This window comes from Phalacrocorax aristotelis, chromosome 4 (assembly GCF_949628215.1).
Source record: "Phalacrocorax aristotelis chromosome 4, bGulAri2.1, whole genome shotgun sequence".
Classification (NCBI taxonomy): Eukaryota; Metazoa; Chordata; class Aves; order Suliformes; family Phalacrocoracidae; genus Phalacrocorax; species Phalacrocorax aristotelis.
The window spans coordinates 14,199,258-14,261,472 of NC_134279.1; the positions used below are offsets into that span (position 1 = coordinate 14,199,258).

The window sequence follows — 62,215 nt, forward strand, 5'->3', positions numbered from 1 at the left end:
TATCTTAATCTGTATTAGTCAGGTGACAGTCTTCAACAAGTAGAAGTCCAATGTTTTCCTTTTGCTGTTGACATACTTAAAGCCTTTCTTGGTGTCTGACATAACACTGGCCAGTTTCAACTCTAACTGAGCTTTGGCCTTTTGTATCTTCTCCCTGCAGATATGAACCACAGTTCTGTAATCTTCTTGCAAAGCCTGACCTTGGTTCCAGAGATGATACAATTTCTTTTTCCTCTTGAGCTCCATGAGGAGTTCCCTGTTCAGCCAAGCTGGTCTTCTGCCCTGCTTGCTTGACTTATGACACAGTGGGATTGCCTGCTCCTGTGCTTCTAAAAGGTGGTTCTTAAAAACTGACTAGCACTTATGGACTCCTAATCCCTCAAAAGCAGATTCACAGGATACTCTGCTAAATAGCTCCCTGAATAGCTTGAAGTTTGCTTTCTTGAAATCCAGGGTAGTAACTCTGCTGTCCTTTCTTCCCATTACACCAAAAATTTAAAATTCAACCATTTCATGATCACTGTGGCCAAGACAGCCACCTACCATCACATCTCCCACACCACATTTGCAGTCTGGAGGTTCCCTGGTTATATTTATTCTTGCAATGGGAAGAAGCAGCAACAAAAGTGTACAGTACAGCCTAGCTTCAAAATCTGCACGTCTTTTGTTTGTCTGCCCTTCTTCACACCAGCTGCTCCCTCAAGCTCATGCAACTGCTATCCTCACATCCACCCAGATCACATGGTGATTGATCATCAAGCCAATTCGTACGCTTTCATAAAGCCCTTGAACTCACTGGGCCTTGGTTCAGGTAAACAGAGGCTGCTTGAACGGAGTGGTCTGCAGAAATGGGGCCATACCTGGAAGCAGCTGAAAAGGCAGCTGTCAATTCACTGCTGTCAATCAGCCATGTTAACATAAGAAGTATCATGCTATGCACATGTTTTTGTAAGTGGTTTGGGAGTCTGAAGTTTAAATCATATAATCATAATCACATATCAGACATACAAATAAAATGTGAGAGCAAGACCCTGCCTCAGCACAAACTGGAGCCAAAATTATTTCTGCTAATTGAGACCCTGGCTCAATATGTAGATCAAGATCTAAACTTGAAACAAAGCCATACATGGAAACAAAGTGGGAGGATGCCTAAACTCTACCCTGAAGTGATACTTGAAAACAAGGAAGTTCATATCAAGGTTCATGATTAAGCATATTTTACCAGGTTCTACATCCCAAGTCTCATTTTCATTATGTCAGATTAAGATTGCTAAGGCATCTTACTCATACATGTACAGGTCTGGACTAATTTCAAAACTCAACTCAACTGAATTTCCCAGATTTCTGAAAAGAAATATTGTGCCTTTCACAGGCAACAGGGTTGGAACCCACACTTCAAGAGAATAGTTCAGAGCAAAACTGAAAGCACAATCAATCACACAGTATAGGAAAAGATAAATGTAAGTACCACTGAAGAAGAGCAAATCAAGGTTAAACTAATTGATTATTTGCTATTTAAGTTTGGGATAATTTGCTCAAAATACATACAGATGAAGGTAACAAACAGTTTTAAGAACCAAACAGAGACATCTTTTTTCAAGTACTTTTCAGATATTTCTTCTCTTTGTGGTGTTTCCATCTTATTCCACTGCTGGAAAATGCCAATAAACTTCCACAGATTTAGTAATGGAATTTAGGAAAGGGTGTGGTAGGGGAGACTTCAGCATGGATGATACTTTGCATAATCAGTTGCTGCATTTGCCAATATTCCCATGCAATTATCTCACATTCACAGCATATAACAAAAACCCACCATACAATGAAAAACAGTCACACAGATTCAAGGCTAAGATAAGGCAACTAAAAACATCAGAATAAAACAGAAAGCAACAAAGTTCAAATGCATCCAGCTTTATTCTGTCTTTCTACAAATGAAGACAAAATAATTCTGTCTTCATCAGTAGTGATCACAGTTTAAATTTCACATCATCAGAATCAAGAGCAATATGTATGGGATATTGCTTATGTTTCAGTGACTTCTAAAAACAAATTATGAGAGAGAAAGAAACATTGCTCTTGTGGTTCCTACCTAGAAATGCCGCCATATTCATGACTTGGCTAAATACGCAGCTTGCAGGAGGTGCATCACCTGCAATACTTAGAAAATAAAAAGCGTATCATTGTAACTCTAGGATGGCAGACACACATAAATAACAACCATTAATCAGAACAGTAACTGGAAGAAAATAATTCGCTTACCTTATATAAGGTGGTCTTTCAGAACCGGGTTTTCTAAGAGACATAAATGCATAGAACAAACATTCAAGATTTTCTTTCTCATTTAGCTTGCATTGTATTATTATGTTAATGCAACAAGTGATTGAACATAAAGCCCACAACCAGCTCTTACCTATCTGGTACATTTAGTGGGAGAATTTTGTTATCTTCCACTGCTATAAAGTACCTGTCAAAAAAAAAGAGAAAGAAAAATATGAAGACAGTGTAAAACCCCATCCTAGCTTCAATTCCAATAACTCAAACGTCACATTAGGTATCTCAAAGCCCACCAGCAGGATCTGCTGGAGACAGCCTGTGTTTCTCTCTGCTCAAGCAGGCAGTTTTGCTCACTTCCTGGCATAACTATGTGCCTGCCTTTGTGTTGCATCTGTTTTGCATGGAAAGGTACACAAATAGGCTCACTGAACTCAACTGCCTTAAAAATGACCAACCAGGGGAGTGTTTTCATTTAACCTGAATCATTTGACTCATCTGGTTTACCATGGTCCCCCACCCCCGAAAGCTGTTTTAATACAGAGGGAATGGAACTAGAAGAACAACAAGCAATAGGGATCAGACAAATGGCTTAAGCTGCCTCTGCTGCTAAAAAACAACATCCACGTACGATGGCCAAAGTCATATCCTATAATATAACTGCTTCTCAGGCTGAGCATGGCTGCCGATCGCAGATTTATTGCTCCCAAATTCATGCTGCACTCATCTGCCTGCACGCTTGGAGAGAGCCCAGCTCAGGGAAATGCATGTCTCGCCTGCATTTTGATAAGAAGTGTTAGTAAGAAAGGTGTCACCATTAAGCAGGTTGTCAGCGCAGTGATAGATGCTGCAGATTTTGACTTTGTACCCCAAAGCAGGACCTAAGTGCTTCTCCAACAGCTCTGCTGAGTCATTCAAAGAAAATGTGATGAAAGGGAATTTTTGCATTTTTTTCTCTCTTTTCAGGCAGCTCCCAGTAACGTGTGCCAGGAAGAAGGCCAGGTCAGAAACTTTGCCTGGGGAGCACAGAAACTCAGGGATAAAAATGTGATCCTCCAAGCCAATGAACTGGCAGGGACTGGCCCCTACCCCTATCATGTGCCTTCCCAGCCCCACAGAAACTCAAGGACAGAGGATCCCCAAAAGACGCTCCATACTGAGATGCAGCCCACACCACAGCAGTACTTCTGACCGCCCCAGCCTAACTTGCTCTCCCAAATAACCAGCAGTAGTTAACTTACACTATCCATAATCCAGCTGATGTAAACAGAGTAAACACAAGAGGTAAAAACATCCACACGCTGCATTTCTTCCCATCCATACCTGCTAGAAACAAAGAACAAAGTAAAAACAAAAGAAAGAGGGCAGAGGTACCCATCCACCACAGCCTCCCTCTTTTGAAAGAGGGAAGAGCATCCACCCAGCAGGTGCTGAAGCATCCCAAGATCAAGCTCCTAATGGCCAGGCAGCAGGCAATGCAAGCCTTTCACACTGTCATTACCGGCATAAAGGATTAAGCTGCTGCACATAGGCAGCATCATCTACACTGCATAAAAACCAAGGCACAAAGAGCCTGGAGCTGTGGAGGGGGGAACTTTTCAGGCACACCTACAGAATCTGAGTGGTTTTCAAAGTATTTTTCTTAAGCATTTTGCACAAGGTGACACCGCAAGACCCGCAGCCCTAATTCCTTCCTACTTCCCACAGGCACAAGGCAAGACAGCCTCCTTCCCAGGATCATTAGAAATTCCACACACACTGCCTTAGCAAAGCCTGCAGCATGAACGGAGAAGGAGGCACGTGCTGTGTCCTCATCTCCACAAAGTACACGACCAGCTCCCACCCTGGCTGCAGCAATCAGCTAAAAATAGTGTTCGGCCACACCCAGAGCAAAGCCAAGCTCGAGTGCCAGCAACCAGAGCACTGTCAGGATGAGGCATTACAAACAGGATCAGCTCTCGAAATGTAGGCACTGTGAAATCCTGTACAGGATGAAAGAATGCTGTGTAGACCACCTCTTGAGGAAGCATTTGTCCTCCAGGCAAGCTCATGCTGGATGAGCATCTGAGATACTCGGGCTGTATCTCATGCAATTCAGAAACGCTGCTACGCTGCTGTGCTGCAGACACAGAGTGTCCTATGTCTCTCTGTGAGTCCTTTGACAACAGATCAAATATTTCCTCATGCTCTGTCCTCCATAAATACTCCTCCAGGCAGCAGCACAGACAAGAGACACAAACAGAGAGTGAACAATGCAAGACTCACAGCTCCAGTACCTGCTTTACTTTCATCAGGGCAGTAGCACCTGCACCCCTGTGTTCTGCCTCCTCCTCTCTCCCATAGCTTGCTGCAGGGCAAGCATTTCCTGGGGTCACCAAGGTCCCCATGGACAGTGAGGTACCCTGAGGTGCCAGGGCAGCTCAGAAGAAAGCGCCCTCTCACAGCCAGCCTCCAGCTCACCACTCCCACAAGACAGCCCCAGGCTGCAAAGGATGCATTTGCTAGACATGGCTTGTTGCCCCAGCCACAGATTCACACCCTGCCCCAGAGCAACAGAGGCTGAAGGAGTTGAGATGAGGCTCCCTAGGCCCTGCAGAAGGCATCACAGCCTCACGCTTGCCCCTAGAGTTCAGCTGTCCTGTCTTCCCTGCACATCACGTGGCACAGGTACAAAACAACTTTACAGTACCCTCAGCCACACCACACTTGCACAAAACCATGAGGGCATGATTTGGTGCTGTCTGTACAGGTAGCCTCGAGTAAGGCTGAACTGCAAATGTTAAAAGACAGAAAAGCAATCAGATAAGGTCTCCTCCCTCACCCAGGAGCAGAGAGAACTGAGGACAGGGAGCATGAAACGATACAAGTATTAAGTATGTCAATTTAAAAGGCAGTCAACTCCAGTGTGTATAAAGATCTTTAGCATGGTGTAACATCTAAGAAATTATCAGTGAGAGTGGAATAGATTTCCCTACCCTTCTCATCTCTGTTCCTCTCCTCCCACACAGGAGACACAAAGTATTTCACAGATCTGTTCACCGCACAGCCCCTACTGTAGTGGTTGCAACTATTCTGTGAAGCGCTGCCCTTGCCTTTTCCTCCCGCAGCCCATCAACATGCAGCAGTATCCCTTAGCTGGTGTTGGCTGGTGCTCTGGTACTGGAGACCCATACCTGCAATGTCAAGGATCACTTCCAGGTGGTAGCTGCCTCACCTGCAGCAAGACCAAGTCCCTGCCGGACCCAGGCAGCACAGTGCCCAAGTGCCAGTGCCCTGTGCAAAAGAGCCATAGCTGTAGCCATGTTCCCCATCCCGTCTTGGCTGAAGGGGAGCAGGCAGGTAATGTTACCTCCTGTTACAGACTGTTTTTCCTCTGCAAGGTAATTACTGCTAATCCAGTGCTCAAGTCTCCTCTTTTCTCTGGTGGTGGCTGGACTAAGCCAAGGTAACATAACTCAGGTCAGCAGATGGCAGATCTTATTATTTACCCTTCCCCTTTGGAAAGGTACAAAGGATTCATTCACACAATAAAAGCAAATACTAGTCATAATACTTGTCTTCATTAACAGGTTGCCACAGCTCCTCTGCCTTCTAGCATGCCTCCCATCCAGTCAGAGTTAATTTTCTTCACAGTAGCTAGTATGGGGCTATGTTTTGGATTTTTGCTGAAAACAGCATTGATAATGTGGAGATGTTTTAGTTGTTGCTAAGCAGTGCTTACACTAGTCAAGGACATTTTCAGTTTCCTGTGCTCTGCTGGGTGCACAAGAAGCTGGGAGGTGACACAGCCAGAACAGCTGACCCCAACTGACCAAAGGGATATCCCATACTATATGACATCATGCTCAGTATATAATGCTGTGCGAAGAAGAAGGGGGGGGGGAGGGCAGGATGGTCAGAGCGCTGGCGTTTGTCTTCCCAAGTAACCGTTACGCATGATGGATCCCTGCTTTCCTGGAGATGGCTGAACACCTGCCTGCCCATGGGAAGCAGCGAATGGATTCCTTGTTTTGCTTTGCTTGCATGCACGGCTTTTGCTTTACCTGTTAAACTGTCTTTATCTCAACCCATGAGTTTTCCCACTTTTGTTCTTCTGATTCTCTCCCCTGCCCACCAGGGGGGAGTAAGTGAGCGGCTGTGTGGTGCATGGTGGTTGGCTGGGGCTAAACCATGACACCCCCAGACACCTCTCATCAGGGCTGGTTTGGTTTGCACCGAAGAGGAAGGATAGCACTCCCAGGGAGTACAACAATGACCTGCGTGGGGCCAGACCTTCACCAGAGATCAGTGCAGCCAGGGCTGGACCTTTGGAAAATAAGCACCCCACATCAGGCTGGATGGCCTCATAGGGTGCTGAGCTCTGTGTAAGCCTCCCTCTCGTGACAGGCAGCAAGAGAAGGATGTTGCTGCTATGCTCCCTCCTCTGACAGGCCCCACGCCGAGGCATGGGTGCAGGACAGCATGAGCAAGTACTCTGTGGCACACCCTTGGAAGGAGACATGGTGGGGGGCAATGGTTGGACCAGTGGCATTGCTGGCCCCTGCCAGCCCACAGAGGAGCAAGCTGCCTGGATCTGACAGATAAAATACCAAAAGCAAGAAAGAAGGGTCCTTTTGCCCTGTGTCCTCAAATGGAAACACCTTTTAATGCTGTCCATTGGCACATCCCACATATGCTTAAAGATGTTTCAACATCCCCATGTGGGCTGAGGATAGCTTAAAACCAGGACTCAGCTCCTGCACATTTCTCATTTACTCCCTGCTGTGTTATTTGGGCGCCAGGAACAAAGTTATACTTAACCTCATTTCCTTCCAAAGGAGGAACCCCAAGCATATGCCAAACCTGCCTAGCTTTGCGCTAGTGTTTAGAGGATATCATTCTCAGCAGTTGCCTTTGGGTTAACCTGTCCTCTTCAGGAATGGCCTCAATGTTTGTGTCTTCAAGCTGGGATACCTCTGTGCAGGCTAAGACCAGCACCTCTAACAGCAGCCAGAAACAAGAGAACAAGGAACCCAAATGACAGCCTCACCTGCAGCACCACAGCAGTTTAGCCAAAATAAAATGCCAAAAGTGACAGGAAAAATAACCTGAATTCTCTGTGGGAAATGTAGAAACAATTTCTTTGACAGCTAATTGCTCCACAGGGATGACATAAAGCCAGCCTTCCTCTCCACAGCTCTGTTCTGCGTTGCTGCCATGACCAGTGATGCCAAATCTAAGCAGTCATCTCCAGCTGGCAACAACAGCCATCTCAGCTGGCAACAACAGCCATCTCAGCTGGCAACAACAGCCATCTCAGCTGGCAACAACAGCCATCTCAGCTGGCAACAACAGCCATCTCAGCTGGCAACAACAGCCATCTCAGCTGGCAACAACAGCCATCTCAGCTGGCAACAACAGCCATCTCAGCTGGCAACAACAGCCATCTCAGCTGGCCTGTGTTTTCCCAAATAAACACACCGTGTGCAGGAGGTAGTTGGTAATTGAACACACCCCTTTGTCTTCCATTTTTAAGGCTTGCACAGGAAGGCCTTCAGTGACAGAAAGCCCTCATGGTGCAATGGATTCACAAGGCTAATAAAAACATGTTTTCAGTATCACAGCTGACCCCAACCGGAGTCAGCCCACCTTCCCAAAAACACATGCTGTGGTTTTAAAGTCCCACTTGATTCGCAGTCTCACACCGGCATTGCAAAAACCTTGTCGAGGTACGCTCCTGCTGCCAGCTATCATGGGCCGTGGTGCAGAACTGTGAAGGGTTTCACATTAGCGCTGTCACAGGGTATGTCTTGAGGATTTCTCTCAATGCAGGCATAGTCCTTTATCTCCATTCCATTTTTATGTCTAAATCTGCTCAGAATGCCAGCTGTTTGCTCTGCTTATTACCATTGCCCCACTACACCCCCTCAACCAATTAAGCTCCCATTCCTCTAAAGTACACACTTCAGTTACAGCAGGCAGCTCACCAAACATATACTGCTTCTTGCTCAAGGTTCATTTAATGTAGGCATCTTAATTTCATCTGCCAAGCAAAGTTACAGGCTCTTCCTGAAGTTGCTTTCACCAGACAACATGAATGTAAGGAAGGACAAAATCACCACATTAACAGTCATGTATCTTTTTTCAGGCTAGAGCATGCAGATGCATTTCAAGGGCCCATACACAGGCTGCCTAATAAGCCAGAGCAATACTCCTGCATTTCTCAGCACTAGGCAATTGAGTCATTTCAAAGAATAGGTACAGAGCACTGGGAGAAGGAGGATGCTGTTCAAAACATATGGCAAGTCATAAAGAATTGTTGCCATTCAGCAACAATCACAGAGGAACACACACAATTTGGCTTTTGGGGGAGCCCACTATTATATTTTTTTGCTTTTAAAAGCAAAAATTATCACATTCACTTGATACCTAATCACCGTAACTAAGTGTATACAAACCAGCACATTACATAACCTTCCACCCACAAGCCACAAATGCCAACATAACAAAGCAGAGTATTTTCAGGTTTATCTCAAGGTTCCCGAGCACACAATGAGAGAGATAAGGCATGCCAGAGACTTGTAAATACATAAAAAATAGTGGGGTAACAGGAAAGGAAGCGATCCCCTCCATCAGCAGGGCATGATGCTCTACTTGCTCCGGGTACCCACCTACCATCTCAAAGGTGTGCAGAAATGCCATTTTCATTTATTTATAGGAGAGGAATAGGAAAAGGTAAAGGCATCTCCAGCATGCACCTGGGGGAAGCAGGAGATGCTTCAGTAATCCTGCAACAATGTTGAGAGGCAATGCTTTCACCCACAGAAACATCCGTACATATTTCTTGTCTCATTTCACACATTGTAGATGCATTCAGCATGCTAATGAAATGCTCTGGCCAAACAAACCTAACGGAGCTAGGTGAAGCACACCAAAGGAACCAAACCTTCTAGTCACCAAAAAATGGGGACAGAAGAGGCTGTATTAGTATTCTCTTGCCCACACCATACCTCCAGGTTTCCCCAGAAAGCTGTCTCCTGGGGTTGTGTAAAGTTAATTTGTTATCAATTCTGAAAATATTTTTTTTTCAGCCTTTCTTGAGTGCCTTGGCAAGAAGACCATGTGACTGACAGCGTGTCCTACCCAGAGATAAACCTGCAGCACCACTGGATCCCAAGGCCAGTGTCACTCCCCTGTACCCTACTGTCCTTCAAAGAGTGCCCTTGTTATGCTGCTTCCTGCTGCTGCACAGCCTTTGTCCTCAATCGCACATGAGTACTTACAGGCCATTTAGTTGCTGGTGTTGAGCTGCTGTCTTACAGCCAGAGATATGGACTGAAAACTCTTCTGGGCTGAGTCTGCCTTTCTCGCATTTGGCGTTGTACAAATCAGGCACGTGCTGCTTCAAGACCAGGCTCCTAGGTGTTATAAAAGAAAATGGAATATAATTTGCCACTTTAAGACCAAAGCGGTATTTTGCAGGTTTTGACAGAGCTGCGCTCTGACCCGTGCACCTACATCAGCCTGCACTGACTTCCACGAGATCCCACTTGTACAATAAGCAGGGCTTGGACAGTCATGGCCCTCAGCCTGCAATAGACAAAGGAGGCAGAGGCAGCAGTTGGGTAAGGCAGAAGATACATACCCGGTTCAGATGGAAGAAGCTGGGTCAGCAGGTGGTGAAACCAGCTGGGAGCAGCCAGGGCTTAAAGCAAGACACAGTGAGCTGAGTAGCACTGCATTTTGCAGGTGCCGTGTGTTTGTTTGCCCCAAGGACCCCATTATGCTAGAGACCACCCACTGCAAGATTCAGCCCTCCTGGCTCCTCCTCCTGACCTCAGGAGCTGTGCAAGCCAGGTGGCAACCAGGCCCCAGAGTGCTTGCAGTGCAAGTATGTTGGACTGCCCACATCCCAGGGCAGATGCCTTACCGCCTCTCCAAGAGGTGGTAATAATAACTCGAACACTCAAGACTGGGGCCACTTTAGCCAGACCTCTCCTGAGATGCAAGGGAAGTCTCTAGCAGAAAGTCTTAACACAGACCCAACCTCACAGTCCCACACCATTGCCACAAGGGCATATTTATACCTTGCACGATTAGCCAACCCTTTGGTCTGGGATGCTTGTGAAAATGGCACTTATCCCAAAGTCTCAGCCGAACCCCAAAGTGAAGAGTTGCTGGAAAATGCGAAGGGCTATTTATCTCCTCATAAAATAAAAGAGTTTCAGCTCTTTTGCTGTGAGGAGAGAGTCTCTGAAACCATCTCCTTGCTCTGTACGTAATATACAAATACAGGCTGATGGTGTGGTAAAGCCCAGAAAGTCTGAGGCACCATGCAGACAGGCTGTCCAGTGACCATCCTCCACCTTAACCACCCCAATGTAATGGCCACTGCCTAAACCAGCAACAAGCAGAACAGGTGTTTTTTCTCCCACAAGGTACTCCCACTCCCAAGTAATCTTGACAGCATATTAATAGATTGATAGAGGTCTGTGGAAGTGTTTTATTTGCTCCTCAGTTCCAAAGACAAATGCCCTCAAGCATTTCCAATGTGCATGAGCAAGCAAAGCCAAGATACACAATACAACGGAAGGGGGTAGGAAGCCTACCTGGAATGTTTGTTTCATTATCAGGAAAACAATGCAAGTGTTGGGAGTGGCAAAGAACATGCAACAGGGAGGTGAAACCTGGCAAAGAGACAGATACATCATGTTGACTTAGAGATAGCTTCAAAGGTAAGGAAAGACAGACTAAGCCCGGAAGAGCAGACTTCACAAGCAGTTTACTCCTGGTTATATTGTTTCCTTCTGCTATAGTTTATAGATGACAGAGTGCATGCCCTGGAAGACCAGAACAGTTCCAGGTTTCCCTCCCTTTGCTACCCTGCCACTGTTTTCTCTTCCCCAACAAATATAAGCTACAGGGCTTCCCACACAGTGTAAGCAGGGCTTTTCCCACCTGTTCACCTCGTCTTTCACCTCTCTTGTCCCTTCTACCCCTTTTATCCATTGTTTGGAAGCACAAGCTCCTTTCTTCACTACACTTTGCAGCTCTGTGCTTTTGAAGACATGTGCACTGTCCCCAGAGCAGCATTTCCCTTACTTACACCAGCAGGCACCAACAGCAGAAGGGTAAATACCAAGTAGTCTGCACTTGTCAGCCACGGGGAAAACACCCAAAGTCCATAAGCTTTTAGGGAGTGTGGCACAGCATATCAAGCTCTCTCAGGACAGTTTTCCCTCACCAACCTCTTCAGTATGAGGACTCATGCCTCTTCCACTACTCACATGGCAAACTGAGGTTCTCTTCCCCTCATATTAACCACCAAAACCCTAGAGAAGCAGCAATGAGATGATGGGCTGGAGGGTGAGCTAGAAGGAATGGATGTGCAGTACCCATGACTTGGCTTTTGACATTACTCTAAGTTAGCCCTCTCTGGCACAGAGATTGTCAAGGCTACAAACTACCACATCAGTCTTTTGGCTCCGTTTAGACCTGTGGAAATCATTTGCCCTGAGAAAATTACAACGTAAGTAATCGTACATAGGTATTTCTGTAGTGTTCATCACTGCCTTGCCAGCACCACTTATTTTAAGAATTAGATACATTTATTTACCAGTCTCCCAAGCTGCTGCAACCATAAATTGCTGCTTGCAGGGTGTTTGGGTGAGCTACAGGAGGAAGATGCCATACAGTGTTTCACTTCACACAAACCTGTTGCAAACACAATGGACAGAGGTGATCAGGGAACAGCCTCCACCTGTTAAACAGGATCTGAGCCTGCTGTAACCAGCCTCTCTATCACATCCAGAAGGCTTAAAACTTCTGCTGTCTTTTGAAATATTTTCAGAGACAGACTTTACTGCAGCAGAGACCACATTAAGCCACCTCTAAGAGCATTCAGCTGGGCCAAGGCCACTGGGGAGGCTCTCCCTGACAAAGCTGTGGCCATCTCCAGTGGCTTGGCCAGGCAAAGTCCACACCTGCAGTCCTGTGGTGCCAAAACTGATGGGCCACTGGCTCTTCTGGCTCCAGCATCCACCACTACTAATCCCAGCAGTTCATCACAGAGAGCAGGAAATAAGACAGGGAGGGCAGAAGTTCTCAACTACCTGCATCTGCCCCAGCTCAGGAAATCGAGAGGAGGATGCTGGGCACTCCCCTCACTGTTGCAGCAGACTGGCCCAAGTTCCCCAGGCTTTTCCTTCCTCCCTGCTGCTCCCTGTGGGAGAGGCAGCCCGGACCTCTCCTCATAACACCAGGAAGCATCATGGCCTCCACCGCAACCAGACTTGCCGAACATGCCACCTGTTCCACAGGGGAGTGCAGCTCAGCAGCTCCCGGGTGCTGGGGAGGAGGCTCTGCTTTTCTGTGTGGCGGGCAGGGTGGATAGCAGGCTTCCCTCCTGTCTTGCACACTGCACCAGCCCTCCCAGAGAGAGCTAGGTCTGCAAGCCTGCCAAAGGCAAACACTTCTCGACTGAGCAAACAGCACTCTTACAGAGACTGCTGCTGTAGCAGGCACCTCTCCCTTGCAGGCATGACCATCTAGAGCCAACCTCAGCATTAAAAATTTGCATTAAACCCCATGCAAGGTAACCTACAGCTATTTTAACGGTACCTTTTGAAGCTTCATCCGCCGCCTTCTCCTCTTCTCCCTCCTCCCATTCAGTCCACCCTTCTCTCTCTACCTGTTCCAGATGTGCTGTGCTTCCCTTTCACCCCTCTCACCATGCCTTGATCCCTGCACCTCCCATGACCACTTCTGCAACCTGTGGGGAGCCAAAGCAAGGGGAGCAGGCACCTAGAGACTTTGCAAGTCTTCTTGAGACGGCAAAAAGACATCATTATTCCCATTTTAGACAATAGGGCCAATGAATTGCTCACAAAGAGGTCACATGGGAAATCAGTGGCACAGAGGAGCGTGCATTCAGTCCTGGTCCAAGCTGTCTACTGCAGCAGCAGCCTTCTCACCTGCCAGCCGTCCCCCCTCAAGGTTTATTCCTCCCAATCCATTGCTTAGGATCATCTCTCACATTTCCCACAGACCTTTCTCTGCTTCTTTGCGCCCACTTATCCTGCAATCAGAGCTCATTGTTGCAACTTGGACCACAGGATCACAACCTTAAAATGTCTTTTTTGGGCCAAACCACAATCTTGCAATCTCAGGCTGCCCAGAAATGGCTGGGGGAGGAGAGGAAACCATGGACGTGACATTTCTTCCAGGAAAAAAACAACTGAAAAAGTTGGTCTTCATACAAGCACACATCCATGCTCTGCATCTGAAAAGCAAACACTGCAGCACAAAGAATCTTAACAGGGGAAATGAAACAACTGCACTGACTTTCACCACCCAGACTCAGGAAATGCTGACAGCTAGGCACAAAGAAGAGCACAAGAAAATAATTTGACTTTTAACAGTACAACAGTGAGAGCAGGAGCCAGATGTTTGTCAATCAAATATGAGTCCCCATTCCTTACCCTGTTACCCAAACACAGAAAGTCAGCAAGAATCAAGTCCCCTTATTTTAGGCAGTTTTATGCATTTGAGCAAGACACAACAGGCAGTCAGTGTATTGGGATATACCTTTCACACAGTTCCCTCCTCCATATTGAGTTGCTATTCATAATTAATCACACATGTGTACATTGCTATGTCATAAGGACTGCACGAATGTTGATCAGTCAACCCTTAAGGTCACTTTTCTGAAAAGCTTTGTTTAAAAAGGGGGAAAAAAAAAAGGCAGAAGGAAAGACTAGCTCAGGATTTCTCCAACCTTTATAGACCAAGGGCTTTGAACCAAAGATCTGGCACAAGCATGCTGCTGTAAGAAAAAGCTAAGACTGAGATCCCAAGCGACCCCATCATCACCCTGCGACATTATTAGCACCCAGCATCAGCTCCTCTCTTTCTACCACTCAGAGGCAGGAACTCGCCCTTCCTTCTGTGAGGGACAACAGCAGAGCCAAACGGCCTTTCTCAAAACCTCTTCCCCTCTTGGGAATTTAATGGGACACAGCCTGCATGTCAGGCATCCTGATAGGATCTGAGTAAGGCAGGACCTGTCCCACCCCACAGCCTCAACCCAGGTGTTTCTCCACAGACCCCTGTGTGAAGAGGTCCTGGCAGCAGGCTGGCAGATGGCCCCGCCGAGCTCTATCATTATCACATCCCTCAACCCCGAAAGGATGCCACAGAACGGCTCATGGGTAAGAGAGATGCCAAAATCATGACCTAAGAGATCTCATCCATAGCCGGATCCTCCAGGCCCTGGGTCAGGTGGCTCTAGTCGTCTTACCTACCCTGTGATCACCTGCGGTAAAAATAGCAAGTTCCAGGACAGACAGCACTAGGATTTCAGCTCATCCCGAGCGCTGCAGCGCCTGCGGTGCCACACGCCGAGCCCCCCCCTGCTGCCAGCACCCAGCGGGGCGAGCGCTCGCCACCCACCGCCCCTCGGCAGGCCGCGGCAGGCAGCTCGCCTGCTCCCCACGGCGGGGGTCGCCCTCCCGCGGGGCTCCCCAGCCGCCACCTCCGGCCGGGGCACCCACACCACGACCGGGGAGGGGGGCGACTGGGCAGAGGGAGTGACGAGTCGCGGGGCGGTGCGACAGGGCGGCGACAGCGCGACAGGAGAGCGCGGAGGGCGCGCGGGGTTTCGCGCTCCCGACGGTCGTTCCCAGCCGTTGCGGGGGCAGCTCCTACCTGCGGGCGGCTCCGGTGATAGCTCTGGCCGCGGCGAGGGTGGTGTGGTGTGGTGTGATCTGGTCGGGTCGGGCCGGGCCGGGCCGAGGCGGCCGCGGAGGCGGCCCGGGCCGGCCCCGGCACCGCCCCCGCTCCGCCCCGCCCGGGCGGGGACTGCTGCCGCCGCCGCGGCGGGGCGGGGTGGCCGTGGGCGGCACCGGGGCTCCGTGGGGCGGGTTGGCCGCGACCGCCGGTTTTAGGGTGGTGGGGCGCGACCACAGCCCCTTCTGAAACCTCAGAGCGCTCCTCGGGCATGGCTGGTCCTTGGCGGCCCAATCTCCGCCATAAACAAGCCCGTGCTCAACCCCAGCTGAAGAGATTTTGTCTCTTTGATCCCTGAGGATTATGAACTCCTCAAAGCACAGGTCCTCAGCGCAAGCGCAGCACCCAGCAGGTTCCCTGAGCCCTTACCGAAGTGGCCGCATCTCTGCAGTGGCACTGACAACGGAGAGGACAGCCACTGTCCCAGAAAGGCAACTGCTGTGTATGCTTCTTGGTGGTTTAAAGGCTGAGGGAGCTATTTTTAGAGCTAAAATAATATTCTTTCTGCTCTGGTATTTCAAATCCTGTGTTATCCTGGACTAATAAATGGCTTCTAACAGCATTTGCTTTCTGCAACGCCACAAAATCCACAGACCTTAGCCAGGTTTTCCCTCTGCATGCACCTGATGGTGCCCCATACCCCTGCCACACTAAGGAGCCGCAGACCATGAAAAGTGACTGCCAGGCATTGCTCTCCCTGGGCAAGGAGGTGCTACTGCCCCACGTCACCAAGACAGGCCCCAAAATCAGATACCTGGAAGAAAGTGCGCTTGAAGTATCAGGGTTAACCACATCCCTGACTGCAAGGCTTCCTGCGATAGTAAAAGTCAAGCAAGCTCACTTTAAAAGTAACAGAAGGGAGGTCTTTGGGTTCAGTAACCTCTGGCTTTCAGCAGCCAATGCTGAAGAAAACCTTCTGTCAAACAGGTGAGAAGTGACAGTGCTCAGCCCCAGCAATTTTGGCCAGAAAGGAAAGAACAGCAACTAATCAGAAACCGCCTTAGTCACTTCACCTCTGCCATCAGCCAAAGCTGGAAGGAAATCAATGCAGCATATGGGATGTTAAAGCAATTTATTTTTTGGTAAACTCTGAGCATCTGAGACATTTTGTTCACAGCTCTTTTTTGAGCAGATGGTGTCCCTTCAAGTGTTGAAAAATGCACGATGCTGACAGGCCCACCAAGGACCTATCACAAATTTAAAAATCACGGCTTAAAAAAAGGGCACAGTCTGGGGACAGCAAGCATGTGCTGGTGGTTGTGTCCACCCAGTGCAGGACACAACAGAGATGCAAGGAGGCACCAGCTGTCAAGGGGTGGTGTTATGTGGGCCCAGGGGGATATTTCCTACAATCCCTTCTTCATGGGGCATTACTCCCACAGGAGTAGCAGCCCGTCTCCTGTGAACCTCAGCCTGCAGGATCCCCCTGCCAAGGGATGTGCAGGTTCGAAGGTAGGTAGGAAGGTAGGGCACGTGGGCATGTTGATTTTGAACTGCATCGCAAAATAAAACATCCCTTGCAGTAATGCTGTGCATCCAAAAGCCTGCTGCAAGCTCATCTTGACCTGTGGGAAGAGTCTTTGCTCCCACATCTCCACCAACAGTACCTTAGCAAAGACAAGCAGCCCCATCTTGTTCAGGGTTACGCCTGGCTTTACCAGGGGTGGATGTGCTGGAGGCTGACCCCGATGTCTCCCCCGCTCAGCCCATGTCTCTGAAAACACAATTACAATCATGCTGGTGTACAAATGTGACAATTCTCCTGGGACACTGTGAGCAGCGCATGACTTTTCCTGCCCAGTCCTCGCTGGGTTTTCCTGCTGGGCCACTGAAACCCACTGGGCATCTGCCTGGCAATTCATCTGGCCCGGAAAGGGGACCTGCTCCAATGCAAGCAAATGTTCAAAATTATGGCTTTGCTGTCTGTTAATATTTCCTCCCCATCCCCAGTGCCTTACAGCACATGCATTTTCCCTGTCCAAATTTTACCATGTCAGTGCTCTTCACGGGGGCTGAACTGTGCGTCATCTCCGCATCCGCTTCATTCCAGCAACAGAGAATTGGAAAGGCTGAGACCCCGTGTCCTGAAATCAAGTAGCAGGATCAGGCCTTGGAGGTATTTTATTTTTCATGTAAAAGAAAGGACTACTACAGAGCTAACCCCTGCCCTTGCAGACCTCACTTGCAGCTCAGGAAGAAACAAAACAGCCTTCTTCCCCTCTAATTGCCATCCTCCTCAGGGTGATATTACCACTGAAGACTAGCTACAGTTTTACTGGGCTGGTTTTCTGGGGGGGTGGAAAAGGTACACAGAGGTGAGGAAAATGAAAAAGGGAATTGCTTTGAGTCTGCTTTCATTCCTGGGAAATATATGTCTCCTGAAAATAGATTTACAACCCGGTTTTCCTGTCGTGATCCTTTCTGCTCCAAAACTGGAGCGATGGCTGGAAGAAACGTCACCCACCCAGAAATGGGAGCAGCAGGGGAAAGGGGCCATGGATCGCTCAGCAGCAGCCATCAGAGCTGCTCGGTACCCTGACACATGGGCTAAATACAGTGTCTAAACAACTGTTTCTCAATTTAAGTGTTAACCTTCATTTCATTAGCCAGATCATCTCTCATCAAAGCCATCTGTTCCTTTATCCAGCTTTTAAAATATTGTAATAGACCTCATTTCTCCAAATGGCCCACTGCGAAGGATGCCATCTGAGCATGCGCACCCTTGGCTTGGCATTAACGTGTGTGCTCAGGATTTGCTGGAGAGGCAGTCACCTCCAAAGTGCTCTCTCTAGCCCTAAGAAATATTCCCAGATCCCAGCCCTCCAAGATGAAGTACTCCCTCCTCCCAGCTCACCCACATGATCCCAGCTTAGAAAAATTCACCTGAATTTGGGACTTAGGCAGCAAAATGAAGTGACTGACTCCATCTTGCTGCAAGAAAGTGGCACCATTTAAATGATAGGAAGGGAAATTGAGAAAATATGGATACAAAAATTCAAAATTTTTCCTGTAAAAAGAGACGTCAAAAAAATTACCACTGTGATGGCAAATACATGGGATAAACAGGACTTGCCCACAAGACAGTCAGGGTCTGAACTCTGGGGAGGAAACCTTGAAGTGCTGATGTGTGCAGATGAGAGCTGCAGGCTGGCATGCCCTGGGCCCAACAGGCATGTGTTCTGGCCTGGCAGGACAGTCCTATATGAAACAGAGAAAATGCTGTAAAAAAGACAAATTTTTTTAAGAATAATGAGATTTAGTAAAATAATTTCCTATTATTCCTATTATAATTTCCTATTATTATGCCATAAACACTAATAGAATTGTGTCAGCCAGGAAAATTTAGTACCCCCAGTACTGAGGTTTGGCATTACTGTGCAGAGATGGTATGCACCCTGTTTTTGTGTGTGCCGCTCACTGGAGCTTTTCTCCTGGGCATTTTCCAAGGCCTGCAAAAGGGTTTTTAGGTTTAGTTTTGGTTTTGCTTTTTGATTGTTTGTTTGGTTTTAGTCTTGCTTGCAAACTTTGCTGCTCATCTACTCTTGGATGGTGGATTTATCTTTACAGATGCAGCTGGTGTGGGGCAGGGCCCCACCTTTACCTACTCTGGGACCCTACCTTTGTTCCCTGCCTTTTTGGCTTTAACCCTGGCATGGCCATGGCTATTGCAGGAAGAGTGGGGCAGCAGCACAGCTCCTGGTGCAAGGCTGCAAACCGTTCATCTCCCTGGTGCTTGCTATGGCTTTACCAAAGCCAGCAGGACAGGATCGATATGGTGGCAGCTGGAGCACAGAGCAGCTGGAGAGGCCTGCCAGCGTCAACTGGCTGCAGATTTGCAAAACCAGGGTGGGAATTTTGCTGTCATTTTCTCAGAAAAAGCCTAAATGAAGGTTTAACTCTCCAGGAAGCAGAACAGCAGGAGATGCACTCAGTAAATGCAATGCACTCCATGTGCGAGAGATGATTTAAACAGCAAAAGCCTCCAAACCGCCTGATGAGCAGCTCTGCCCATGCAGGGGCACCCCTAGTCCCTCTACAAACTCAGCATTTTGCTAGGTTTCAGAGGTTTTTATTTTTTCCCCCTATTCCCCTCTGTCTAGTAGGGCTGGTGTTGCTGGGTGTGCACCCCTCGATACCAGAGGTTTCAGCTCCTGGGCTGGGTTTCGCTGCGGCAGAGCATTGCGGGGCACATGGGCACATGTTAGCAAAGGTCTCCTTTTCCATTAGGCTCTGCTTTCAGTTTTTCTTTTAATTCTTCTTTTAAGAGAAGACTTAAGAGAAATTGTACCTTGATTCCCAGAAGCGCTCCAGAAGGTGGTGAAAAGGAGCCCCATAACTCCATATGAGACCCTTTCTATTTAAAGGTACAGCTACAAAACAGTTCAGGAGCAAAAATATTGAGTTAATACAAGTCCAGTCCAGCCTGGCCATGCCTTTGGGGTCACAGTCTGGGAGCTGATGCATCATCAACCATTAAAAATCCCTCCAAACTTAGAGTCCTCCCAGCTGCAAATGCCCAAACATCAGCTGACCAGAGTCTGTAGGTCTGTCACCATGTTTCCAGCCTGGCATGGACTCCCAGGCTCATGTGGACACAGAAGAACTTTTAGACCTTTTTTCCCTGGGAGTCTCCCACAGCAGACCACTGGAGGGAGCAGGCAGCAATCCACTGCTGGCACACTAAGCAGCCTCCTCTGCATCCCTGCACACCCCCTCAGCAATTCCCCACTTCCACCAGGTATTTCTAAACTGGCTCAGGAATATGGTGACCAGCCCATGGCTGACCATGCATCCTTTTCCCATCCCAGGCCCCCATGCTAAAGCTCTGCATTCAAATGTCAAAGGGCTAAGCAACATTTTGGTGCTGCCATGCAATGACCCTGGTGCAGCATCTGGCCCAACAACACAGAGCAGGGTTGCCACCAGCCTTCCCAAGCATCGCTGTGGGGCTGCTGGGCAAGAGATGGCACAGGAGATGTCTGCTCTTCAGGGACTGGGAACCCAGATGCACTTCTTCAACGCCCGCACTCACAGTCTCACTGCAGCTCCTTTCTCAAGGCATAACTTTGCACCAGCAGGTTTTGCTCATGCTTTCCTCTGCTCCAGGTGATTACCTGAATGCAGCCCAGCCTGTGTGCCTGACCACAACAGAGACGGGGTTAGAGGGAGCCTGGAAGCTCCTCTGCAGTCAGCCATCACAACCTTGGCCTCATGCCACACCCTGACAGTCGTGTTTGTAAATAGCCCTGACAGGGTTTCATCAATATTTGCATAGCCAAGTACACACTGTAAGTTACAGCTGAAATCCTTTTTTAGCAATTTTGCCAAGTCCCAAGGCAGGTGTAAAGTTTCCTGGGGCCACTCCGCAACAGAAAGCACCTGCTCAGGGATTTCTGCTGTAGAAGGAGCACATGACTCCTGAGCCAACACTGCATTTCCTAAAGGCCCCACCATTTGGGGAAAAAAGGTAAAAAATGTCCAGTCCCTGCTGTGTGCCAGAGCTGAGCCTGGAAACACTCAATGCAACACTGCAAGGAACAGCGTACAAATACCTCTTGTTCTCACTCCTATGTGGTGTGGTTTCAGATAGTTAAACACACTGAGAAGAGAGTTAGACACAACAGAAGATCAGGCACTGTCAGACCATCAGGTCTTAGAAAAGTTGGACAGTCACTGTATCCTTGATTTAGCCCAGCCTACAGCCAGTCACCCATTGACCAGCAGTGCCCCAACACTTTCACACTGCTCAGAAAGTACTAGCGGGGTTCTTTCACTTTCTAGCTCAAACAGAATCCGGTACATACATTAACAGCAAGGCTTGCTAAAGCCTTAGGCCACAGGCTGTGAACCTTCACCTAGATACGCTGACTGTATACTGACCTTTTACTTAGCTACATGAAGGAAGGCCCTGAAACCACTCCTGGCCCCTTTGGGCCAGGTTATAGGCTTTAACATTGCAATGAACTCCTCCCCTTGCTCCCAGCCTAGCTAGCAACAAGGGGTTTCTGCTATAGTAATTTCCATAATACGTAACTCAAATCCCAGGTTAGAACAATTTAAAGGTATTTCCATTACAATCTCTGCCCCTGGTCCATTTGGATCAGACCATCAGGTTTAACATTGCAATTAACTCCTCCCCTTGCCCCTGCTCTGGTTTGGACTTATCCACAGACTGTAGTCCTTCAGGGTTGTACCTTCTCCAAGTGGAGCCTTACCTGGGAGCCACAGTCTCTCCAGGGGCACACCTGCTGCAGCGTAGACTTATCCAGAGCCACAGTCGCTTCGAGGTGCGCCTGTTCCGGTGTGGCCATCTGCATGGGCCTCAATGCTTTCAGAGATATACCTGCTCCAGCATGGCCTTACCCACAGCTGCAGTCCCCCCAGAAGTAAACTTGCTCCAACACGGCCTTGCCCATGGCTGCAGTCCATCCAGAAGTAAACCTGCTCCAACACAGCCTTGCTCATGGCTGTAGTCCCTGCAAAGCCTGCTCCAACATGGCTTTTCCCATGGCTGCAGTCCCTTCAGAAGTAAGCCTGCTCTGTTGTGGGCTTATCCATGGCCATGCACTTTGAGGTGCTCTGGCATGACCTCATGCACAACCACTGATGCTTCAAGGTGTACTTGCTGCAGCACCAACTTATCTACAGCCACAGACACTTCGAGGTGTACCTTCCCCAAGATGGATATATCCTTGGGCCACAGTTGCCTCTGAGGTATACCTACTGTGGCACTGACATCACCAAGGCCACATATGCTTCGAGATATACGTGCTCTGGCGCGGGCTTATACATAGACACAGATGCTTTGGGGTGTCCTGCTCCCACATGGACTCATCCACAGGTCACAGTTCCTTTGACTTGCGTTCATGCTGGAGTTCCAGCCTGTCCAGTGCAGCAGCATAGAAACAGCAGCTGGGCCCTGGCCACATGCCAGCCCAGGTGCATCACCATGGCTGTTATCCGAATGTTCCCAGGCATGGCAGGGTAAGGTGATAAGCAGTGAAAGCAAAAAGTACCACTAATGAGCACATTCCATCTAGCACATTCCAATCAAATCTGTCATTATCTCAAACCTTTCGTGCCCCACATTGGGTGCCAAAATGGACTGTTGTGGTTTAGCCTCAGCCAGTGACCAAGCACCACACAGCCGCTCGCTCACTCCCCCTGGTAGGACAGGGGAAAGAATCGGAAGAGTAAAAGTGAGGCAACTCATGGTTTGAGATAAAGACAGTTTAATAGGTAAAGCAAAAGCTGTGCACAGAAGCAAAGCAAAACAAGGAATTCATTCACTACTTCCCATGGGCAGGCAGGGGTTCAGCCATCTCCAGGAAAGCAGGGCTCCATCACGCATAACGGTTACTTGGGAAGACAAACGCCATTACTCCAAGTGACCCCCCTTCCTTCTTCTTCCCCAGCTTTATATACTGAGCATGACGTCATATGGTCTGGAATATCCCTTTGGTCAGTTTGGGTCAGCTGTCCTGGCTGTGCCCCCTCCCAGCTTCTTGTGCACCCAGCAGAGCATGGGGAGCTGAAAAAGTCCTTGACCAGTGAAACTGCTACTTAGCAACAACTAAAACATCTCCACATTATCAATGCTGTTTCCAGCAAAACTCCAAAACATAGTCCCATACTAGCTACTACAAAGAAATTTAACTCTATCCCAGCTGAAACCAGGACATGCTGTTAACCAGACAGATAAGGGGATGGGACATCTATACTTAACCCAGAAAAGGAACATGTATAAATTTATATATGTTTGATAAATAGCCACCACCATCAGCAGAAGCTGTATCCATTGAGGTAAGAAAAAGAACATCCCACCTGTAGACAGAGAAAGGATCCAATAACGAACAAGACAACCCCAGACCCACATATTGCTGTTGGACTAAATCAGCATGTGAGGGGAGGGGAACTTAACTTGTAAGGGTATAATTGCCCCAAAATTTCTTTTTTCGGTGTCCCTCTCCAGAGGTACCCAGCTCAAGCTGTCATTACCACTGTAGCACTCAATAAATTCATCTGGTGTATGTCATGTGGAAGACTGCTTCAGGGAAACCTAGGGGTCAAGCCTGCGGGGAGAGAAAGTGCCCAAGATTGAGTATGTGTGAGCAAGGAGCAAGGGGCACCTGTTGGCTCAATGGAGCTGCCCTGTGCAGGGACTCCTTGAATACCAGATCAGCAGAAATGAGTGCAGTTCATGCCTCGGTACCCACCTTGCCGAGGCTCCCCAACTTCCCTGTGTCACTACATGCAGCTGCAGGCCCTTCCTGCCTCCCAGAGGCCGTACATCTTCTTGAGGAAGGGGAGACCACACTAGAGAATGTGGCCAAAATTATTTCCAAAACAAAACAAAATCAAAACAGAGCGGCAGCTCTGCTGGATTTGGATTGACAGGGCAACCAGCTGTTTTTTGGACACCAGATATCATGCGACATAGTCCAACCATACATGTAACCCTGTGGAATCCTACCGAGCAGCCACAGACGAGCCAATGCACGATGCTAGTAGGTACAGGCGCAGATGTTACAGTTATCGCGGCCAAAGGTTGGCCTTCCACATGGCCTACTACATCCCCAGTGAGAGAATTAGTGGGAGTTGGAGGCCTGTCCAGCACATTTCAAAGTCCTACAATCCTCATGATAAAGACTCAAGAGGGAACGACATGTACTGTTCGTCCTTACATCACACCAATTCCCATCAGCCTGCTGGAACGTGATGTAATGAGACAGTGCAGATTTACCATCTCCACCCTTAAACATTTTCAGTAGAGGCCATTGAGGTGCGACCGCTACTCCGCCTCAGATCGACAAGAGAGACCCCCATATGGGTGGATCAATGGCCGCTTACCCAGGAAAAGGTCGCAGCCCTGCAGGAGCTGGTCCAGGACCAGCTTGCGCAAGGACATACAGTACCAACAAACAGTCCATGGAATTCCCCAGTATTTGTAATCAAAAAGAAAAGTGGAAAATGGAGATTGTTGCATGATTTACGGCAAATAAACGCAGTCATAGAGGATATGGGCTCGTTACGACCTGGCCTACCATCACCTACAATGATTCCATCCAATTGGAACAGAATCATTGTTGATCTGAAAGACTGCTTTTTTACCATCCTGTTGCACCCAGACAATGCTCCAAAATTTGCTTTTTCAGTGCCAAAACTTAATAAGGGGGAGCCAATGGATTGATATCACTGGGCTGTACTCCCTCAGGGAATGAAAAACTCCCAGACAGTGTGTCAGTCATATGTTGCAAAGGCAATTCAGTCAATTAGACAATGTTATCCAAATATTTACATTTACCATTACATAGACAATCTATTGTTAGCAGGGCCAACTTGTACTGTGCTCAAAGAGGCCCTTCAGGCCTTAAAGCAAGGACTGCAGGATGCAGGACTTCAGATAGCCCCTGAAAAGATACAGACAGAACCTCCATGGAGGTATTTAGGATGGAAAGTTTTGGAACAAACCATCCAGCCTCAAAACGTGGGAATAACCACCAATAGTCGAACCTTAAACGATGTACAGAAACTACTAGGTAATATTAATTGGATTCAAACCCAATGCAGCATTGACAACGCCACTCTTACTCCCCTGTTTGACCTGTTAAAAGGAGACACTGATATAAACGCACCACGACGTTGGATACCAGAGGCAAAACAAGCACTACAGATAATCAACAACAAACTGTCTAATCAACAATGTCATTGTCGCAGTGAAAACATCCCACTCACACTGTTTGTCTGTAACCAAGAGGAGCAGCCTCTTGCTGTAATTGGACAGTGGGATCCACGACAAAATGACCCTCTCGTTATTCTAGAATGGGTCTTTTTACCCCACCAACCTATCAAGACCATTGCCACGCGAACAGAAGTGTTTGCCAACCTTATTAAAAAGGGACGGGAGAGAACAGTAGAGCTTGCAGGGGAAGAACCAACAGTTATTGTGTTACCTATTGTAAAAGCTTATCTCACCTGGAGTATTCAAAATAGCCTAGAGTTACAATTAGCCTTAGCAGGCTTTAGTGGAAAGCTAGATACCCATCTTCCCCCACACAAGATGTTTACCTTTCATTATAATGTTAAAATAGAAAATCGACCATTGTGCCAAAGACAGCCAGTCGCTGGCCGCATGGTATTTACCAATGGATCAGGGAAGTCAGGCAAAGCAGTGGTAACGTGGGAAGAGAACGGAGTCTGGAAGCATGAAGTCGAGATTCTCCATGGCTCACCACAAATAGCGGCGCTGCACGCAGTCATAATGGTCTTTCGATTCTGGCCTACCGCCCCTCTTAATATCATTTCTGACTCCCAATACGTGGTGGGCATGGTTCAACAAATAGAAAGAGCTCATCTTAAACATATAACAAAGCAAATCCTATTTTTAAAATTTAAACAACTTCTTTTTTTAATCAAACAGTGGAAACACCCCTATTGTATAATTCATATTCGAAGTCACACTCAATTACCGGATTTTCTTACACATGGTAATGCCTGTGCTGACATTTTAACTAATGTAACCCTTGCTGCTCCCATACCAAATATGTTGGAGCAAGCATGACGCTCACAATTTTTTCCACCAATCAGCGAAGGCTTTAGCAAAACAATTCTGTATCATCATTGCTGACGCCAAGTTAATCGTGCAAACTGGCCCAGACTGTCAGGCCTGTGTATCTACCCCCGCCTTAGCAGTGAACCCTCGAGGTTTAAATTCCCTCCACCTGTGGCTAACAGATGTCACTCACATTCCTGAGTTTGGATGACTTAAATATGTTCACATATCTGTTGATACATTCTTTCATGCAATATGGGCAACAGCTGCCACTGGCGAAACTAGCAGACATGTACAGGCCCATTTCCGAGCCACTTCTGCTGCACTCGGAATTCCAAGTGAAGTTAAAACCGACAATGGCCCAGCCTACAGCAGTAGCTGACTTAATACCTTTTTTCACAAATGGGGTATTCGCCATGTTACTGGCATTCCCCACTCCCCTACCGGGCAAGCTATAGTAGAACAAACCCATCGCACAGTCAAACAACTGCTCCAAAAACAAAAAGGGGGAGATAGCCAAGAAACCCCACAGAACCAATTAGCAAAAATATTGTATGTGACGAACCATTTGTCACTACCATTCCAAAGCGATGATACCCCACCTATAGTAAAACACTATAAATCCATGAGCAAAGCCCTAACGTCTATTGGACATTCAGAACAGCCCTTAGTAATGATAGAAGATCTAAACACAGGCCTGTGGGAAGGCCCTCATCCACTAATAACTTGGTGGAGAGGGTATGCTTGTGTCTCCACAGGTTGTGATCCCTGATGGATTCTGGCAAAAGGAGTGAAACCATGGCTTGCAGCCTCATCACCTTCCTCACCATCATCAGCCTCTGCCATTCACGGGTCTCTGTCCAACCACAAAAAAATGCCTGGGTTACCCTCGCAAGCTTAATGAGAGTGGAGTCGATACACCTGTCCTCAGCCAGCGCAGATAACCCCCTTACAACGTCTTGTGGGGACTCATGGTTGACTGGATGGGGAATCACAGGATGGTTCAAGGAAATAGTAAAAACAGCTATAGAAATTCTAATAATATTCCTAATTTTGCGTTTAATTTTGCCATTCTTTTGTCAGTACTTGCAGCGATTAATAGAACAGTAAAAAATGTGTGGCTAATTCAAAATAAAAATGGGGGAGGTGTGGGGGATGTATTTGCAAGTAACTAAGCACTGTTTGACACATCCTTGAACTGAAGCAACGTGGCAGTAAAAAACAGAGACAGGAGTGTGGGAATGCCAAGAAGGATTTAAGTAAGCAAAAACAAATGAGGTAGCGCAAATAGAACAGCCTATTAGAATGTAGCATAAGGCGCGTGCTTAGAGTTAGCTAACAAATAATGAACTGTTTGTGTGCACGATCGTGTTGAGAACGTGTCGAAAAGATATAAGCAGTGAAAAGCTGGCAATAAAGGTCTTCTGTGGAACATATGTCAGGAGTCCGTGACATTCATCCCTGCAGGTTCCCAATGATTTTTCCTGCACTCCAACTGTTCAACTGTGCAAAGAATGAAGCAACAGCACTATCCTTCTAACCAGATGATCGGAAACCTCACAGCTCTGGGAGCCTGTTTCAACCCCCTCCTGCAGGCACTGTAGGGGGTGGTGGGGAGATGTCTCCTATTCATGTGCATGTAATTCCCATGTCTGTCAAACGGCCCTGACTCCAGATGAATGCACATCAAGACATGACTTCTGGCACACCCAGGTCTTCAGGCACATCACAGCAGAAACAAGTACTTACAGCAAATCTAAGCAAAATACTTAATCTTTTTGGCCAAAATGTTGTCCTGCAGTCACATTGGGCTAATATTTTGCTATTAAAGTGGGATTTTCACATGCAAGAAGTTGCCATGGCCTCCTTTCAAGCTTATGTCAGCTTGAATTTCTTTTTCCCCTCTATCAGCTTGGCCATTAAGCCCAAAGTAATCAATCTCCTGTTGCCCTTCTGTTTGACAACACTCCTCTTCCACTGACGAGGAAACCAGAAACGCTGAGGGGGTAGGTATTTTGGGAACATTGCACCCAGTGAATAGCTGGAAACACCAAGCGAAACACTGCAGTAATTCTGATGTGTGATGCATAAAGCCCTTCATTTTGAGAGAGGTTTCAAAATAAAACACAGCAACTAGTCTAACTCATAACTGTTTATTGTAAATCACTCGAGTTTACACATCATTAATGGCAAAATAACACTGTTGAAACACCTGCTGGATGAAATACAGAATAAAGACAACTCTTTCATATTATATGGCATAATTTAAAAAACAAGGAACAGATCAAAAAAGAAACTATTTAAAAAATTTTTTTCCAGTCCTACATCTTTCCTGAAAATATCTGGGCCTGAGTCTCAGTTATCTCAAGATCCCTGCCTTGCCCAGGTCATGGAGCTGCACACAGCTGGGAAACAGGCATTCCCTCTCCAATGGGTAAGGCAGTGACCTTCTTTATAAATGAAAACCATGCCCTCTATCTTCAAAAGTGCTCCAGTGCTGACAGTACAAAGCCTCTCTCCTGCACTGGCTAACATCTAACACAAAGGGCTATATGTCCCATTAATTCCACATGCTTTTTTTTTTTTTAGTATTTTTTCTTCCCCCCCCCCCCTTTTTTTTTTAAAAAAGTTTTAAAATTCAGAAGTTGCACAACTGTCTTTATATTTTGCTCAGAAACCAATGGATGTTGCATGCAGCTGAAATGTTAATAGAGACTCTGACTTAGATAAAGGTCAGTTTTCCAATACCTGCTAGTCAAAGGCAGAAAAAGAAATTAAGAGGCCTCTTGTGCAAAAGGAGCTAAACTATGCATGCATCAATGGCCATGACCGATTAGAATATAACTTAGGTCTCTAAACATTGAAACCAAAGCTTTATTTGGCTTAAGACATGGTTAAGCTCTATACCTTCACAAATTACAATGTATATACAACAACAAAGGAATCATCTCAACATTGTATCAGTTGGTAATTTTGGCCTGTATAGACTAATCTTCAACACAAAAGCCTGCTCAGCAATAAATGGTTTTAATATTTAGCAAAGACTGAAGCACACTGGGCTGGCTAACAGGGCTAACAAAAAGAAGAATGCAGGTTTTCAAACTAGCATCTAACTAAATTTAGGCTGATTTTTCCCCTTGGACATCCTGTTTTTCTTTGGTGCTGTTAATGTCCATTCCATTAGTCTGTAGTTGAAACAGCACACCAGGCCCTGCCCCATGCCCCAAGAGGTGCATTTCAAAAGTATATTTGATTAATAGTAGAAACAAAAATCTCCCCTAACTGCACTTAGAAAGGGTAGTTAGTTCTTCCAACCTGCCAACGTTTACCATGAACAAGCAAATTACAATGCATTTCAGACATGAACTACAGTGACTAAAATCAAATCTCTCTCCTGTTTAACTTTAATATTAATGATATATAACATTTTTACATTAATAGTCTGAAGTTTGGACATAAGACAGCTAATAAGGAAAAAAGCTAGGGCCAAATCTATTCCTGTGGAATTAATGAAGCCCAACTGATCAAAAAAAACAAACCTAATTTTACCCAGAGGAAAACAAATCCATGACAGGCATGGAGGTGTGTACACACCCACCCACCCACGTATAAGACAGTGCTGGCACAGCAAAGTGTTACTTTTCAAGCACTGCCATCTCCAGTCCTTTCCTTGCGAGCCTGGATCATCTCCTTCGGAGCCTGCTTGCGGTCGGTGACCAACCCCAACCAAAACATGAAGTCGATGAACCAGGTGGTGGGGTTGAACTTCAGGCCCAGCTCGCTGGCTGAGTAGTCAAATGGGAAGGTGTGGTGGTAGTTGTGGAAACCCTCACCTGAAAAACAGAGATGGAGTTCAAAGACCACATGCCCAGCACATTTATGAACTTAGGAGCATGCTCTGGTGGGAACATGCTCTGTTTCTCAAGTCCTGAATCCAGCACAAGTTATGCTCTATCCCTGTCTATGGGAGACCTCTGGGGCAGACCCACAACGAACTCCATTTCAGTACTTGGGCTTTCTTCCCCAGTAAGAAGGGGCATGTCCTACCCCTTATGCTCAGGGAAGAAAACCATAAGTGCTTCAAGAGAGGAGACACACAACCAAGTAAGAAGCAGAGTCACTTACTTCTGCTGTGCTGACCCCAGCTGACAGCTGAGAAAAGAGGATTGCTACGGTGAAGACATCTCTGCCCAGAGACTACATGGCATTATTTCAACATGGGCACCACTAGTAGAACAAGAGAGCCTTCCTCTAGGATGTGCAAGCTCCAGCTTTCTCCAAGCCCTGGCTCCAAGTGGTGTCCAGTTGCAGGTACCCAAAGCCCCAGCCACAGTGAAACAGGATAGGATGTCACTCTGAGTTTGCAAAGCTCTACCCAGGGCTACAGCACTTACCAATGGCTCCCAGAGTGACAAAGGTGTTCTGCCTGGGATTGATATACTTGTCATAAGGGCGGTTGCCATACATGTGAGCAGCACTGTTGACCAGCCAGGTGACATTGAGGGAGACAGTGTACCGGAGGATGGAGGCAAGGAAGTAGGCATTCCACAGACTCTCACCCCAGAGGTACCATGGCACAAAGGTAGGGATCACAAAACACATCAGCACAACCGAACTCTTGTAATACCTGCGGGGAAAGAAAAGTATGCCATTACTGTGATGGGAATGACAGCTGGGGTAAAGTGGACTCAGATCTCTGGAGACACAGAGCTCTGCCAGAAACCCCTGGCATAATCTGGGCCAGACCCATAACCAGGGCCCCAGGGAACATTTCAGATATCCACAGTCATGTCATAATTTTTCCAAGTGCGAGTCAAAATGCCAAGACAACACAAAACGCTGAAGCAGCAGGTAACACTGGAGCTGAACAGCTGAGACCCAGTCCCAAAGCAAATCTCCCAAGTTGAACACCTTTAAACCTGGGAAAGCACAGAGTTGGCTGCATACCCTGCACCTAGGGTCCAGCTCCAGGACTGGAAAAGCCTGGGACTTGGTGTGGCATTGGCGGAGCTGTGATGCAAACATGTTCACTGCTAAGAGCCAGCAAAGACTTGCCCCATGCTCAGAAAGGAACCTGCAGCACAGAGCAGGAGGTCTTTTCTACATCACTGCTGCTGCATGAGCTCCAACAGTGGCAGCAGACCCAAAGCAGCTGCTGAGAGACCACAGGTACCCCACCAAGGGTGAGGAGAAAGATCCATCTTGGCCTGGGGGACAGGTACTGCTGCTCTCCCAGCCCACTGACTGGCACAAGCCTTGTCACTCCTCCGCATATTGGACAAAATCAGTGTGCAGCACAAAACAGGGAGGGAGGAAGCTGAACTGCCTGAGAACAAACAGGAAAGCTTTATAGTACAGCTAAAGCCACGTGCCCAAGCAAGGCAGGGAGCAAAGAGCTGAGAAGCAGAGACCACAGCAAGAGAAACAAAAAGAAAAATCATGCTGGGGGAATTAATCCAAGGCAAGTAGAGAAAGGGAGCCGCTCAACAAGTGGGAGGGCAACACCAGAAGTGAGGTAGGAAATAAATGACTAAATGGAGAACGGGCTAACAGTGCTCAGAATTGGAGAGAAGCAAGACAGTGCAGCTCAGGAGCCACCTACAGTGTGTCCCCAGCTCAAGAGGAAACAGGCCCCATCTTCCCCATTGAGCCCTTCCACCTCCCTGGTGCCCAGATTTACTACAGCCCACAGCAATCCGAGGATATCATCAAACTGCCACATGGGACTGGAGCAGTAGGCTGAGATAACAGGATTTTGAAGGGTGCAGAAGGAAAAGAAATGCAAAGACCCATCTTATTTGTGCCCATACGACAGGTTTAAAAGAGACCCTGCATTTGTTGCATTTTCTGGAAGGAATAATGAAGAACAGAGTTTGGATTTACTAAACAGTTATTAAAAATTTCCATTTGCTGAAAGTTTTGTAGATAGGAAGAACTGTCAGTTTGGTATGACAAAAACAATTTTCAATTAAAACCCACAGAGGACTGGAAAAATGTTAATATTAGTAGTATTTTCAGAAGGAAAAGTTTCCATAGTTCTCATCTATAACACACCAGATAGCTTTGATCATCTTGTGCATGAAATAAATTAACCTCTTGCCCTGAAAATTCTTTATTCTTTTTTGGTTTTGTTGTTGTTTGGAGGTTGTCCCTCACATGCTAGGCTCCAGAAGGAGATCTGCAGCTCTCCAGCAACACCAAACATGGTGAAACGAGACCACCTCCTCGGATCTCTCACAGAACGCTTATCTTCACTTAACTGAGCCAAGGCTTTCCAAAGGAAAGAGACCCTATTCTTCACTCTGCCAAAGATAACATAATTTCCCACTTGTCTGACTGACCTCTGAACCAGGCTGTGGAAAAGATTTGCAAACCTCATCAATTTGATATCCCACAGAAAATGGAATTTTCCACTAAGTAATAACAATGGACCATGTGAGCCTTGCAAAACCAAATCGGGCAGACAAAGCAGGGAACTGAGAGATAAGAAAGCATTGTTGTAAGGAAGAAGAACTGAGAGACTGATAAAAGGGAACATCCTGCCTAGGAAGACCCTGAAAGCTGGGTGATAAAATATGAAGTCAAGGAGGGCAACTAATTAGGATGTTTATGCATGTTGATAAGAACTAAAACTGAGTGTCCTTTAGGTGAACTATCCTCATTATAATACTAGCAATCATGCCATAGGTCAGAAAGCCCCCTACTCAAATAAGCCCCTTACTCTCTGACCACACGTGGCAAATTTAAAAGGGAACTGCACCTTTAGGATGAAGTGAGAAACTAACCAATGATCAGCTGGGAGGTGACAATATTAGCTGTTACTGACACACTTAACAGTCTAAATACCTTTTAGTTTCTTGGTGTGGGGTGATAGCTTTGTGGAGTTACCACCTAGCACCCATCTTGGAGCAAATATGAAATTAATAAGATACCACTGCTCTGCGTGTATTTTGGCATTTTGCACACTGGGTGAACAAACCCGCTTTCAGAAAACAAATTCAAGGCCAGGATTTAAGTAGAGCTGGAGAAGAAAAATATTTTCCAGTCCAGAAAACTCCTTCAAAGTTCAAATCCTCTCCCACTCCAGGAAAATAAAATATGAAAACAGCTTATAAGGCACCAATTAAAACCATTCTGTGAGATACAAGAAATGCAGACTGAAGTCTTTGATGAAGACATGGGATCTCACATCTGAACAAGCACATGACTACATTTGCTCTGTCTCCCTTTGGCTGAAACTTCCACGCTGGAATGAGAAACCTCCTTATCTGGAGTTCAGGGGAACAAATGCCTTAATACATGCTTGGGGAACATCACTGCTTTCGCCATGTGAAAACTTTGTCATGAAGATACTTCACCTATGACCCTCTCACATCATATACAGGATTATTGCTCCAGTATTCACAAAAGGTAAATGTTACTGTCAGTCATGCCTGGAGCAGGTCTGTGATTTCAGCTGAAGTGATGTGGTTTTAAACTGATTGAGTGGTACCTCATCCACAGCTCACCAGCACTGTTAAATTCAGCAAAGTTAACAACCTGGCCTTGAAACAGAACATGACAAAGAAGGGTTAATTATGATTCTTACTGATCTGACCTGCCAGGTTTTCCATGCTGAAAAAAAAAAATCCACCAAAAAACAAACCACCAAACACTGACACTTTAACTTTAGAAAGGGAAAACCTGACTTTTTCTTCCCAGATAAGGGAAGGTAAATTTCAAAGTCTTAAATTCAAATCCAGATCAGAGACATTTGCTAAGACATAACTTCCCTGCAGAAAACACATTACTACACTACACATTTGTGGCATAACCAAAGCAGTAGAGCCTGCTTCTCGTGAGATGCTGTTGTCTTGAAAAAGGTAATAACACAACCAAGAGGAGCTGCAGCAAACTGTGAGGGAGCCTTTGCAAACAGGCACTGCCAACTGAGGAACCAGCAGAAGCAACAATAAGTGGAGGGCAGTAAATTCCTCACTTCTGGAGCCGTTCTGATGCAGGGGTAATTCTGCTAGTGCATGCATTTCTCTAATGCAAAAAAGAAACTGATTTCTGGACTCAACTGACTGCTCCCCTCACCCATAAAACACTTAGAAATGAGCTTGTGTGGTTTGCCAAATTACCTGGACCAAATGCTTGCAGGCAGTCTTCTTGTGTCTAAGATACAGGTACTCACATAAAGAACAAAGCACGTTGCTTAATTCCCACCTCTTGCAGAGTGTGTAGCAAACTGAACTTGGTCTGTTCTAATTCTCAAGGAAGATAATTAATCCTGTGGAGAATGACAGTCTTGGGAGAGGAAGCGCTTGGTCTGCACTGACCCACAGGTGCCAAAGACGAGTTTGCAGAGTGAAATGTGAACTTCTGTATTAAGGCAGTTAGTGATTACAGCATTTGCTACTGTGATCAAAGGAGAAGGCCAAGATCGCAGCAACTTCTGCGGTGGCTATTTTCACAGCCAGCCCTGGCTTTTTGGAAAAGCATGGGGACAAGGACAGGACTCACTGCTTGTGCAGCAGAGCCTGCAAGGACAGTCACCAAGTGTCAGACACATGGCAATAGTGGGGGCCAAAGAGACGGCAGTCTTAATGATTGCCATCAAGGTGGCAGGGATATCTTGAGGAAGATAAGGAAAAGATAACAATAAGGAATGAGCCATAACTAGTGAACCAGGTGGAAGGCCCTCTCCACCCTGCCTCACACAAGGGCCCAATGCTCCCACTTACTTTCTTTGGAACCTGACGACAGGGTCATCCAACAGGTCAGTAAAATCCAGTTTTCTCCCCTTCTCTATGACGTCCCGGTGCTTGCGCACAAACAGCCAGCCGATGTGGGAGAAGAAGAAGCCACGGCGGGCATTATGTGGGTCTGCATCCGTCTCTGAGTACTTGTGGTGCACACGGTGGTCTCGGCTCCACTCATAAATATCATTCTGCACAGAAAGCATGCTGTGGTGAGAGGACAGAGGCTGGGTGCTGCTCCAGCATTACCACCTCCAGCTCCTTCCCCACACAGTAACAGCAACAAGCCCCTCTCCAATGCTCCCCAAAAAAGGTTTTTGACTAAAGACATCCCAAGGGAGCCCAGCTTTGCAGTCAGCCAGCCCATCACACTGCTCCCATCAGTGACCACACAGAATGGGACATGCTCTGGGAACGAGTGACACAGACTGGACGTGGCCCAGGGCTGGAGACAGCTGGAACCTAACAGCCTTTTGGGAGTTACCATCATCAGTCTGCCCTGGTCTTGTGCCCTCCCTGGGTGTTGGCTGCCTGAGGATGGACACTGGGCTGGAGGGACCAGGTACGTACATATTTACATTGTTATGACCCTGCAACAGGGGAGCTTGCATATTTATTTTCAGGGCACTACTGTGCAGAGGCACTCAGTTCTGGCATCCTTTTTCTAAGCTGGTTGCAGCTGGTTACCATTGACACCCTCCAAGCACAAACATAGCACTGAAAATGGGATAGAGCTTGTGGAACACTACACGTGCTTTTTCCTCACCTGAACAGGAACAGAACTTACTCAGCCTTTTGGAGGCTTCCACAGTAAAACCATCACCTCCATTTAAATTACTGCTCTGTCTGTAGGGATGTGTACAAGAACCCAGTGTTCCAGTACTTAAAGGGTGCCTACAAGAAAGATGGAGCAGGACTCTTTATCAGGGAGTGTAGTGACAGGACGAGGGGCAGTGGTTTTAAACTGAAAGAGGGTAGGATTTAGATTAGGTATTAGAAAGAAGTTCCTTACTGTGCTGGTGGTGAGACACTGCAACAGGTTGTCCAGAAGTTGTGGATGCCCCACCCCGGAAGTGTTTAAGGCCAGGCTGGATGCGGCTTTGAGCAACCTGATCTAGTGGAAGGTATCCCTGCCCATGGCAGTGGGGTTGGAAATAGATGATCTTTAAGGTCCCTTCCAACCCAAACCATTCTATGATTAAGATATCAAAGGACATGCGCCTATTTTGTGGGAAATCAAATCTTGCATTTCCAGCCAGGCTGGAATAAAAGTCTCAGACCCATAACATCAGCTCAGCATTGGATCCAGCTCAGATACAAGGTGATTCAGGGAATAAATAGTTAAACGTTACTAATGCAATCTAGCGTAGCTCAACAAATGTTGGGGCCCGAGCCAAAACTTAGCCAGGATAATGAGGTAGCCATAGGCTGTAAGATAACAGGAACAGCCTGCACGATGACTGAAACTTGTTGCTTTGGGGGAGTCAGAAAGGCTTCAAGACAAGAAGTGCATAAACAAAGTTACACTGCAGAACTACCAAACTCCTGCCTGGAAACCACCTCATGATTCCTGAGGTTCCACACACGCAACAGCCTCACGACTGCCACTGTTGTAAGGGGCCTCAGGCAAGAATTCACTCAAGGATGTAATCTTCCCAAGCCTGATGGGGAACGTCAGGCAGGGGGATGCAAACAACCTAGCAGCTGGCATCAGTCAAAACCAAGACCAAAGGAACTAAGGACATCTCCATCTAGATAAGAGTCAGAACACCAGTTGAAGCCAACACACCTTGCAATACACTGTGACAAGATTACTGGATGGGCCAACTCATGACCGTATGTGGAAAAGGGACTTAAAACGCATGGATAATTAAGATGCAAGCATTATAATTAGTTCCAGGAAATCTAGTGCATATGTAAATAACTGAGCAATATAAGCTTTGTCCATCATGACTTGCGGTGTGCAAGTTAGGAGAAGCGATCTCCCTTGCATCCAGCACTGCAATAAACATACCTGCTTTATAACTCTCCGTGAGTTATAGTTTGTTTCCATGCCTCAAGAGCAAGTTCAGTCCTGTCTCTGCTCAAGCTGTCAACAGATGTGGGTCACTGAAATACCTTATGGCTGTAAATGGGATTATGTGGATTGCAGGGAGGAAGGGATGGACCGCAGTTTCAGACTTAGATCTGTAAAGTGAGGCTTTCTGAGTTTACTCAGCCAAAGGGATTTCAGCCTCCAAGTTTGCTCTGCAGGATGCACTGGCTATTGGACTAAACTGGTGGGTTTTGCAGTGGTGCCAAGCTATTAATGCAGGGCACTGTAAGCATGTACAACACTTGCAAAGCTCAGGCCACACACTCATCTATTAATTGAATGGCCAAGCACCAAAACATGGAAATGTTAGTTAATGCCCAGATCCACAAGAGTGTGGACTTTAATCAGAGAATGCTTAGCGGAGTGTGCTTTCCTCTGCTATTTCCATCTTTGCACAGCCAGGGAGGTAACAAGCAGTAATACCCAAGGGAAGGAAGGGCTTGGGTTAGTTTTAGGAACAGCAGTAGCACCCACAACCACCAACCACAGCAGCTTTGCTCCCAGCAGAACTGAGCAAACCATTTGTGGTGTCTGTGAAGCAACCACAGTGCAGCAGCCATCATGGCACTGTATATATGGCGGGACAGTTAAGGTCAGGCTAATGACAACTGTATATATCTATATTTTGTGAAACAAAATTCCTATGCTGAAAGAATTGCAGAAATCATTGCTCTTTCTCTCAGCTACCAACATTTGAGAGAAAACACTGAGGCTGCCCGTGCTGCTGAGGGGTCTCCAGGAACAACTGCAAAAACCAGCTAAAGAATCCAGCTCAAATGCCTCCATGTCCAATTTCAGGCTTGCAAAGATGCTCTGTCTGCAAGAGCCCACAAGGGACAAGTGAAGAACTGGAAAGATCTCAGCTCTGTTGCACTCAGTTGTGCTCAGCCCTGTACTGTTGTCACGCCATGGTCATGGTGACACTGAGTGGGCTGGGGACAAGGGGAACATTTTTCTGCAGCACTAACTCATCCAAGCCATTGAGAGAAGGCAGTGAAGATCAGCCCCTTACCAACGCTCCATTATGTCGCACCTTAACTATCCCATTGCACAAGAGAATGATGTAAACTGAGTCAAGCAAAGGAATTCACCAAACTCCTCACAGGGAGAACAAGGGGAAATCTTTACCTTGCTGCAATCTTATTTTTTTCCTGCAGAGAAATCAAAGGGAATGAAAGCCTCTACACTGCTTCAAGTGGCTTCAGTGGGAGCATCCAGAAGACTGGAAAATGCCAAGATTAAGTCATTTAAAAATAAAACAGGGTTATGCAAGAAGCACACCTAGGAAAGTTGCTTTTTCTCAACCAGAAATAATTTTTCAAGTGAGACTATTGATCAGTTTGTCACAAGAGCACTTCATAAAATTATTTGTGGAACACCAGATAACCAGGTCAAAGCAATGATACTCTAAGAAATTGACCTGGCTTTTCATACCACAGAAAATACCTTCAGGGCTGGCAAAAAACATGATTCCCCAAATGACCTGAAAACTCAATCATTGTGTGCTTGTGGTGGTGAAAACAGACTTCAGCAGGCAATGGATGTCACAGTAATTAGGAGCAGGCTTTGGACTACTTAAAACTTAGAGTGGGTGATTTGGCCTTTTGTTTTCAAAGGGCACGAAGGTGGCTTGAAGCTACTTTGAAGTACTTCCCTGCCTCAGAATCACACTATGGCCTCAGCCAAAAGCAATGTTAAGGCCAACACAGCTGAGAGCAAAACCCATAGCAACAGAGGAGCAGAATGCAATGAAATCCCAACGTGCAAGCTCACTGCAACCAGCTCAACACAGTCACTTAAATTACTTATGAAAGAGAAGATCGGCTGTAAAGGAGGAGGACAGTACCAGGGGGTTCTCAAAACTCAAAACAGTAATTTAACATGCTGAGCAAAGGGCTTGTAAAGCTCTGCAAGGAACTGAGCAGAACAAAGCAGCTGAAATATGGCTCAGAATAAAGGAAGGTTATAGTCAAGATGGACACATTCCCATATACAAGCAAAAACATTAAGCTCTTTGCAAGGTCTAGAGGGATTAACAAGATTAATTCTTTTCACCTTTAAAAAAGGAAAAGATAAATCAAAGATGATAAATGAACAAAAGTGGATAAAGGGACTCAGTCAACCAAACAGACTGAAGGGAAAAAGCTGAAAACTCAAGGCACAATACACACACAGTACTCGGTGCCACAAGGCATTACAGCAGCAAAGATAAGTTTAATGTTAGTACAGGTTCATATCTCTCTTTTGAACAGCCAAAGGAGTAACTAAATTCACACCAAGAGGATCCTGGTTCTGGGCTAACTCCTACCACCAGCTAGGTGCTACACAAACATTTTGAGATCTAAAATTGCCTATCAGTAAGTAGAGAGCTAGTAACATGCTTCTTTGCAAATGTATTTGAATTTTACTGGTGAAAGTGCTGCATAAACCAGAGATAAATTAAGATTGTGAAAGGATGCCTGCTCTCCTTTCTGTAGAGAAAATCAAATCTCCAACTGCCTGGAGGGACATACAGACTTGATTAGGCAGACATATTTGCATCAAGTTGGCCCTTACAAAAGTTTCCACATTGTCCTGTGAAGTGTGGGGCCTGACTTGTACCACAGATAGGCTGCTTGGGTGCTTAGGCCCTGATCTAGGTACACTCAACTTTGCCCTTAAGTAACTATTGCTCCTGGACTGTCTAATGCATATTGTTACATGGGTGGTGAGAGGGGCTCTGCATCCCCTGAGCCAGTAGAGTGTGTTATCAGCACGTCTTTCTGCCAGTAGTTTTTTGTTCTTTTGCTGTATCTAAGCTGAGGGGATCCCTCCACAGGACCCAAAGCAGCCCTGTAGGCCAAGAATCTGAATGGCCAACCCCACCTGGAAAGCCATGGAGTTAGCTGCAGCCAGAAAGATCCGCAAAGGCAGCTTCGCTTTGTAGGAGCGGTGGCTCCACAGGCGATGCGCACCAGCTGTCACGCCCAGAGCTGTCATCAGGAAACAGAAATACGCTGAAAGACAAAAACAAAACACAGGATGTGCTAGAGGCCAACTGCCATTATTTTTGCTTTCTTTGATGTAAAGATGACCCTTGCCCCTACCTGCTGACACCTGCAGGGTGACTCAGAAGATGAGGCTGGGCAGACAGAAGGTGAGGGTCTCAGCCCACCTCTGCCCCGCGGCCCCAGGGACACATCATTCCACTTCCACCCCTCCCCATTTAGCCAGTGTGTTTTCAGGAGAGTTTGGCAGCACTGAACCACCATGCTGTGACATGTTTACACAGTGTGCCTTCGCCAAGTACAGTGGAGTGAAAGTTCATCACTCATGTCAGAAAAGCAGCAGCAACTCTTCTAACAAGACACTGCCAGCCTCCTCCACACAGGTCCTTGCTTGAGTCCGATCTGTCAGCTAGTTTAAGAGCATCATGTCCCACCCCTAAAGACACAAGTTGGGTCAGAGTTTCCAGAATAAAAATTTCTCTTATCGTCAGGAGCTCATGACTTGGTAATGAAAATGCACCAGGAAGCAGAGCATTCACCGTCTCCCTCAGTTTCAGGAACTGCCTTTCCGTCACTTAATTTAAAAATTGGCCAAGTAAACTTGTTTTAAGCATTTTTTCAGATGGCCAACACAGCACGGGAGCAGGTCTGTTCCTTACTCACCACAATGGCTCCAGGCTAGGCACACAGCCCAGGCACATGCATCCTGCAGTGTACCCCCCCCCCCCCCCCTTAAAATAATACCCCCACCAACTACCATTGCAGCATCAGTACATCCCTATTACTCCTTTCAGCAGGGGCCATGCTCACACATGATCTGGCTGGTTAACCTTGCATTTCCAGGGGTAGGGTGAATGAATGGCTGGCTGGGGCAGCAGAACGAGACACTGGACCTGGGCCCACCTGCTCAAGACATATATCTGTGCACTGATTTCTTCTCCTTTGATGTGCACACTGTTTTTGTCTCTAGTGTCTGTGTAATGGATGATCCATAGCCTGAGCTTTTTTTGACTTGCAACAAAAGAGAAGACTATGGGAAAGGGTTAGAACAGTGCGTTAGAGCTGTTCCTCCTCCTGGAGAGAGACCAGAGGGAAAATGGGAACAGCTAGGAGGAAAGTATTTTATAAGTCCCAAATAAACTGGACCATTTAAAACTACTCACATTCAAGCTACCCAGCTGTCATGACTCTCATGTCTCCTTCCCAAAGGTGTTGATGCCTAAAGAGTACAGGCTCATTTTACAAGTGTAAAATTAAAACAAGAGCGGATTCAAACAATAAGAGTATTACAGGACAACCTCAAATGAGTTTGCAGGGTCTGAAGCGATGTGCTGTTTAGCTAGGTCCCCCTGCCACTCTACACACAAAGGCATGTTTTGGTTAAAACAGCCTATTTCAAATACCTAGAGTTACTGGAACAAAAAGAGAAAACCCGTTCTCCAAAAGAGGATTTTCTACTTGTGTCTGCACAACAGTCTGTACCAGCAGGGAACCCTGTTAGACATGCAGTGGCTAGAAAGGAATTCACTATCAGCTTCTCCCAGTATGCAATGTAAAACATCTATCTTTACAAAAAGAAAACAAAAACATGTATACATAGGTGGGTGTCTATTGTGTCCCTCTATCAATTCCCAAGTCACAGTGCTTGAAATTACAGCATCTAAGAGAAAATATAATGGAAAGATATTTGGTAAAATAACAGCAACCATATTTCGTGTTGATTGCCACGCCTGTGGACTGAAGGAGTAAACAGACCTCCACTCCACTGGTGGATCCATCAAAACCAGATTTACCCAAACTGTTTCATATTAGGTACATGGCCCAAATTCCTGTCATCTCCCGCACAGCAAACCAAAGCTTTTCTCACAAAACACAACGGACAGCTGGAGTCAGAATGATCCTAGTAGAGATGATGCATCTCTAAAATCAGCTTTGGATACCATCACCAGAAAAGGCAGTTCTCCTTTTCAGCAGGCTGCAGTGTTCAAGCTACTTTCTGAAAAGGCTCATCTGTGCAGTTAAGTCCGGTGCACTGAAGTCTATCGCCAAATTCAGACTTCTGCCTGCTTCCTAAAGGGAGGTACAGAAATTAACTGAAAATTACATCTTCTCTCTGCACATTATTTACAGATTTTGTTGAATTTACAGATTACTCTCAGATCAGTAAAACTGCTGACACCACAAGTACTCACACTTCAGTCACTGCCAGTCTTGCAGTTCTTGCACATGCCTTGTCAGTGCAAGGACTCAGATTTCTATGAAATTAGGGAAAACCTATCCTATCACTCTCAGTATTTGATTTTGAGCTGTGCAGAAACATCACTAAATAAGGTCTTCCAAATTGCTCAGATTACTGTAATTGTAGGAACAGATCTATGACATATAGAATACTGACATTATCCAGCTAACATAAAAATATTAAGGTTATACTCCTGAATCATTACAAGAACATATTGTCTGTGGGCTTTATGACTGGTTAACCTCATGATAGTCACAGGGGCTGAAATCTATCTTCAGCAGTCTCTTTACTTCCTTAAAGCAGAAAGAGGGGCTTTTCTCCCCCTTCAAAGCAACAAATCATTTAGTTAACCAAGTGCTTCAACAGCTCCATCCATCTTAATCACGATTGATTGCTCAAAACCAGAATTAAAGAAAAAGTGGGTAGAACAAGACATCTGGAACATTAAGGCTGATTTCACTTTCCTTCTCTGCCCAGTGCAAGAGAGAGTCTGAGTGGCAGGTAACATACAGACCGCATGAAATAGCTGCACTGAATACGAGGGATTTATACCACTTGCTTCAGCTCTTACAGAGCCCAGCTGAAGAGACCCTTTCCAGCCCAATCCATACCACCAGTATTGCAGCAAAATGGACAACAGTATTTTGGGTGTCTGGGGGCTGCCCGAGGAACTACATGCCACCGCATGTCCATGCCTTTGAACAGCACCTCCCAGCATCATTCCTGATTCACAAATGGGAGGAGGATTTACCTGAAACATTTCTGTAAGAGCTCTGTTGCTGCATAGGTGGCCTTGCAGACAGTATGTCTGCAGCCACCAACCATGAGCAGGCAAGCTCAGCTGTACTTCAGGACAGGGACTGACTGGTGGTGTGCCCCAGCAAAAGAAGGGAGATACCTGTTTCACAGGGGCAGCTGGAATGCTGGGCTCTCCCAATGGCCATGGTCAGGAACAAACTGGCTCTCACCTGCATGGTTCGGCAAGCAGAGGGGCAGAAAGGCCAACCAAGAACGAGCACCACACTGAGGAAATACCCTCAGAGCCTCCCAGAAACAAGCTTCCCTGATCAAATGGGGCTTTCCCAGGGCTTCCCTGGGCCACAACCACAAGCTCTGTCCTTCTACTCTCTCCAGCCCTCCAGGGACTTGTCAGCCCCAGCCACTACTGCAGTGATCAAGCTAAAATGGGTGAGGCTTATACCCACACAACACGCCTATTTTTTGGCTATGCAGAGGAAGAATCATAACAGCAGGAATTTTCCTAACATAAATCCTGAGGGCTGAAACATTCCTAGAAACAAAGAAACAAATTACTCAGGAGTTTGGTGACCACAGCAGAAACAAATCCTGTCAGATAAATGCACTGTACAGTGATAACAGATTTCTGTGGTTCTTACAGGAATCAGGATGCCTGAAAATATTACTCAGCCACTCATTACCAATGTATAAACAGCCAAGATGACAAATATTTGCTAGGTAAAGATAGGTCTCAAGCTTTCCTTTGCAGAATAAATTATGAACTCAAACCAAAACTCAGGCTATAAACCATTTGATTTTACATTAATTATGCACAGCTACAGTAACTACAGGAGAAGAGAGCCACTACTTACCCTACCTGGCTCCTTTTTGGCAGGTAGGGAGTGTGTGCGGGGCATGAACACCTCCATGAAACACGTAATGATTACACTGCAGAGCAAAGCAGCTCAGTTAATAGTAATTTCCCCTTATACTGAAATCTCCCTCTTAGACCTGTAACTAAACACGTCTCCTAAGTAATAAAACGTAAAAAACCACAGTTCTTGCAGAACAAGGGAAAAAAAAAAAGAAGGAAACATACAAGAAAAGTACCAATAAACAACCTGGAAGTCAAACAGTTAACAATACAGTTCTTTTTAATTTAGTGAGGTACTTAATGTACAAAGAGGAAGCTGCTAAAATAGCCATATTAGTCTTCTGTGTGTTTTAGTGCACTAATTCTACAACTGGGCTACTTATCAAAGAAAAAAAAAAAATCACACTTAAAAGGAAACCTCACCATTTCAAACTTAACATATAGGCTGAAGACTGAGCTGTGCTATCTGTATATATTGGCTTCATGCAGGATCACAGGCCACTACAAGTACCAGAGACTGATTTCAGATCACAGATTACCACTTTGTTGAGGAAGAATAATAGACTGGTTTTCCTCCCCTCAACTGGTGCTGCAGGACTGGCAGGAATGCAGCTTGGGAGAGGGCTGTGCTGGAGCATGGCAGAGGAGGTTATCACCAGCCACTGATGATGAATGTAAAGGATGAACAGCAAGCTGACAGCATCCCCACCTGCCCAACACGCCCAGCTATGAGGCCAACAGGCATTTCCACAGGGCTGTCCTCATCAGGAGGCCAAGTCAGCCCCAGCACTGACTGCACAGAGACAGCTGCTTGGGAAACAAGAGGTATTTGAGGGATAAGGAAGATGGAGCTAGAAAATGACTGGGTGAGGACTTACTAGCCACAAGCCTGGCGATGGAGAACACAGAGCTACCAGGCAGACGGGGCCAGCATCCAAGAGAGTCAGGGCATAAGAGTTCTATCAACAGTACAGCAGCCTGAGCAGGAACTCTGAAGGCACCTGACAAAAGGTTGTGTCATGCTAATACCAAAGTAAAAGAAAAAACCAAACCAAATAGTGGAATGAGGACTTCAAGAGGAAAAAATGAAAAAGCAAAAGGTAACACAGCAGAAAAAGCTGTCTGGAGAGAGCTGGGATGAGAGAGGAAACAGACCACGCAAAGAACAGATCTATGAAAGACTGGGTTTAAGGCTGGTATTTCTGGTGTAGTAAAAAGCAAGCTAGAGCTGGGCAGCTCACAGTTTCATACTAAAGCCAGAGGGAGAGGAGGAAGATCCTTTCAAGCCATTTTCTGTTTATTCAGTTTTGTCTCACTCATGGAATGAAGGCAGCACAGAGCATCTGCTTCACTGAGCCACAGGCAGCGAGCCATCTGCCTGGCATGGAGCTAAAGTGTGCCACTGGGCTGGGAATGCATCCCAGCACTGACTCCACAGCTCAGTGGTCCGCCTTATGCCAGCAGTGGGGTTTTCCTGCAACACACAGACCCAAATGAAGCTCCTTCGCAGCATCAGCTCCCAGTTACCATGTCCAGTGTGAGAGTTCAGATCTATTCTGATAATAACATGGGTATCTGCATTAGGCACGTGTCATTCTCACATACCCCTGCACCGTCTGGATACTGTGGCATTGCATGACAAGGAGCTCAGCCGGTCTGCAGGGCCCTCTTGGGCCTTTACTCCTGCTTCTGCTGCTGTAAAATTGTTTCTTTCAAGAATTTACTCGGACCAAGAGCTGAATTATCTTCCCTAGCCCCTAGGATGGTGTGGGAATGCTGTGTGCCATACCTGCTGCTCCCCAGAGCAATAGTTAGCTTGACCTGGACAGGTGGTGGAGCACCAAGTTTACACCATTTTAGAGGATTTCAGCTGGCTATGGTTTGCTTTGATTTGCTGTCTGCCCAAAGCAACGATTACAGGAGCTTCAGCTTATCTGAACATGCTGGCTTCAGGGCAATTCCCTAGAAACCTAGCCTCTGAACCTCCTTTTACGGTAATAATGGTCACAGATATGCCCACAGCCATCCTCAGCTATGCCCATCCAGGTGCCCATCACAGCCAGGAGGATGCCCACAGCTGTGCAGTATGGCCCAAGAGGTAGCCCATATCTCATCGCCCCACCAGCTGGATCCTTGAGCACAGGCAGATGGGCTGCAGCACCAGCCAGAGCCCCCTGCCAGGGCCTGAGCTCTACCTCCCAACACATACAAGTGTCACCCACCAACCGCTCTAACTGCCATCCCAGTTAAGACCCAAAACTCTGCAGGGAGGTTTAGGGCTTGCTGCAGGTCTGGGAGAAGTCTGAGACCTGGGTGCAAGTACCTGAAACAGCAGGGCCTGTGCCAAGAGCTCTAGGCTCCACACAACTCAAACACCAAGCCCAGAGCTGCCTTTGACTAGACAGTAGACCAGAATCTGTTTCAAAGAATGATGATTTAATCCAGCAAAGCAGAGGTTAAGTGGGTTCCTCCTTGTTTCTCCCTACTCTTTCTCAAAACCTGAAGGCATAATTACTCTCAAATATAGGAATTTTGCTTCCTTCTTCCATCGTCTCCGACACACACACACACACCCCGCAAGCTCTGCAATACACAAACCATGGGTTAATGGAGTAAACTGGTGTGAAATGCCTGCACGGTGAGCAGGGGCCCCAACACATCACTCCTCTCAGCAGGTAGCATGCTGAGGAGCATCGGACAGGAGCATTTCCAACCATGAGCTCACTTGATAGAGCACAGCATAAGCAAAATGCTTCTGAACTGAAACAGTGGGAAAAGCCTTTGAGAGGGAACAAAGCCTGTGGAAAAGGACAAAATAGAGAACCAGTGCATGGGGACAGGGAGAGGATGCAGAAGAGACAAGATACATGAGGTTAAACTACTGTGCAAACAGGAAGCCAGTGGGTTGCTAGGCTTCCTAGTAAACTGTGCCTGTGCCCAGATGCTATTTATGGGAACGTGCCAGAATCAATAGGCAGAAGATTTTTATTCAACATCCTTATTAATGACCTGAAACAAAGGCAAACATCATATTAATTACAACTGCAGATGATGCTAAATTTGGATCAGCAGTGAGAACTAAGAAACACTAAAAGACCCATTCAGAAACAGGGAAAGCAGGGGTCAAAATGAAGATCTGCCTGGATAGAAAAGCAAAGTAATGTAGTTCAGGGGGCAACAACTGCAGACAGGGATCTGCAACAAGGATGAGATGCTTGGGGAAGCAGGAGCCTGCAAGGACCACCACCAACAGCTCACAAAATATTCTCAGTTGCAATATGATAAGGCAGCAAGGCATCAGCTTGATTTTGAACAGCAAGCACAGAGGTATTATCTCACTGTCAGACAGAAGCAATGAAAATTATACCAGGCAAATAACTTAAAAATGGATGGAAGACCAACAGCATAAAACATTTGAGCCATCTTTTTCATAAGAGCTCATTAACCCCATGACTGGATTTCCAGCAAACCTTTACTACACCCAGCGCCAAGCTTTTTTGAAAACTGGAGTGTCCAGGGGACTGACCTCTTATGAAGATATGGGGAGATATTGCCACAGTTTGTAGCTACCTCACAGGCATCACGAAATCATTTTCTGCTCTAAGTGGTTGCTTATATTGGAGCAGACCTCTCCCCCAAATAATTTCAACTCTGTTGTATGCTGAATATCAAAATTAGAACCTCTTCTGTTCCTGAAACCTGGCACCACATTAGAAACATAGTATGTATTCACTGTTTGTGAATCCAGCAGATTCCAGACTGCTTTTGACTTTTATCTGGTTATAAAAAAAAAACAACAGATCAACAAAAACAAGAAGCCCAGCAAGCACTAGGTTCACTCTGCACATCTGAACAGATAATGCTAGCTCCTGAAAGAGGTGAGATGACCAGACATCCTTCTTAGGCACGGATTACAAGAAGACATTGTGTCGGACAGCAACTATCTGCACATTACCAATGTGAAACATAACCTAGTTACATAGAGCAAATTGCAAATACCTCTGAGGGACAAAACACCAGACATAATATGAGTAGCAGTGAAACAAAATCAATTGCACATTCACAATGGTGCTGCTGTCAATATATTAAAAAAAAAAATCTTTGAAATACAGAATAATGTCACACGACCTTTCCCATGGGGTGGCAACCCATGGAGCCTAGCACTGACTCACACTCAGTGCCTGCAACCCCTGCCTGTGCAGGGGTGGTGAGCAGAGGAAGGATAGCAGGGCTGGGAGTGGGGAAGAGAATCAGTCCTTGCCAGTCCCACTGCTGGTATCTCTCTCCTACATGGCCAAAAACCACACAGCCCCTTACAGAAGTAAGGAATCTGGACACTACATTCAACCATAGCAAAGTGACTGCTGTGAACCTGACACAAGCCTGGAGAGCTGTCATACTTGCGGTTTGGTCTAGGTGAGTTGTACCAAACAGATCCCACCACAGCTCCATTTTCCAAACAGACTTTGGGACTAGGCAAGTTTTATGAACTTTTGAGCTTTTTTGCATGTTACAAAATGCAACAAATGCTTTTCTGGTCCTGATGCAGAAAATCACTGACTCAGAATCAAACAAATACAAATTTTACTTAGGTCAGCCAGCATGGGGATGTACTACATCAAGTGCCAGGAAGCAGGGCAGGAACTCCCAAACCACCTCTGTCTCACCAGTACCACTGATGGGGGAAAAAAAACATGGGGGAAAGTGCTTGGTGACTCCAAACAAGACAGGCGACATACCTTACGAGATCAGAACAGTGGCTCACCTAGCCCAATACTCTTTCTCAACAGGGATAAGAGGAGTTGTATTCAGAGGAGAAAAAAAAAAATTAAAAGGGAAAAAAGACAACACAGCCCAGTTGCAGTAGCAGTGCTTGCACACTGGTGGACTTCAAGATGTGGCATTTTGCAGAGAGTATGTGCAATGTAATTACCAGCTGGAGGCTGTCCCAGAATTGTTATCACACTTGCTCTTACCAGGAGGGTGACAGATCTTGGATCAAGATAGCCAGCAAGGGTCAGGGTCTTGGTTTTATGTCTTGTTCCAAGGACATCAGCCCCATTTACTCCTGGGCTGACACAAAGCCCAAAGCAGAGATCTCAGAACAATCTTTATGAGCATTGCTCTCTGCTAGGACTGGCAACTATCACTGACAACTATAGGCCTAATACAGATTTTGGCAGCTGCTGGCCTCAACTCAGCAGGTAGGGGAACCCCAGCTGGGGCTGCTAGGTCCCTCTTCAGACTGCTGAGTGCTTCCTCTCTCTCCGCAGCACCCCGTGCAGTGGAGGCTCTGGTGAGCAAAGAAAGCCAGGAGCACCAACAATAAAACAGGGATCAGAAAAACATCCAGAGCGCTCACTGCGGTGAGAAACAGGGTAGAAGAAATCTGCATAGTCCAGCCACAAAAAACATACCCTGTTTGAACCTCTTGTCAGAGTCCATCTGATTTCTGGTTGTGTTTGCCTTTCTCCCAACCTCTCTCTCACAGTCTCTGCCCACCACCGCTTCCTGCCAGCCTGTGATGCAAAGCCCTGCTCACAACCAACATGCAGCATTATTTTTTTTATCTGCTCAGGGAGCTGTTCCTTGAGTGGTGTCTGCAGCTTTCAGCTGCTATCATGGAAAAACCTTTGCACTCCTACTGCCATCATTTTGAGGACAGCTTCAGAAGCATACAGCACCCTGGTTCTGCTGGAGGTCTCACTGCTGGGTGATGACATTCCCAACACTGTTCAGCCTACATCTGATGCGTTCCCAGCCTCAGGTGGGTGCGCTTGAAGTTACATTCAGCAAAGGCTTATACATTTTTGTATATACGCTATGTCTCTAGCAGCTCAAGGATCAAGAGGGAAGATCCTATGGATACAGGAGGAAGTAATTTCTTAAGACATGAATTCTAGCGACGCTACTGGCTGAGAAAACACATCTTTTGCTTGGGGAAGAAAAATGAACACACACACACACACACACAAGGGCTGTGCTTCACCTGTAGACACCTGTTACCTCTTCAACAGTTGGGCAGCTGAAAGCAACTGACCTTAATGCTGTTGCATGACGAAGACATCTTGTGACATGACACCATTTGGTGGAAATACTCTCTCCACAGCTGGAGTAGCCAGCAAAGTCTCAGGCAAACCTCTGTGTGACAACACCTAGCAAGAAATTTTCACCTCAGCACAGGCTATTATTTTCATCCTTGTATGTAAAGGGATACCACAGCTTGACTTATTTGTATAAATAACTATTTGAGGATTAAAAATAACAGGGATGGACATGCAACATGTGTCCATTTCCACACCAGCATTTTACCTCTGCTTATTCAGCCAGATCAAAATTGCTTGCTAGGGAGTTTTAATAACTGAACACATAAAACCCAAGGTCTTCCATCAGGTTACAAGAACTGCATGAGAAATACAGCAAGTTGCTCAAGCACAAAGCAAGCATCACAAAGCTGACTGGTTGCCATAAATATGTAACACTTCTGTATCTTAAGGTTAGGATTTTTCCCTTTCTAAAAATCAAATTATTTCTGCGTATCCTGCATCTGCCTTCTCTTCCTCACTTGCAGGTTTTTGCTGTTATTCAGTGGCAGGTTTAGGACTAATGAACCACATCAGCTAATCTGACCAAACCAGGGAAAGCATTTTCAGTAGTGTTGAGTGGTGCCTAACTCCATTCCCGCTGAAATTCAGAGCAGCACTACCATTCACTTCAGTAGCTGCACCATGCTTGGCATCTTCTGAATGCCTCAGAGATCCTCCACTTCACTATGCACACAGACGGCAGCAGAAGATTCTCTCCTGATTGAACATCAGGGCTCAGACCAGAAGTGCAGCCAATAATTTCTTGGTACCTGGTTCCATGATGGTTTTTTGCGCTATCATTAGATAACACCAAGTTTTGGGACATATTTTCTTGAAATGCCATGTCTGCCCTGAGAAAGGAAAGCCAAATTAGACTGACACTTGGTCTACCCAAACATCTCATTTAAAAATGCTGGTTGATGTCATGCACTGCATTGGTGGGAGGGCCAGGGTCAACATGCAGCATTATTAGACCTAGATTACATATCAAGTCTCCAGTATACATCCCTACTTCTGTTACCCTCCATGGCAACCTTGGAGATCTCCTCCTCCACAGCAGAGAGATGTGAGGAACAGTAACACAGCACTTAGTCCACGTCATCCTACCAAAAAAGCCTTATTTCCTGACCTGGAACTACATCTACTAAGGAGAGAGAGTTTTTCCACCTTAGTCCCTAAATTGCTGACAAGATGAAATATTGAATTAGTGCTCTGGCCCTGGGGTCTCCAGGATGGAAACACTTCCCTGCTAGCAGAGTCAGTTGACCAGTCCACTGTTTGCTGAGCCCTGCTAACTATCAAAGGCTAGTATCAAAAGCACCTTGGGCTGGATTCAAACTAGCAACTGAGAATCAAAAAGCACCAGCGTGCAGCAGCACCAATTCCCTGAGCTGCCCACCATACAGCACATGCCAGCTTTCATGGGGAGCCGTGCATTCCTGTAAAGACCAAACGTGTGAAATCTCAGGCCAAGAAGCAGGTTCATCTAAAATTAGATCTACACATTCTCTGAGCTACTCTAAATTGAGCCAGAGAGAAAGAGATAAGAGGAAGCACATCAAAGGCAAAGGGGAAATGGAGTTTTAGGGCTGCAGAGAAGGTAAGTTCAGACGAGGCCCTTCTCCTGCCCCCCTGTACCACAGTGGAAGAGCTCCAGGAGAAGCCATCTGTCACATCCTCTTGGCCCTGCCATCACCAGCTCATGAAATCCAGGCTGTCCCTGCTTGGATGCACATATCTGCATATGCATTTTCAGGAACATTCCCCAGAGCCAGCCCTTTTGGCTAAGTATACAAAAGACTTTATTCCAGTTGGAATAGCAGAAACGTTCACATTGACAACTGCAGCCAATGTGACATAAAATAAAGCCAATAGAGCAATGGAAATCGTGGCTGACAGCAAGTATTCCAGCAAACGCTAAAATTCCCCTAGGAAGCAAATTCCAATTCCTTGAACTCACCAGCAACTGAAGATTACCTTAATATGTCAAATGGTTTATATATATTTTTAGATCAAAATAGAAGGCTGGAAGATGCTCTGGTTTCTCTGAAATTTTTGATGCTTACATGTAGCCTCTCTCAGCTGAGCTGAATCCTGCATTATCACAAAACCATTGGCAGTTCTCTCCCAGTTACCTCACTGCTGTTCTCAATCCACACCCTGGGTAGGGCTCTGGTGGTTTTTAAGGGCTTTGCAAATGCCAAGAAAGAATTAATGCCAATTTTGTCTCTTTTTTTCAAGAATGGAGCAAAGAAATACTGTGGTTAAGCCATCAGCATGGCACTCCAGAGCCCTGCATTCAAGCAGGCAGCTCTGCCCCAAGGAAGAAGGATTAGTTATTTAGCACCTCTGCCTAACACTAGCCAAAGCTTGCCCTGTATGCAGCTGGGTACACAGTGGGCAACTGGCTTCATCCCACCATCACACTGTGCATGCTGGCAAGACCACTCAAAGCACAGAGCCAGGGAACAGCAGCTTCTTGGCTATTAGAAACAAAGACGTGGTGTGCTACATACTTGTGATCTGGGCAAACTGAAAACTTACGCTCTTAGGCATGGGGCACAGGAAAGGAGCAGGGCTCAGGAGGGAGCGATCCCCTTTTGAAATTCTGGGCCTCCAGGCACGATTCCCTGGGGAGGCAGCAGCACCTTTGTCCCAGCTCCCTGCTGAATGGGATCCATTGTGCAGGACAGACCCTGAGCTGACCTAGTGCCATCCCAGGCCAGCCAGAGGCTGCTGAAGCCCACAACTGCTTTCCCTCCACCCCACCTGCTGGCAGGGCTGAGAACCTATTTCCAGTCTTTCCCATCAGCATATGCTTTTTCTGCTTTGCTCAAGTACTTCTCTGCATGAGCTGCAGATCTTCTGCATCCCAGCTCCTCCACCTCCATTTCTGAAGAACATGAAATAAGCCTCAGAAACACCTTGTCTCACCCTGGCCTCAAGCTTCTCTCCAAGACCTCAAATGTCAAGGAGGGCACAGTGAACCTGTATGTCTACCCCAGCCCTGGACTGCAGCAACTTCTGGTTAAAGCAGCACAAACCCCTTACGGGTACCTTCTCCCTTGCATCTAAAATGCCACCTAAGGGGCTGTGCAGATGTCCCTTCACAGATCCAGCTGTGTGGCCTGGTCCACAGGAGACATCCTGTGAACTACTTCAGATGCAGGGGGCAGGGTAGGAGCAGCCAAACACTGCAACCCCTTCCACTGACACAGAAGGCATTACAGTGAGCCTGGGTTGGTGAGGACAGGAAACACTGAAAAACACAAAGTCAGCCAAAGAGCCAGGCAAAGAAAGAGCCCAGCCAAGAACTCCCCCATTTGCCAAGGCCAGGTTATTTTATTCTGAGCTGCTCAGAACATCATCTGAGAAGCCAGTGGCCAAAAATGGGTTTAGAAAGATCATCATTTCAGTCTCCCTCCAGAAATCCCTATCCTCCTGGTGCTGAGGTCCCTGCACAAGAGGGGTGGCACACACGATTCCTGACACCAGCATCTGACAAAGAGCCCTCCCCTCTCATATCAGCCTTGCTTTACTTAGCACAGTAATTGTTAATATTTCAGCTCTCCATTGGGCAGCACATTTTATTGTTAGCCTACATGGTAAAAATAAAATCTGATTGCAAGAAATTGCTTGGCTTCAATTATAACATCAGTGTTAATTACAAGTGCAATTGTAATTGCAGGGAGGGAAGGTGGAGTGGCAGTAATGAGGATGCATACTAAGTTCTGGTGGGTGAGCCAACATTTTCCAGCCCAGCCCTCCCAGGGGAGAGAGCAATGCTTCTGCCTCCTTGACAGCAGTTGCAGCAATCCCAAGCAAGCAGGTCATACAGCTCTGGCTTGTGGCAACTCCTGGAGAAGAGGCATCTGATCTGCTCCCAGCCCCTTGAGACTTCCTCTGATGCTGACAAAACCCTGGCTGACATGTTCCCTTTACTTGGAGCAAAGTCCATTCCGACTCATCCATGGAAACTCCTCAGAGCTGCCATCCCCACTTCCACATGTAACTAAAAGACAAAAAAACTAGTGCCACAAATCTCTGTTGCCCCTGCAGAGCCTGCCTGCACCACCTCCGGAGCCAGCAGCCTAGGGCTGGAGGAGGCATCTCATGCTTCCATGACCCTTGGCTGGGCTTCTGTGTTTTTCATACAGCCAGCTCTGGTGGTGCCAAACCTCCCCTGCTCTTTCCTTCACGGGACTGCTTCAGAGGGACACCTCTCCCTACCCCCTGATGTCAGGGGGCAGCCCAGAAGCCAACAAACTGTCAAATTCAGTAGGAGTAGAGACAGGGTTTTCTACCTTTCAGCTTGCATCCAGCTTTCATCTTTTTCCTCATCATGCAGGTATTTGAGGTTCTTCTGGTTTGGCTGGAGCACAGCTCTGAGCAGCCAAGAGTCCAGCAGTCTGCTTCATGCCAGGTGAACATCCCACTGCCTAACATGAAGAGCTTCACTACTCACTCACCTATTTCCACTGCCCAGCTGCAAGAACTCTATTAGGAGTGCCTTGAACCCACCTCCTGAGAACAACAGGACCAAAGGGCCACCACATGCATCCAGCGCTCAGCTTGCACATGCTCTATACCCACACAGACACTAGATTTTTCTTCTCCATTCCTTTATTGTGTTCACAGTGACATGCAGCATGCAAAACAGAGTGAAACAAAACAGAGCACCACCAATGCACTGGGGATGAAATCAATGTGGGGAACAAAAATACGTACTTACAGCTGAACATTGTGAAGTTCACAGGCAAGACCTTATGGAATCATCTCCAGCAACAGTTAAAACAAGAGTGAACACTGCAGAAGGGGAAACATCAGACGGGCAGGAATGACCTCTAAATAACAGAAGTTTTCATCAGATGTCTCCATTTCATGTCTGTGAGACAGGAACAGTATTTCCACTCTACTTCATCCACAGAGGTATGAACTGGAACTTCGTTGGAGCTAGGATTTTTTATTTACTGCCATCTGTGCAGACTGTCTAACAGTGTGCACAGAAATGGTCAAGAACTTAAACCAGTTAATAACCAAAAAGCCAGCAGATGGCACTCAAGAATATGAAAGACTTCTGAAATGTGCAAGACCAATAAAACTTGCATCTGCAGTGCACAACAGCAACATGTGCCTCATTACATAGAGGCGCTACCAGACGGGCTGAAAAAGAGGTGATGATCTCAGTGGTGCCCTCCAGGCACCACAGTAACCCAAAGTACTAAGACCACAATTGCTTTAGTCCCTCTTATTGAAGGGATCCAGGAAGCAGGATTTGAATCCAGACCTGTGCCTGGGAGCAGCTTGCGTTTTGGCGGGGATGCAGTTAGGCAGCACCGCCGCTCCGTCTGTGCTCTCAGACGGCCAGCGCTTGAGCACAGGGGAAAGCTGTGGGTAAGCATGGCACAGGGCCCGCCACGGCTGAACATGATCAATCTGGCATTCTCAAGAGCACTAAAATGTCTCCTAAATGCTGCTAAAATAACAGCAACAAGTTTCCCCTCCCATATAAGCACCATTAGAGCAAGGCCATCCTCATCCCTTATCCCACGCTCTGGCAAGGCATAGCAGTGTGTGAACTGACACCTACTCAACTATCAGGCAGCTCTGCAAAACACATCCAGATGATACAGGGTTTCTGAATGGCCATGTCTGTGCCAGTTTTTAAAGTTGTTAATACTAGTAATGCTCAGCAGCCTGAAAGAATAGGTTTAAAACAGGTAAACAGCTTAATCTTTTGTGGGGTTTTCCTATTTCCTATAAGGCTACTTTAAGTGCTTTCCAACAGGCCCTCTGTAAAGGCTAAAAAGCACCTTTTTCCAAACAAAATCTGATACCCTTACATATCACATGATCCCCCAGAATGGCCCTGCAGTGAAACATGCTGGCAGTTTTCTCTATATGGGGATTTCAGAGTTTTTTTGCTTTTCTTTCCTAACCCAAAGATAAGCTCGCTGGGACTACAACAGGATGGAGCTGGCTGGAGCAAAGAGGTTCCTGGCTAAGAAGCATCATTTAATGGCCCATTACAAACTTAAGAGGATGAGCTGCACACAGAGTTTCCTACCAAGTGGTCTGTGGAAGGAAGTGCAGCATGTCCAGCCCACAAGGGCTACTGGTGAACCACAGCCACATTCACAGCCTCAGCTGGCCACAAGGACCCCTTTGCACAAGTTCATTCCTGAGGAACCTGCATGCCTGGCCCAGCCAGCAGAGCCATCACGCCATTCCCTGGTTTCTGGCCCCACTAACAACGATGTGTTCCCACCCTGCTTTGGTTCCCGATGCAAGTCTGCAGAGAATGGTGATCCTTTCCCTTCAAACGTCTCTACAGGGCATGCTAAGCACCAGGAGCTCAAAGCCCTGCAAAAGCAGGTGGAAAAAGAGAGACCTGAAGGGGAAGGTCCATGTACCAGCTCCCTGGGACCTGGGCTGCACCATGCTCTGGGCTTTGCAGGATGGCCGGTGAACCCTGCCAAACCTGCCATCCATGCCCAGCAAGCCTACCAGTGGGACTGGGGACAGAGAAGACTCGAGTCACGTTTCCTCTTCAGTTCCCACCCCTTTCCAAGGCTGGGAACACAGAGTGCAGGGATGTCCCAAAGCAGCAGCTATCAGCTACAAAACAGCATGGATGCAGACAGTTAAGCACCAAGAGGAAGGAAGGACCATGTATTGCAAGCTGCCTGGCTCTGGATCAGGAGGGAAAGCAACAGCACACACACCCCTACACCAAACCACAAGTCAGGCTGGAAAAAGAGTAAGGCAAGAGGGTTCCTAGTGAGCACGATTGAGCTGGCAGAGTGGGCTACATTCATTTCAAAGGCACAGTGTCAGCAGGATCTGCTGGGACGGCTATGCAGCTATCCCATGCGCACAGCCCAGGGCTGCTAGATGCCTCACACCTATCATCTGCAGGGGTACTGGGATGTCCCTTAAAGCCTATGTTTTAACCAGTTTACCTGTACAACCCTCGAAAGATAACCCATTTCCCATTGCCTCCTAGGCAAGGTGGCTGCACCACCCAGAACACTGTTTGGGATTCCTTGTGCAACACTGCTCCATGTGGAGTACGGGAAGGTGTAATGTGGGACTCAAGGTGTTAGCACAGGAGGCGATGGGAACAGAGGAGCACAGAAAATCCTGAGTAAACAACTACCAAAGCCTTCACTTGCCAGCATTTTTCCATTGCCTATTATGTACAGCTGGATGAATGTCAATAAATTACTAATGGAAATGAGCCCTGCTGAGCAGGCAATTTGGCTTGAACAGCTGTTTTCTAGGTGGCACAGTGGCATTTCAGCTCTTCTTAGTAAGCAGCAGTGAATCAGGGATTACCAATTGCCATCGGGGTGGGAAGGAAGAAAGTAAACACTGCACAGAGGGATGGAAGCACCCAGTCTGCCCCAGCAGAGAGCCCACCGAGACATGAATGTCTCGAGGAAGGAGAAAGTAGAAAGCCAAGCTGCCAAGTGATGAGTCATGCGAATCTGCCCCCTTCCTGCCAGACACCATGGAGGTCACACCCTGCACCAGCAAGCCACTCTCCCACATACTTGCTCTTGCAGCCTACCTGTGGAGAAATAAGCGGTGGGGAGCATGGGACAGAGCAATGCAAGGACTTGCATAAGATCTCACTGGAAGGTTCCCAAGTCCCAGGCAAGCTTGGGAAGAAAAAGAAAGCCACAGATGAATGCAACGAGGGCTGCAGCTCCTCCATCCGCACCCTTCAGTGTACACACATCTCTGCACTACCTGGCACTTCACCCTTACCCACCACCCAACTTCACCATCATGCCAGCCCTGCTCTGAAGGCTGGCTGGCAGCCACCACCCACAGAAAGGCAGTCTCACAGCTGGTCTGCACGGGGAAGGAGATGTGGAGAACTGGGGAGGGCAAGGGACATATCTGATCAGCACTTCTTTGTTCCAACACAACTTTACTTGCTGGCTCCTTCCAGAATGAAGTGAGGTGGGTTTGTTAACTTAAGCAACAGCAACCCTCCTTTTGTCTATCCTGAGAGTCTCTCAGAGGGACCTCAGACACAGGTCTCCAGCGTGACAACAAGCTACTTTTGTCTGACATATTCTGCAGGAGATCCTGTATTTTCAACTTGCCCACCACATCTGAGGGGCACAGACTCTGCAGCAGCCAGTTGTGAGAGCAGCACACAGTGCTCAGCTGGCCAGGACAGCTGGAGCCAATGCACCCACTCCCTGATGTGGAGACCCTGTAAAAACCACCAGGCAAACTCCCATAAAAACTTTGTGGTTTGCTTTAGGGTGGCTGTTAAAAATAACAGTGTTGAGAAGTGGGAGGCTCTTGCTTTCAGAAAGGCAGGCATTAAGCTGCAAAGTCATTGAGACCTGTTTATTACTTAGCTTCTGTTTAATTTCAAATAGGAAAAAATACCTTGGAAGATGGAGGGCTGAAATTGGTAATTCAATCCTTCAGATCAGCCTTAGGGAGTTCTGTAATTAAGACACAGTGAAATCACAGATGATTTCAACTTGTCTTCCTGGAAAGGCAAAACAGATAAAAACAAAGCCCACCAGCCTGCATACTACATGACCTAAAAGGGTTGAAAGCAGACCACAGGCTGTGTGTTCTGGACACAGCTCCCACAGGTTCTCCTGGCCTCCCCAACCATCAAGCTACAGCTAAGGTAAACTATGAAATCAGCCTGAACACGACCAGGAGTAGGGAGGGAAGAGGACTAGTGCTCACAGAAGGCAACTAAGCAAAAACACACACCCCCAAACCTCTTCTGTTTGCAAGTGAGCCAGGTAACAGGTTGTGCAAACCAGGCAGCCAGTCAAATGCTAGGTCCCCAGCAGGAACTCGGAAACAGTTTCCCAATTAAGAACTTGTCAGAAAATGGTAATTGATGGAAGGGTCTATTTCCCAACTGCAAAGAGCAGTGGTGACTATTCCTAAGTGTTTAAGACAGACTGAATATCAAAAGCCGAACCAGTGGAAAACAGATCTAGGAATTCCTCAAACAGAATAAATAAACCTGATTTCTAAAGCATTTTGCTGAGGCTTTTGGAGAGTCACCTCAATACTACTGATGGCAGCCTAACAACCCGAATTCCCTTCCTGTGAGTTCCTAGTAGCAGAGATCCTTCTTTCCTCTATTTGTATAAGAGTCCCAGGCCACTACATTCTCCATTCACTCAAAAGCTCCACAAAGCAGGTCTTTTACCCAATAAATTGCACCAGCTGTAAGTAGGATTCAAGTTTTTATTCTCTTGGCCACCCACATTTACATGGCTCAACACACACTTCTGGCAGCAAAGGATTATGCTGACATCTACCATCTCTTAGTCTAACAAAACCTGAGAAACCTTCCACGATACTGCAGTGCTTCTATGTAGCTCTTCTTCCAGTACCGTTCTTTTGTGGAGAAAAAAAGAGGACCTCACCGTAGGATGGAAGTAAAGACACTGTATTTCATATTCTCCTTCCCAAACCAAATCCTCAGCATTTCAGAGCTAGCAAGAAGACAGACCCAGCCAAGCCACCTCATCTCAAAAAGCACAGCTGGGCTTATTTTCTCCTTGCCAGCGCCTTACGTCTGTTCCTCGACTTCTAAATATTCCCTAATGAGAAGATGTATCACCTTCCCCAAGAGACAAAGGACAGGGTGATTTTCTGCTCCCAACTGGAGCAGAAACAGGCGGGTTTCATAAAGTAACAAGAGGAAGTAGCAAAGGGAATACAATCGCGTTCTCTATCAGACTTCAAAACAGAAACATCAGCTGCTTGCTTTTTTTTTTTTAAACTAAAAAACCTGATACATGTAACCGGAGGGAGAGTGCCTCCTGTTTCTACAGCAACCGAGGGCCTAGAGCGGCGCTGGCAATGGCATCCCGAGAGCGGCCGGAGAGTAGCGGGAACAAAAGCGGCAGCGGCTGCCAGGGGCGCCCAACCCCCCCTTCCCCGGCGCCCAGAGGGCAGCCCGGCCCGCGAACGCGCGCGACTCGCCACGCCAAACGCAGCCACGTGACTGCAAAGATAAACAGGAGCTAAATACATAGAAAGCAAGGCGTGGCTCACTCCGGCCCCGCGAGGGAAACCATCCGCCCCGAGGCGGGCGGGGGCCGCGCCGTGGTTCCGGCCACCGGGAAGCCTCCCCCTCGTCCCCCGCCCCACCTGTGGCGCGGTGCTGCCCGCGCCGCCCCCGCACTCACCCCAGAGGAGGGTGAGGAGCTGCGCCCGCGGCACCAGGCTGAGCGCGTAGACGGCGCCGAGGTGCAGCAGCCCCATCAGCACCACGTTGCGCCAGACGATGGCCTGCCCGCAGCCCTCCTCGCCGCTCGACGGCCGCCGGGACCCATCCATCTCGCCGGCGGGGCGCTAGGGGCGGCGGCGGCGGCCCCCGCGCAGCGTAGCCGGGGAGCGACTAGGGACGGCCGGGCCGCGCCGCCACATCTGTTGCTGCCGCCGGGTGCGCCCCACACCGCGGCGGGGGGCGGCCGCCGGCCTCACATAGCGACAGCCAATGGCGGCCGCGGACCGCCTCGCCCCGCCCCCGACACCGGCACCGCCGAGGGCCGCCCCTCGGGTCCCCCCAGCGGCCGCACGATCGCTTCTGGCGGTGCTCCTAACGGCCGCCCGCGCGCGCGAGGGTCTTCCCAGGCGGCCCCCGCGAGTTAGGTCCCGGCCCGCCGAAGGCAGAGCGGGTATGCTGGCGTGCGTACGGCTGGGCTCTGCACCCGATGGCCGAGAGGTAGAGGCCTCCGTCCGCCCTGCTGGGGCCTGTTTTAGGCGGCTGCCCGGACGGGCGGGCACCTCTCCTGCCGGCTGCCTGAGAGTGTCAGGGGGCAAACGCTCCGCGACGGGGACAGAGTTCAAAGACATTTGATTTTGGAAGCCCGTGAAACCGGAATAAAAGATGCCGCTGGTGCTAGGGAGGAGCAGATATTCAAGAGCTAGTTAATAAAGTTTATCTGACTGGGAGTAACAAGGTGGGCATTGAAAACCAACACCAAAAAAAAAATCAAGCTTTTTATCAGCAGTCCATACCAAAATGAAGAGTGTGCCACACTTCTTTTTTACTCTGTCCCACCACAGATGGAGTATTTTTTCAGTGTTCAGATGTGATTTCCCGGGGATGCTGCTCCACCTGTGCTGCCACAGCTTCCCACTGCAAGCTGCTGCAGGAGAGGAAGGACCCTGTATCACTCGGTCTGCCAAAGTGGGGTTTGTTAATGGTGAGTTGGCCTGAGACAGAAGGACGACCCAGGTAGGCAGGGGAGCAGCAGGCAGAAAGTAGTTCACTTACTAGTGAGGCACTTCACCTGCTGAGGAGCATGGAACATCTTGTACAAGCAGTGTATGGAGGGTTTAAGTCATTAGGTGAGAACCAGATGCTAAGTCCAGATAACACATTTGTCTGCAATGCATTTTGTTTAGTTTTAAATGTTTCTCGGAGGACAGGAGGGAGGGAGCAACACAGGCACAGGGAGGACCCCATCCTTTCATGACTTTGCCATCTCTCGGTGTTTGAGAGCAGAAAGAAGCCCCCACACCTTACACACTGGCTGCTCCCCAGCTGCTGCTGGGTGCGCTATACTGTGGGTGACACTCAGCTTTGCAAAACACACAGCCCAAGCTCACCTCTGCCCACTGCGTCTCATGCAGGTATGTTGCCCTGAGTGTTTAATGGAGGAAGGTCAAGGCTCAGGGTGAGTGAAATGGGAGTGCTACCAGGCAGCAAGGAAATAAGAAGACCGGGGAGCACGACTCTTTGGAAAGGCAGGATGAAAGCACTCATCTTGACCTGGCTTCTGCAGGCTATTAAAGCATGGCACGGGACAGATGTTAGTCTTGTATGCTCACACAGATGCAAGTGGCACTGAAACCTAGCAGCTGCCTTACTCAAACATCCCTGCCAGCCTGGCAAGAGGAAAACACACATGGACACTGCTTTATGAGATTTCCGACTAATTTGAGTCTCTGATGAATGAATCTGTGAAGGCTCCCTCTGCCACTAGTGTGCATTAGTGTGATGTTACCTTTGCACACAGTACTGTAAGTTTCATATCCTACTTTTATCTCCAGTTCATAGCAGTTTATTTCCACAGTAGCCAACACAGCACGGAAAGCAGATGAACAAAGGTGAAATGAATAATGTTCTGTTGTGGCTGGATGCCCTCTGGGTGCAGGGAGTGCTGATGATACCCAGGGTGACACTGTCAGGTATCTTCTGTGAAGCAAAAGGCCTCATGCCCCTGTCCTAGCAAAGCTCATTGCATGCAGGGAAACCTTGTCAAGTGCAGCAGCAAAACAGGAAGGGGGACACCCCAGCCCACCTCAGACCAGAGGGGTCCCTACTGCTCATGGAGTTGCTGGTCCCAGTGGAGGAGCAGATGAAGCCCAAGCCAGGCCAAAGGTACCCCTTTGAGAGTGTCATTGCACAGTGTCATTCCTCATGAGTGGAGCCCATCACTGTTCATCTGACCCTAGAAATCACTGCTCAGGCAGTGGCACTTCAGTGACAGTGTCAGCGTTTATCCCAGCATCACTGCAGTGGCTCTGGGCAGCAGCACATTTTGGGACTTGATGCTGTGAAAACATCTCTCTTTTATGAAGGTACCTGGCTAAGCAGATCATGATGTCAGGACTACCTTCCACAGACAGAGATGTGGACTGCCAACTAAGATCTTGCTAGTACCCAGAGATGCAAAGTAAAGACTCTGCAAATCTGACTCCTATTTCCCTTGGTAATAAATAATATTGGAAAACATTCAGTGAGACAGAATTACCTAGAGAAGAAACCTGAGGAGCTGTGACCAAAACAGCAACAAACACAAAAGGAGATTTTCTTAGTTGAAAAGAAACCCACTCCAACCAACCCAACCC

General features: G+C 47.3%; 2 protein-coding genes across 11 annotated transcripts in view; both read right to left on the reverse strand.

Annotated features, from left to right (window-relative positions):
* TMEM150C (transmembrane protein 150C) overlaps positions 1–15,097 on the reverse strand; it is a 25,479-nt gene extending 10,382 nt beyond the window's left edge. Inside the window, exons 1-8 of one of the 10 annotated variants that reach the window (XM_075090294.1) lie at positions 14,956–15,092; positions 10,860–10,937; positions 9,769–9,840; positions 9,534–9,668; positions 3,513–3,594; positions 2,411–2,464; positions 2,260–2,292; positions 2,090–2,157 (exon numbers count right to left, since the gene is read on the reverse strand). In XM_075090294.1, the coding sequence (XP_074946395.1) occupies positions 2,090–2,157; positions 2,260–2,292; positions 2,411–2,464; positions 3,513–3,594; positions 9,534–9,540 (244 nt within the window). In that variant the 5' untranslated portion in view covers positions 9,541–9,668; positions 9,769–9,840; positions 10,860–10,937; positions 14,956–15,092. Of the gene's footprint in view, positions 1–2,089; positions 2,158–2,259; positions 2,293–2,410; positions 2,465–3,512; positions 3,598–9,533; positions 9,669–9,768; positions 9,841–10,859; positions 10,938–11,866; positions 14,484–14,552; positions 14,901–14,955 lie in introns of those variants that run through there. The other 9 variants (XM_075090285.1, XM_075090293.1, XM_075090289.1 and 6 more) reach the window with 9 other exon arrangements.
* Positions 15,098–27,722: 12,625 nt separating this feature from the next.
* On the reverse strand, positions 27,723–59,878 carry SCD5 (stearoyl-CoA desaturase 5). Its single transcript, XM_075090340.1, has 5 exons — positions 59,542–59,878; positions 39,290–39,420; positions 34,315–34,520; positions 29,983–30,215; positions 27,723–29,421 (listed from the first exon to the last, which is right to left on the reverse strand). The coding sequence occupies exons 1-5, from the start codon at positions 59,690–59,692 to the stop codon at positions 29,231–29,233; spliced, it is 912 nt and encodes a 303-aa protein (XP_074946441.1). The 5' UTR covers positions 59,693–59,878; the 3' UTR covers positions 27,723–29,230.
* Between the last annotated feature and the right edge of the window lie 2,337 nt (positions 59,879–62,215).

Excerpts from the sequence above, each read along its gene's own strand:
- SCD5 (XM_075090340.1), bottom strand. The coding sequence starts at position 59,692 with ATGGATGGGTCCCGGCGGCCGTCGAGCGGCGAGGAGGGCTGCGGGCAG. Across the intron at positions 39,421-59,541 it reads GCTCCTCACCCTCCTCTGGG|CGTATTTCTGTTTCCTGATG; the intron begins GTGAGTGCGGGG and ends TTTGTCTTTCAG. Across the intron at positions 30,216-34,314 it reads GTCGTCAGGTTCCAAAGAAA|GTATTACAAGAGTTCGGTTG; the intron begins GTAAGTGGGAGC and ends CTTTCCCCGCAG.